Source organism: Mesoplodon densirostris, chromosome 6 (assembly GCF_025265405.1).
Source record: "Mesoplodon densirostris isolate mMesDen1 chromosome 6, mMesDen1 primary haplotype, whole genome shotgun sequence".
Classification (NCBI taxonomy): Eukaryota; Metazoa; Chordata; class Mammalia; order Artiodactyla; family Ziphiidae; genus Mesoplodon; species Mesoplodon densirostris.
This window is the reverse complement of record NC_082666.1, coordinates 42,963,182-43,035,270: the sequence shown is the minus strand read 5'-3', so window position 1 is coordinate 43,035,270 and position 72,089 is coordinate 42,963,182. Positions and strand designations below refer to the sequence as shown.

At 41.0% G+C, this 72,089-nt stretch overlaps 1 non-coding gene and 1 pseudogene across 1 annotated transcript; both read left to right on the top strand.

Annotated features, from left to right (window-relative positions):
* The first annotated feature begins 23,073 nt into the window (after positions 1–23,073).
* On the top strand, positions 23,074–71,351 carry LOC132491623 (serine/threonine-protein kinase 33-like; annotated as a pseudogene).
* On the top strand, positions 54,030–54,132 carry LOC132492881 (U6 spliceosomal RNA). The gene has a single exon (XR_009532931.1). It is a non-coding gene; the product is annotated as a U6 spliceosomal RNA (small nuclear RNA).
* Positions 71,352–72,089: the final 738 nt, after the last annotated feature.

Sequence of the window (72,089 nt, the reverse complement as noted above, 5' to 3'; positions counted from 1 at the left end):
CTGCTGACAGTATTATTATCTATGCAATGATTCATTTAACATTCACTGAGCATCCTCTATGCAGCAAGCACTGCGTAAGGGACACCAAAATGTGACCATGCACGAATAGACAGGCCTGCCCCAGCCTCTGCCACAGCTCAGGTTCTCGCCTCACACTTCTCTTCATCTTGGCTTCATTTGCTCCAGATCCAATGTCCCAGGAACCCGCGTCCTCCAGGTCAAGCTTAGGTCATATGCTTGTGTCCCCAGGCTCTCCAACAAAGTAGAGAAAGAATCTGGCCTCTGTTGACTTTCATGGAGGTAAGCTAAGGGAGTAGTTGTCACCAGGAATTGCCCACCACCAAGATGACACATAGTAGTGAGTTGCTCCAGTAGGAGATCAGGTTACTTTTTTCTTTCTTTCTTTTTTAAAGTATATAGTTGATTTACTACATTGTACTAGTTTCTGGTGTACAGCAAAGAAATTTGGTTATACATATACATACATATTCTTTTTCATATTCTTTTCCATTTTGGTTTATTACAGGATGTAGAATATAGTTCCCTGTGCTATACAGTAGGACCTTGTTTTTTTACCTATTTTTTATAAAGTAGTGTGTATCTGCTAATCCCAAACTTCTAATTTATCCCTCCCACCCTGTGTCCTTTGTCAAGCATAAGTTTGTTTCCTATGTCTGTGAGTCTGTTTTTGTTTCATAAATAAGTTCATTTGTGTCATATTTTAGATTCCACATATTAGTGATACCATATGGTATTTTCTTTCTCTGTCTGACTTATTTCACTTAGTGTGATAATCTCTAGGTCCACCCATGTTGCTGCAAATGGCATTATTTCATTCTTTTTTATGGCTGAGTAGTATTCCACTGTGTATATATACCACATCTTCTTTATCCATTCATCTGTCCATGGACATTTTGGTTGTTTCCATGTCTTGGCTATTGTGAATAGTGCTGCTATGAACATTGAGGTGCATGGATCTCTGGATATATGCCCAGGAGTGGGATTGCTGGATAATATGGCAACTCCATATTTAGTTTTTTAAGGAACCTCCATACTATTCTCCATAATGGTTACACCAATTTACATTCCCACCAACAGTGTAGGAATGTTCCCTTTTCTCCTTACCCTCTCCAGCATTTGTTAGGAAATCAGGGTATTAAAGGGTATTAAAGGAAGAGAGGGATTTGGATGTTAGTTAGCCACCCAAAAGATGACACATATACCCCACAGCTGCCTTCCTGGGTTCTCTGACACACAGTGCATGACTGCATACATGCATTTGAGGGCCAGAGAGGAACCATAACCTTCATCTTGTTCACTAATGACTCTGGCTGAGGCAGAGAGAAGTTGAATCAAAGGGGTCTCTCACACTAGCAGATCAATTGCTTTTGACTTCATTTTTCATAATGTTCTCACAAGAGACAGAGCCATGAAGAAGCTACTCAAGAATCTAGAAGTACAGACTGGGGTCCCCTATCTGGCTCTGTCTGACTCTCAGTGTATTGTCACCACCACATCCTCAAAGAGGCCAACAGAGAGAATGTTTAGGATAATATTCAGGACAACAGTGCCATTCAGTGCCTAGGGATGCATAGGGAGTTTCCCAATGTTTTGTGGATGGACACCACTGCCATGCTGGCTCAGGAGGGCAGGGAATTTGTCCCTCCTTTGATTGATGGCATCGGGCACCAGGTCCTCATACCTACTTAGCACTGGGATCCTCTGCTTCCTCTTTTGCACCACCACCTCTCTCACCAAATAAACATCATTGTACTTGGAAGCACCCTATGAAAGAAACATTAACATGTGCTCAATCCTCAAGCATTTAAAACTAAAATTTGTACAGAAATTCAAAGGAGTTAGAATAGCCAAAACAAGTTTGAAAAATATATCAAAAATATCAAATTGTAATTGTTAAATATGTGCAGCTCATTTTATTTCAATTATGTTTCAGTAAAACATTTTTCAACATCTTTATTGGAGTATAATTACTTTACAATGTTGTGTTAGTTTCTGCTGTATTAAAAAGTGAATCAGCTATACATATACATATATAACCATATCCCCTCCCTCTTGTGTCTCCCTCCCACCCTCCCTATCCCACCCCTCTAGTGGGACACAAAGCACCAAGCTGATCTCCCTGAACTACCCTATGACCTGGCAATCCCACTACTGGGCATATACCCATAGAAAACCAAAATTCAAAAAGAGGAATGTACCGCAATGTTCATAGAAGGACAATTAACAATAGCCAGGACATGGAAGCAACCTAAGTGTCCATCGACAGATGAATGGATAAATAAGATGTGGCCTACACAACTCACTGAACCAACCTTAGCCACTGGGGGCAGACACCAAAAACAACAGGAACTATGAACCTGCAGCCTACAAAAAGGAGGCCCCAAACACAGTAAATTAAGCAAAATGAGAAGACAAAGGAAAACACAGCAGATGAAGGAGCAAGGTAAAAACCCACGAGACCAAACAAATGAAGAGGAAATAGGCAGTCTCCCTGAAAAATAATTCAGAATAATGAGAGTAAAGATGATCAAAAATCTTGGAAATAGAATGGAGAAAATACAAGAAATGTTTAACAAGGACCAAGAAGAACTAAAGAACAAACAGACAATGATGAACAACACAATAAATGAAATTAAAACTTCTCTAGAAGGAATCAGTAGCAGAATAACTGAGGCAGAGGAACAGATAAGTGACCTGGAAGATAAAATAGTGGAAATAACTACTGAAGAGCAGAATAAAGAAAAAAGAATGAAAAGAACTGAGGACAGTCTCAGAGACCTCTGGGACAACATTAAATGCACCAACATTCGAATTATAGGGGCCCCAGAAGAAGAACAGAAAGAAGAAAAGAAAGAGAAAGGGACTGAGACAATATTTGAAGTGATTATAGTTGAAAACTTCCCTAATATGGGAAAGGAAATAGTTAATCAAGTCCAGGAAGAGCAGAGAGTCCCATACAGGATAAATCCAAGAAGAAATATGCCAAGACACATATTAATCAAACTGTCAAAAATTAAATACAAAGAAAAAATACTAAAAGCAGCAAGGGAAAAACAACAAATAACATACTAGGGAATCCCCATAAGGTTAACAGCTGATTTTTCAGCAGAAACTCTGCAAGCCAAAAGGCAGTGGCAGGACATATTTAAAGTGATGAAAGGAAAAAAACTACAACTGAGATTACTCTACCCAGCAAGGATCTCACTAAGATGCGACGGAGAAATTAAAACCTCTACAGACAAGCAAAAGCTAAGAGAATTCAGCACCAACAAACCAGCTTTACAACAAATGCTAAAGGAACATCTCTAGGCAGGAAACACAAGAGAAGGAAAAGACCTACAATAACAAACCCAAAACAATTAAGAAAATGGTAATAGGAACATACATATCGATAATTACCTTAAATGTAAATGGATTAAATGCTCCCACCAAAAGACATAGACTGGCTGAATGGATACAAAAACAAGACCCATACATATACTGTCTACAAGAGACCCACTTTCAGAACTAGGGACACATACAGACTGAAAGTGAGGGAATGGAAAAAGATATGCCATGCAAATGGAAACCAAAAGAAAGCTGGAGTAGCAATTCTCATATCAGACAAAATAGACTTTAAAATAAAGACAATTACAAGAGACAAAGAAGGAAACTACATAACGATCAAGGGATCAACCCAAGAAGAAGATATAACAATTGTAAATATTTATTCACCCAACATAGGAGCACCTCAATACATAAGGCAAATACTAACAGCCATAAATGCAGAAGTCGATAGTAACACAATCATAGTAGGGGACTTTAACACCCCACTTTCACCAATGGACAGATCATCCAAAATGAAAATAAATAAGGAAACACAAGCTTTAAATGATACATTAAACAAGATGGACTTAATTGATATTTATAGGACATTCCATTCAAAACAACAGAATACACTTTTTTCTCAAGTGCTCATGGAACATTCTCCAGGATAGATCATACCTTGGGTCACAAATCAAACCTTGGTAAATTTAAGAAAATTGAAATCATATCAAGTATCTTTTCCGACCAGAACACTATGAGACTAGATATCAATTACAGGAAAATATCTGTAAAAAAATACAAACACATGGAGGCTAAACAATACACTACCTAGTGACCAAGAGATCACTGAGGAAATGAAAGAGGGAATCAAAAAATACATAGAAACAAATGACAATGAAAACACGGCAACCCAAAACCTATGGGATGCAGCAAAAGCAGTTCTAAGAGGGAAGTTTAGAGCAATAAAATCCTACCTTAAGAAACAAGAAACATCTCAAAGAAACAACCTAACCTTGCACCTAAAGCAATTAGAGAAAGAAGAACAAAAAAAACCCCAAAGTTAGGAGAAGGAAAGAAATCATAAAGATCAGATCAGAAATAAATAAAAAGAAATGAAGGAAACAATAGCAAAGAGCAATAAAACTAAAAGCTGGTTCTTTGAGAAGATAAACAAAATTGATAAACCATTAGCCAGACTCATCAAGAAAAAAAGGGAGAAGACTCAAATCAATAGAATTAGAAATGAAAAAAGAGAAGTAATAACTGACACTGCAGAAATACAAAGGATCATGAGAGATTACTACAAGCAACTATATGCCAATAAAATAGACAACCTGGAAGAAATGGACAAACTCTTAGAAAAGCACAACCTTCCGAGACTGAACCAGGAAGAAATAGAAAATAGAAACAGACTAATCACAAGCACTGAAATTGAAACTATGATTTAAAATCTTCCAACAAACAAAAGCGCAGGACCAGATAGTTTCACAGGTGAATTCTATCAAACATTTAGAGAAGAGCTAACACCTATCCTTCTCAAAGTCCTCCAAAATATAACAGAGGGAGGAACACTCCAAAACTGATTCTATGAGGCCACCATCACCCTGATACCAAACCCAGACAAATATGTCACAAAGAAAGAAAACTACAGGCCAATATCACTGAAGTATATAGATGGAAAAATACTCAACAAAATACTAGCAAACAGAATCCAACAGCACACTAAAAAGATCATACACCATGATCAATTGGGGTGTATCCCAGGAATGCAAGAATTCTTCAATATATGCAAATCAATCAATGTGATACAGCATATTAACATATTGAAGAATAGAAACCATATGATCATCTCAATAGTAGCAGAAAAATCTATCAACAAAATTCAACACCCATTTATGATAAAAACCCTCCAGAAGTAGGCATAAAGGGAACTTACCTCAACATAATAAAGGCCATATATGACAAACCCACAGCCAACATCGTCCTCAATGGTGAAAAACTGAAACCATTTCCACTAAGATCAGGAACAAGACAAGGTTGCTCACTCTCACCACTATTATTCAACATTGTTTTGGAAGTTCTAGCCACAGCAATCAGAGAAGAAAAAGAAATAAAAAGAATCCAAATTGGAAAAGAAGAAATAAAGCTGTCATTGTTTGCAGATGACATGATACTATACATAGAGAATCCTAAAGATGCTACCAGAAAACTACTAGAGCTAATCAATGAATTTGGTAAAGTAGCAGGATACAAAATTAATGCAAAGAAATCTCTTGCATTCCTATACACTAATGATGAAATATCTGAATGTGAAGTTAAGGAAACACTCCCATTTACCATTGCAACAAAAAGAATAAAATACCTAGGATTAAACCTACCTAAGGAGACAAAAGACCTGTATGCACAAAACTATAAGATACTGATGAAAGAAATTAAACATGATACAAACAAATGGCGATATAGACCAATCCATCTTGGATTGGAAGAATCAACATTGTGAAAATGACTATACTACCCAAAGCAATCTACAGATTCAATGCAATCCCTATCAAACTACCACTCGTATTTTTCACAGAACTAAAACAAAAATTTTCACAATTTGTATGGAAAAACAAAAGACCCCGAATAGCCAAAGCAATCTTGAGAACAAAAATCGGAGCTGGAGGAAGCAGGCTCCCTGACTTCAGACTATACTACAAAGCTACAGTAATCAAGAGAGTATGGTACTGCCACAAAAACAGAAATATAGATCAATGGAACAGGATAGCAAGCCCAGAGGTAAACCCATGCACATATGGTCACCTTATTTTTGATAAAGGAGGCAGGAATATACAATGGAGAAAAGACAGCCTCTTCAATAAATGGTGCTGGGAAAACTGGACAGTTACATGTAAAAGAATGAAATTAGAACACTCCTTAACACCATACACAAAAATAAACTCAAAATGGATTAAAGACCTAAATGTAAGGCCAAACACTATAAAACTCTTAGAGGAACACATAGGCAGAACACTCTGTGACATAAATAACAGCAAGATCCTTTTTGACCCACCTCCTAGAGAAATGGAAATTTAAAAATAAATAAACAAATGGGACCTAATGAAACCTAAATGCTTTTGCACAGCAAAGGAAACCATAAACAAGATGAAAAGACAACCCTCAGAATGGGAGAAAATATTTGCAAATGAAGCAACTGACAAAGGATTAATCTCCAAAATTTACAAGCAGCTCATGCAGTTCAATAACAAAAAAACAAACAACCCAATCCAAAAATGGGCAGAAAACCTAAATAGACATTCTCCAAAGAAGATATACAGATTGCCAACAAACACATGAAAGAATGCTCAACATCATTAAACATTAGAGAAATGCAAATCAAAACTACAATGAGATATCATCTCATACCAGTCAGAATGGTCATCATCAAGAAACCTACAAACAACAAATTCTGGAGAGGGTGTCAAGAAAAGGGAACCCTCTTGCACTTTTCATGGGAATGTAAATTGATACAGCCACTATGGAGAACAGTATGGAAGTTCCTTAAAAAACTAAAAATAGAACTGCCATATAACCCAGCAATCCCACTACTGGGCATATACCCTGAGAAAACCATATTCAAAAAAAGTCATGTACCACGGTGTTCATTGCAGCTCTATTTACAATAGCCAGGACATGGAAGCAACCTAAGTGTCCATTGACAGATGAATGGATAAAGAAGATGTGGCACATATATACAATGGAATATTACTCAGCCATAAAAAGAAGCGAAATTGAGTTATTTGTAGTGAGTTGGATGGACCTAGAGTCTGTCATACAGAGTGAAGTAAGTCAGAAAGAGAAAAACAAATACCGTATGCTAACACATATATATGGAATCTAAAAAAAAAAATGGTCATGAAGAACCTAGGGGCAGAACAGGAATAAAGATGCAGATGGACTTGAGGACACAGGGAGGGGGAAGGGTAAGCTGGGACAGTGAGATAGCGGCATGGACATATATACACTACCAAATGTAAAACTGATAGCTAGTTGGAAGCAGTCGCATAGCACAGGGAGACCAGCTCAGTGCTTTGTGACCACCTAGAGGGGTGGGATAGGGAGGGTGGGAGTGAGGGAGACGCAAGAGGGAAGAGATATGGGGATAGATGTATATGTATAGCTGATTCACTTTGTTATAAAGCAGAAACTAACATACCATTGTAAAGCAATTATACTCCAATAAACATGTTAAAAAAAAAGAAGAAGATGTGGCACATATATACAATGGACTATTATCCAACCATAAAAGGAAATGAAATTGAGTTATCTGTAGTGAGGTGGATGGACCTAGTGTCTGTCATACAGAGTGAAGTAAGTCAGAAAGAGAAAAACAAATACCGTATGCTAACACATATATATGGACTCTAAAAAGAAAAAAAAAATGGTTCTGATGAACCTAGGGGCAGAGGTAGAGAATGCACTTGAAGACACGAGGAGGGGTAAGGGTAAGCTGGGATGAAGTGAGAGAATATCATTGACATATACACACTACCAATTGTAAAATAGATAGCTAGTTGGAAGCAGCTGCATAAAACTATTTTTTAATGAGGGAAATCTCCATGTGGATATCATGAACATTCCAGAAGTAGGCTTGTGCAAAGGCTCAGCCATGAACTCATTTATGACTGTGCCCCTCTGAACCCCACCCACTCCAGAGGTAAGCACTGTCCTGTGTTTTGTGGTTATCATTCCCTTGCTGTTTTTAAAAATACATTTATTATGTATGTAGCTTAATTCTGTCCATGTTTGACCTTTATATAAAGTCATGTTCAATATATTCTTCTGTGACTTGCTTTTCTTGTTCTACAGTTTGTTAGTAACACTCATGCATGCTGATGTGTGTAGTAGTAGTGCATTCACTTTCACTGCTGAATAATGTTCCAAAATGGTTTTATTCATGCTACTCTTAATAGGCATTTGGATTGTCTCCAGTGTTTTGCTGTTTGAAACATTGCTACTGTGAGTATGTGCACAAGAATATCTCCTGGGTACATACTTAATCATAGACTTGCCCAGACATAGCATATATTCATCTTCCCATTTATTAAATAATATGAAATGATTTTCCAAGTACTTGTATTAATTTACCCTCTCACCAGCAGGGTATGAGAGAGGTTGCTTTACACCCTCAACAGCACTTACTATGTTCAGACTTTCTAGATGTTACTAATCTGGGGTGTGTCAAATGGCATCACAAACTGGTCTTTAATTTGTATTTCCTAAGAGTACTTCTTTGCATTTCAGTCTTCCCTACCAGATGTTCAGATCCTGAAAGGCAGGAAGCATGCATCATTCAGCTTGGGGGCTCCAGCATGTAGCAGGGTGTATCTAGTTGGTGGAATGAATATATGATGGTAGTTCATGGGCTTTCCAATCCTCAAGGCTCAGAGGGAACAAAATAGGATGCCAGAGTGTGGAAGAGAGAAGGGTAGTGGATGGTTGGTTGATTCCATCTGTTGCCAAGTTAGACCTCACACACCCTGGTGGGAGAGGGTACAAGGGAATAGAAGCACAGAGCTGGGAGGAAGGAATCCTGCCTCGTTTTGCTTTCCTTGTCAATAAATCCTCTGTCACATGCACTGGTACCTCATGCTAGGACATCAAGTGGGGTTAAGAATGGAAGAGGAAATGATGCTACTTTGTCTTCTCTCTCCGCTTTAGAGTGATTGGCACCAAGGACCAAGAATAGGGATTGCAGATTCCTCTGCTGCCTCGACCAGCCTCATCTCAGGGTAATTTATTTGATGTCTGCCTCCATTTCTCAGACAGAGACCAAAGATGGGCCCCTCCAGAGGGAGAGTGGTGAGCAGGGCGAATGTTGAGTGAGTATGAGGTCCACTGAGATCCCGAAATCAGCCATCAGCGGTGCTGGTGCTGGTGCTGGGCAAAGCCCTTACGGGCAGACCCACTGGGCTGCTGCTGTCAAGATGAGCTGCAGCATTATATTCCCACGGCCTGCTTGTTTCCCCTTCAGCCTCCCCATCCACCAGGGGTGCATTTCTAGCAGCTGCCTCTTTGCAGAAATCTGCACCGAAATTAAACCCATCAAACTGTCAGCCCCGTTGCCAAGGCTGCTCCCATGTCAGCCCATGTCATGACAACCAGTGATAGAAATGCTGCTATTCAGGCTTCATGGGGAGCATCTGTTTCCTTTTTTAAATCTCTTGAAAATGAAGTGAGCAAGGTGCCTGCTGCGCAGGGCAGTGAGGGGTGCTAAGGCATGTAGGCACGCTCCATACCTGCTAGGGGTGGCATTTCCTCTAGAATTTAGGAGGCCAGTGGGGGAGGGGCCTGGGTTCTGAAAAGAACAGCCTTGGGAGAGAGGGAGGGAGAGGGAAGGCACCAATGGGAGTCTTGTCTTCTCCTTTCTGGGGTCCTTCTCTTCTTAAACACCACCCAGCACACATCTTTGCAAATCCAGTTTAATGGCCCTGGGTAAAATGCAGCTTTTCATTGTCAGGATTGTACAGGGATGCCCACCAACTTGAGGGTCTTTGTCCCAAGGCAACTTCATAGCTTCTGAAAAAATTGGAGATTCTCTCCTCCAGCCCTTCCAAGTGCATTGGCATTTACAGCATGGAAAGAGGGGGTGGAGCACAGCTGAGAGTTTCTTACCCCAGCACAAACAGCCTCCCCTTTGACAGGCCTGTGATTCAGGATTGCTCAGCAACAGAGAACATGGGGGAATAAACAGCATTAGCTGAGTCCCTGCTGTGTCCCTGTCTTCCAGGAACGTGTGTGCATGCGCGCACACACACACACATGATTTATGTATACTTGTGATGACCAAATGGCCCAAGACAGATTAAGCATGTTCACATTCAGCATCTGAGCACAGAAGAGGAAGACCCTTTAGCATCCATCTCTCCCCTCCCCCTCAATTTAGGAATGAGCAAACTGAAGCCCAGAGAAGTGACTTTCCCAGAATTGCAAGCCTGATAGTGGCAAATAAGGGAAGGGATCCCAGAATCCTTTGCTCCTATCTTTGGGGCTGAGTTTGACCAAACAACAGAAACTAATCAGGCATGCTTTCTCTACAGAAACCCAGAGAACATTGAAGCATTGCAGAGGATCACATCAGAAGGAAAAAGTTTATCTGAGATGATTCTGAAAATGAGAAAAGATCAGGGAGCACCCACTTTAAAAACAGATTTTTTAGAATGTACACAGCAGCTTTACCTTATAGAAAACAGGATTAGAGTGAATGTTGAGGGAATCTTTGCAACATGGGCAATGCCAGGTATGGATGAGACTTCAGTCTTCAGTGATGCAGAGGGCTGGAATGTCCTGGGCAGCTTGCTGTTCCGTGGCTGACCTTCCAGGAAGAGATCCTGCCTTGGCCAAGCAGGTGTTTGTCAACAGCCAGGTTCTGAGCCAGCTCCGGGGCTTTCTGCATACATAAGATGAGACTGAGGAATAGCAACGTGATGTGAATGGTAATAACAATACTAGCTTTCACTTGTTTGAGCACATATCATGTGCCAGGCACTGTTCTGAGAACCTTGTGTTAATGAATGTATTTAGCCCTCACAGAAATGCTGAGTAGCGTTTCTCTCCTCTTCACATCTGCAGATAAGCAATCTGAGTAAACCAAACAGCCACTAAGTGTCAGAGCCAATTTGAATGGAGATTGTCCCGATCATGCTTTCAACCCTGCTGGTGTACTGGATGCGGGTCAGGAGATGTGCACTCTAGACCTGCCTCTGCCACGGGCAAGTCAACTCCCTTGACTGTCCTCCAAGGAGATGAATATTCTAGACCTGGCTCTGCCATAGGCGTATGACTGTGGGCAAGTGTGCAGTAAGGGGTTAGCTCAGCATGCCTGGGCTGCCCAAACCCTGCACATTGTAAAGGTCTTCAAGACTGGCCCTTGACCAGCTCCTGGGCGATAACCTCTGAGTCATGGGACAGTCCTGCTTGATAAGAGTGTGTCTGAATGCCTGGGGCCACACCAGAGAGTTTTTTTAACAATGTGATTTACGGTGGGGGTCTTCACCACTCTTTATCAGTTTGACCTGAGAAGTGGGCTGGAGACTGAATAACTGGGGTCAGCCATGTGGGCACTGCCTGCCTATGGGACTAACTCCCCAGTAGAAGCCCTGGACACCCAGGCTCAGGTGAGTATCCCTGGTTAGCAAAACTTTGTGTATGTTGTCACATCTCGTAGCCAGGCAAATGAAGCCCTGTCCATTGACCACACAAGGACACAACAACTAAAAGCTCACACCTGGTTTTTCCTGGACTCTATCCTGAGTCTATTTTTCTTCTTTTGCTGACTTTAATCTGTATGCTTTCACTGTAATAGACTGAAACTATGAGTATAATAGTTTTTCCAAGTCCTGTGAGTCCTTCTAGTGAATTGTGGAGCCAGAGTGTGAACTTAGTGACCCCAACACACCAGCCAACTCACCCCTCTGGCCCTTGGCATCTTCAGGTGTTACCTGAAGGAGCTGACCTGCAGCCCTCCATGATTTCCAAGGGTTCTCCAACTCTGTCTTACACCCTACTTCATAACTGTCTCTTTGTTTCTCTAGTCCCATGTGTCCTTTTTGCAGTTCCATCTGCACGAGGGATTTCTCTGCTGCTGGTCCCTGCTATTCCTCTCAAACAAATAAACCTTTGCTGGCAGAGAAAGAGGTATTGTCAGGTCTCCAAAAAAATTTGTTGCAAAGCCTGCTGGCTAAGCCCCAGTATCCATTCTCCCCTCGTTCCCTAGTCATAGCACCTATTTTATCTGGGTACCTGGGTACCTGGAATAAAGAGTAAATTTCCCAGCTGATATGGACTGAATATTTGTGTCTTCTGAACATGTATATGTTGAAACCTTACCTCTCCATGTGATGGGATTAGGAGGTACAATCTTTGGAAAGTAATTAGGATTAGATGAGGTTATGAAGGTGAAGCCCTTGTGAATGGAATTAGTGCCCTTGTAAGAGTCATGAGAGACCTTGCTTCCCCTCTCTGCTCTCCTGCATGTGAGGACACAACAGGAAGCTGGGAACCTGGAAGAAAGTCCCCACCAGAACCTGACCATGCTTGTACCCTGTCTCAGACTTCCAGCCTCCAAGACCATGAGAAATAAAATTCTGTTGTTCATAAGCCACCCAGCCTTCCTGGCAGATAGATGTGGCCATGTCACTACATGCTGACCAATAGTGTGTGAGCAAAAGTATAATTTATGACTCTTGGGAAATGCCCTAAAAGAAGAGTGTACTCCCTTCTTATCCCTTCCCCCTGCCTGTGCCTGGAATGCAGGCATAAGTGGTGATGGTGGAGTCTGAATGGCTTCTTTGTCCATCAGGAGGAAGCCATGTTCTAAGGGTGGCAGAACGAGGAGATGGAAGGAGTCTGGATCCCTGGTGATTCCATGAAGACACCTGTCAGCCGCGAACTGCCTCCTCCAGAGCTCTTTTTCATGAGGGACAAATAGCATCCATCTTGTTTAAGATGTTATTATTTTGGGTTTTCTGCCACATGGAGCTGAGCCTTTCCTAACCAACACAGACTGCATCCTCCACCTAATGAGAGATTTAGCAGGGCTCCCCATCTGAGCCCATCTAGTGCCTGTGCAGGAAAGCCATGATGATTCATTTAAAAGCACTCTATTCAGAATACGATCTTCTCCAATTTCCTACAAATCAAATTACTAAGAGACCAATTGGATTTTTCAAGTCCCTCAAAATGTTCTTTTTTGATGTTCTTGGTATTAAATAGTAACAGAATTTAAATGGCATCAGCAAAACACACAGACATGACTGTGATGATAAGTTACATAAATCTGTGAGGGAAAAAACCTCGCCAGCACACACGGATGCAGCAGAGATGGGAAAACAACAAGCTGGATCTCCTGGATTTGCCTCTAGCCTCCACCATCTTGTCACGGTGACTATCTATTCAGATTCCTGGGCAATTTCCCTGTTCCTAGGGAGAGGGAAATCCAAACAGTTTAAGGTAGTAAAGGACTAGGAACCATGACATTCTCATTTCCTAAACACCACTGTCTCTAGACCCTGAGCTCCTTGAAAACAGAAGCTGAAGTTCTGTCTTATTCATGGCCAATATGCCTCATGCTGAGCACAGTGCCAGGCACAGAACAAGCTCAATGTCAAGGGGTCAGGCTTTGAGCCCCAGCTCTGCCAGCTTCATGCAAGTGGTACTAATCAAGGGACAAAACCTGAGCTCTTGTAAACATTCTCTTTTTTGTAACCACTTATTGAACTCTATTTTTTTTTTTTTTTTTTTTTTTTTTTGCAGTACGCGGGCCTCTCACTGCTGTGGCCTCTCCCGTTGCGGAGCACAGGCTCCGGACGCGCAGGCTAAGCGGCCATGGCTCACGGGCCCAGCCGCTCCGCGGCATGTGGGATCTTCCCGGACCGGGGCACGAACCCGTGTCCCCTGCATCGGCAGGTGGACTCTCAACCACTGCGCCACCAGGGAAGCCCCTGGCTAATTAGTCTTAATGAAATCAGCAGGGTCTTGGTCTGGCCCAGAAGTGGTCATGGGTCCGGGTTGGCAATTCAGACTCACAAAACACAGAGAGACTTCAACCTTGTACCATGTTCACTCAGTTTTGTGGGAGGAAACAGAACCAGGAATACAGCAGGTATGGTCTTTTCAGTTCATCAGCAGACCCAGCAGCCACTCAAGGGCACAGCTTCCTTTGCCCCCTCACCCACATGGGACATGCATGGCCACCAAGGATGGGAGTTGGGTGTGTGGGGTCATCTTGATACAGTAGCACAGAGCACCTTGGTTTCCCACCAACATTTCACACCACACTCATCCTGTAGGCTCAGTGCGTGCATGCCAACTCACAGCTCCCCCTGCCCAGGTGAAGTCTCCCAGATCGTAGACACAACAGTTCTTGTTTGTCTTGTCTCTAGTTTCCACCCAGCAACACTGTGAAGAAGACTATCTCTGAGGTCACCCAGGCCTGATGCCAACACTTGACCCTCAGGTATCACCCAAAGAGAGAAAAACTTTCAAGGAGTTACACTGTATAAGTTCTACATCACTGAGAACTGGGCTGAAAGTAACAGAAAAGCCCAACTGATGTTGGCTTAAACACACAGGGGTTTATTTTTCACAAAGAAAGCAGGGATACAGTCCAGGGATGCTGTCCTGAGCTGGCACAGCTGCTGTGGGGTGAATCCTGAGGGTGTCGATTTCCATCCATGCTATTGCCTGTGGTTGCCATAAAGATGCTGCACCTCCTGGTGTCCCCTCCACGGGGCAGGCAGAAGGAAGAAGGAAGGGAAAAGGAAATGGGGGGTAGCAGAATGTGTAACAGGAAGCAAAGTCTTCCCCCCACATTCCCAGCAGACATCCTCTCACACCTCACTGGCCCTCACTCACTACATCACATAGTCACCATTAGCTGCAAGGGAATTGGGGAAGATGAGCGTTCATAGCTGGGCACAGAGCTGCCCCAAACAAAACGGGGTTCTGCTAGGAAGGAAGAAGGGAACATTGGATAGTGGGTAATTGGGTAGGTAATCAGCAATTTCTCTCACACACGGCAACCTTGAAAAGAGTTTTCAAACCCACCAGGACCCACATGATTTTAGGCAGCCTGTTCCACACACATAAGCCTCTTTCCAGCAAGCAGAGCTCTCTTTCTCTGGCCCCAGCCTCTCCCTCTTGCTCTCACAGTAGTGCACTAAACAAACCTAGGTCTCTGTCCTCAGCACACCCCTCACTCCCTCCACTAGCTGTCAGCCTCTAGGGAAACCACCAAGGAATTTACATCCCAGGCCTCATTTTTAGAGCTTCAGTAAGGGCCTGATTTTTATGACTGGAATTTAGAAAGAATGCTCAAGATCACAGCATTTCTCTGACTGAGTAGGGGCCACCATTCCCTCAGGCAGCTTCCTGGGTTTGCTTAGTTTTATTTTGCCAACCAGATGCTGGCCTCTAAGTCATGTTTCAAAGACAAAATGGCAACCATGACCTAGATATTTCTTCAGGTATCTGGGAGCCATATGCAGAGTCTACGTTAACCTAGTCTAATTAAAGCTGTCTTAGTAGGTAGTGAGCTCCCTGATATGGGAAACAGCCAAGAGGTTGGCCAGCCACTTCTTCAAGGCATCAGAGTGTGCGTGTATCAGAGAAAGATTGGACATTCCCTCTGGCTCCAAAACTCAGTGCTTTGACTCCTTGTGGTTTGTTTTAGTTTCCCTCTTCAAACAGCATCAAGCGAAAATTGTGGGGCTCCAGACAAAGGGAAAGATGAGTCACAGAGTTTCAAAATTGGGTTAAGGGAAGTTTGGGGGTAAACTCATCTTGTAGTTGACTGGGATGAAATTCTAGATGGTCCTCCTGGGCACCAATTTAGAAGTTTTCTTAAAAATCTCCTGAGAAGAGGTACCTCACAGCAACTTCATGAGGGTGATAGGTATCTGGTGATTGTCTCTCGAGGCTTCCCCAAACCAGCTCAGATTTCAGAAAAGATAAACAGAAGGGATAGGACATTTGTTAAGTATTGTTAATTATAAAACTAACAATATTAAACGAATCCTCCTCTCCTTCAGGTGGGGGAATCTGGACTGGAAAGAGAAGACATTACTGAAGGTAAAAGAGAACATCCTTAGCATAAAATTTTAAAAATCTTAATCCTAGAGTTTTAGAACCTACAAGTCCTATGAGGAAGGTGCACAAGTTTCTACCATGCTCTAAATCAAATCAAACCTACTTCTACACAGGTGAGTCTTGAGATCACAAGGAATATTTGGGAAAGATAGATAAATGTAATTTTTTGCTACTAGAAGAATATTTAGAAAATAATAAGGGTAAGCTGGGACAAAGTGAGAGAGTGGCATGGACATATATACACTACCAAACGTAAAATAGATAGCTAGTGGGAAGCAGCCACATAGCACAGGGAGATCAGCTTGGTGCTTTGTGACCACCTAGAGGGGTGGGATAGGGAGGGTGGGAGGGAGGGAGACGCAAGAGGGGAGAGATATGGGGACATATGTATATGTATAACTGATTCACTTTGTTATAAAGCAGAAACTAGCACACCATTGTAAAGCAATTATACTCCAATAAAGATGTTAAAAAAAAAGCAGCATTGAATATTGTTGACCATATGTGAAAGTTTATCTGTAGAGTAACTTCCTAAAACTGAAATTTCTGAGTCATATTTTATTTGGGTTTTAATTTAATAAGAATTTCTATTTTCCTGAAGTTGTACCAATATAAGGTTTTACCAGCAATCTATAAAAGTGTTCTTTCATATGTATTATGAAACTTTTATATTTTTTGCCTATAAATTAAGTTGAAAAGTTAAAAAAAAAAAAAGAAAGAAAATACTAGTCCATATGTGGTAGCTTGATTACAGAAATGGCTTCAATTATTCACCACTTTCTGTACCCACATCCTTTATCATGTGCCTTTGCAGCTCCTTCTATCAAGATGGAGTCTATTTCTCCAGCCTGGATCTGGGCCAGGACTTCTGACCAATAGAATGTGGCAGGAGTGACAATGTGTCAAGTCCAAGTCTAGGCCTCATGAGAACTTGCTCATTTCTGGTCTCTTTCAGAAGATTACCACTGCCAAGTAAACAAGGTCTGGCTAGCCTGATAGAGGATAAGAGAGCTCATAGACCACAGCCCATTTATCTCAGCCAAAGCCAGCCTAGATCAGCTTACAGCCAGCCAACCTCCAACCATGTGAGAAAGACCAGGCAAGATCAGCAGAGTTGCCTGTCTGACCCACAGCTGACCTCACAGACATGAAAGAGTCTGTCCTTCAGACTATGGGTTCTTTATGGGAGCTAAAGAACCATAGTCTTGTGGGCAATAATAAATGCTTACTGTTTTAATCCAGGGTCAGCAAACTTTGTCCATGAAGGGCAAGATAGTAAATATTCTAGGTTTTAGAGGCCACATATGGTCTCTGTTACATATTCTTTTTATGTATTTTAAACACTTTAAAGGTAAAATATATAAAATATATAAAACCATTCCTACCTCATAAGTCATACAAAAATACGCCATGGGCCGGGTTTGGGCCATGGGCCATAGTTTGCCAACCCTTGTTTTAAGCCACAAATTTGGGGTGGTTTTTTACACAGTAATAATTAACACACCACATGGGTTTTGTGTGCTCTTATTTCTTGTTCCCTTGCAGACAGAGAATAAACCATCAGGGTCATTGCCTACGAGATGAAGAGGTTGGCTGCTATTGGAAACAAGAAGACCATAGATCAACTTGGAATCTCAAAGCTGATTTTCTCAGTTTCTTTAATAAAACAATAGCCTGAAAGCCGGTCTTTATGATGAGGAAGATTTCTAAATTTCAGGGACTAATGGCCAAAATTATGGGGTACCAGAGGAGGGTGCCGGATAACACCCAAAAAGTCAGATAATACCTGTCTTAACTCAGTGGGATCTATTGCTGGAGCAGAACAGAGAAGTCATCCTGCAGCAGAGATCAGCCAGGAGCCGGGGAAAGAGTAAGTCTGACCCCTCCCCTACGACCATGAAGTCAGATACCCCAATCACCTACAGCTCCAGATAGCATGCTATGGAGAAGGAAGGAAGGAAGGGAGGGAGGGGGGAGGGAGGGAGGGAAGGAGGAGGGAGGGAGGAAAGGAATGAAAGAAAGGAAGGAAGGAAGAAGAAAAAGAAAGACTGGGCATTTATGTGAGTCATACCTACAGAGAATGAATAGGCCATTTTAAATTATTTGATTGGACTGATATTACTGGATTAGACTAAATTAGTTTTTCCTTGTGACTCAGTGGGCTGGAAACTTAAAAGGATGATAGATCAGTTGTAGGAAACAACATATGTAGAATTATGTCTCCCCCAAAATAGACTGAAATCCTAACCCTGGGTACCTATGAATGTGACCTTATTTGGAAATACGGTCTTTGCAGATGTAATCAAATTAATATAAGGTCATTAGGGTGAGCCCTAATCCAATGTGGCTGTGTCCTTATAAGAAGAGAAGAAGACATTGACACGCAGGAGAAGATGATCATGTGATGATAGGGGCAGAGGTTGAAATTATGTGGCTGCAAACCAAGGAGCCCAGGATTGCCGGCAATTCAGAAGCGAAGAGAAAGGCACAGAGCCTGAGAGGAAAGCCCTAGGGGCCAAGCTTGACCCTGCTGACACCTGGATTTCAACTTCCAGCCTCCAGAATTCCGAGGGAATACATTTCTCTTGTTTAAAAGCACCCAGTTTGTGGTACTTTGTTACGGTTGCCACAGGTAACTAATACCACAAAGTCCATTTCTTTTTAAAAGATAGTAGTTACATTTCCTACTTAACATTGATAATGATTTCAGCACTGTTTTTCTTCATCCCACTTCTGAAATTCAAAGTAGTCCTGGAGGGCCCCTCAAATTCAGGCAGACATGGAAGCATTGTTCTCTGCCACGGCGGGGACCAAGGTGAACATGGAGACTTAGGGTGATGGCATATTCTCTGAAGACTTCTGCTTTGGTTTGGGTTTTGGTTTAGAAGGGAAAAGCCTGATTTTTTAAAAAGGTTTTTCCAAGAACAGCCTACCTTTTCAGGGCTCTAACTGGTGTGCATTCAAATCATGTACAGAGCCACGACTTCTGAACCCCATCCTTAGAGATTTTGATTCACTTTGTCTCGAGAACGAAATCCAAGAACCTGTATCTTTAATAAGCACCTTCTAGTGATTCTGAAGAAGCAAATAGAAAAACCCTTCCCCAGAAGCAACCATGGAGGGACCCCGAAATTCAAAGTTGGCAAGGGGGTCCCATTCATCCCCTGCCCACTTGGGAAGCTGTCCCAGTGTGGGGGTTGGCTCAAGTGGGAGAGTTTGGGCATAAGAATTCTCCTCGGGCCTCCCTGGTGGCGCAGTGGTTGAGAGTCCGCCTGCCGATGCAGGGGATACGGGTTCGTGCCCCGGTCTGGGAGGATCCCATATGCCGCGGAGCGGCTGGGCCCGTGAGCCATGGCCTCTGGGCCTGCGCATCCGGAGCCTGTGCTCCGCAACGGGAGAGGCCACAACAGTGAGAGGCCCGCATACCGCAAAAAGAAAAAAAAAAAAAAAAAAAAAGAATTCTCCTCACCTGTGGCATCCCTCGAGGTAGGAGAGGAGCAAGGCTGAAGCAGCCTCACCCCTGGCCCTCTCTCACCTTTTCCAAATTAGGACCCTGGACTGGACTCTGGGAGAAAGGTGCCCCCTGGTGGCCATGTTTAGTTTTCTAGGTAACGAGCAACTGGCACTCAGCCAGTAGCTAACCAGCCCCACATAAATGGTTGGCACTATATCGATAATACAAGGCAATGGAGCAACTTATTGCGATCTTGACTCACATGGCAATAAATATGAAATCGGAACATAAAAACGGAATATCCACAGGAAACGGCAACTGAATTTTATGGATCTTAAATTTCATACCGGAAGAGAAAATCACTAACAGGCTCTGAAGAGCTAAAGCCAGGGTCTTATTTTTTTCAAATCCATTTCAGAAGAAAGCAAGACAGAGGCGTAGAACACAGGGTTGAGTTGGGGTGAGATCAGGGGGACTCAAGACGTTTGGAAAGAAAACCTCTGTGTAGTTTTAAGAGTGAAAACTTTTGAGCAAATCAAAAGAAATTAAGATTTTTTAAAATGCATTTGATTTTACAAAACAGCCAATATCTATGACAAATAAATTGTGTTTTCTCCTCCCTACCCCGTCTCACTGATTAAATTACAAAATAGAAAATAATGAACCCCGTAGTTCAGTCCCTGTGCCCAATCAATTTCTATTGTTTGCAAGCATCTGTGTATTCATGATAAGATAATTTCATAATTTGAACACCTACTATATGTCAAGCCATTTATGTATATTAGCTCTAATCATCTGAAAACTTCTACAAGTTAGATATTACTAATCATACTTTTCAGATGAGCAACTGATGTTCAAAATAGTTAAAAAAAAAAAACAACTCACCAGTACTTAGTTTAAGAGGTAGGATTAGGACTCAAACTCCAACATTCAAGGGTAATCTCTGATACTCTCTTCTCTGAAGAACCTGAAACATGTCTTGAAACTCCTTTTTGCACACACACAAAAATAATCCTGGGAATGGGGATTAGCATTAAATGGGCATGAGTTATCTCATAGGGGTAATAAAAATGTTCTAAAACTGGATTCTGGTGATAGTTGTACAACTTAGTAAGCTTACTAAAAATCAGTGTCTTGAACACTTAAAATGAGTAAAGTTTATGGGCTTCCCTGGTGGCGCAGTGGTTGTGAGTCCGCCTGCTGATGCAAGGGACACGGGTTCGTGCCCCGGTCTGGGAAGATCCCACATGCCGCGGAGCGGCTGGGCCCGTGAACCATGGCCGCTTAGCCTGCGCGTCCGGAGCCTGTGCTCCGCAACGGGAGAGGCCACAACAGTGAGAGCCCTGTGTACTGCAAAAAAAAAAAAAAAAAAAAAAAGTAAAAATAAATAAATAATTTAAAAAATAAAATAAATGAGTAAAGTTTATGATATATAAACTATACTTCAGTAAAGCAAATAAAGATATAATGTAAAAAAGAATAATATATTGAAACCAAAAGTAGAATGATAATAATAATAAAATATGAGTCTAAGGGAGATACATTTGGATAGATTTGTTTTCCTATAAGCTTGGAAATAAAATTAAGAGTAATCCTGATGGAGAGATAACTGCCCACAGCAGAGCAGGCCCAGGGCTTTATCATGAAGATAGACTTGCCTACTTCAGGCTCCCTCTGTGGCTGAATTTTTCTACTCAGTGATAACCACTTTTCCAATAGTGTTTATATATGACTCTTTATTTTTACCTTCCTACCAAAACCTATTTGCAGAACTTTTGTTTATACTAATGTGTAAATGTCTGATTTATGTTTAAAGGGTCTCCCTTCTGAAGGAAATATGTAATTTTAAAACTCCAAATATTCAATCATGCCCTCTGTGCTGAGGAACACAACAGACCATTTCACTTGGATGTCCAAGTTACTTCAAAATCAGCAAGCAAAATCTAAACCCGTTATTATCATATCTCCAATTGGTCAAGTATCTCCCCATTCTAATTTTCCTAACTGTGCTTGTCATCCATGTTTCTCTGGCACCTGATCCCATCTGCTAATATAGGTCTCAGTCGCTCATAGAGTCCTCCAACTCCAAGTACTTCTGGGGAATTCCAGAGATTATGTCTTATCAGTTCTTGGAGCATGAGGCTGAGAGGTCACATCTGAGATGTCACATGGCATCTGCCATTTTTATCTTCTGCTGCTGCTCCAACCCCTTCCATCAGAGGCACCTCATCCTTGCCATACAAGCACCATCTTGTTACGGAGCACCAATCCCTCTGTATCATTCCTTTACCAAATGGCACTCTGCTCTTGACGGATACTTATGTGTCCTCTGGACACGGCGGCCCACCCAGGCATCTTTGTTGGCCCACGGAGGACTCAGAGGGCCAGAGCTGTGTGCTGTTCTAGGTTGAAGTGGGAGAGTTCTCTTTCCCCTTCTCATGTGCTACACTGTTATGGAAGTCTCAAATCAGTCCTGCCTTCCTCCCCACACCCCATGGAAGGAAATCCAGAATTAAATCCAAGAATCTTATCTGAACAAGACCTTCTACCTGGAAGGACCACCAAACAAAGTGCCTGCCTTTCATAAAAGGAAATATCACCAAATCACCATTTTTAATCCTGATGAACAAATCATTCAAGCTCTGCTGTATGTCACCTAGAGCAAAATCACACTGGAGACTGCTTTTATAGCTCAACCTGTAGTGACCGGACCCACCCCAGCAAAACCTCAAATTGTCCTGGCTGCCAGAGGCCAGAGAAATTAATCCCACTTTGCTTTAGATAACCCAAGTGCAGGGCAGGTATCAGAACAGGACAGAATGCTGCAAAGCTCCTTACCATAATAAAGCAGCAAAGGTATTCCCAAAAGTCAATTAACAGACAACTGTGTCAATTAATTTTTTTTTAAATCCATGTATTAGCATGCTGGGAAGCTATACTCCTTGTTGATCTGAATGGATTTGGGGGTTTTGTCTTTTGTTTTTTCTCCCCTGACTTTAATCCTGGGCAACCCTCTAAGTATTGCTTTTTCAAAAGATTATTCTCTAGTAGCACTTTAAAAAAAACAGCATCACATTTTTTACTCAGTCCAAAGAAGCAACAAAAATCTGTTGATTTCATTGACACCTCCTGGGGCTCTAAAGAGTCTAAAAATATTGAATGCAAGCCCTATGTGGTCCTGCTACCGGGTATTATGATCTCTTGGAAGCATTTCTTTATCTTCACTTCCTCATTGTCCCCACTACCCAGTTCCCATGCACACTTTCATTCTGGGATTTCCAGTCCCACTCTTCTTCACCCTATTAATTGCTCCTTTCTCTGTAGACAGGGTTTGCAATGAATTTTCCTAAACAGCTTTCATGCTTTTGTTTCATTTACTATTTTCAGGAGGAAAACAGATGAATATTTGGAATTACCTAGCATGTCTTAGGAAATTTTTTAAAAAGTGCAACCCCCAGGTAGTGCTATTTCTCCAAGATCCCACCCAGCAGGACACCAGATGAAACAGCTAAATCCATTTCCCTGCCCTGACACTCAAAAGCTGACAACCCACCACACTGAGGCGGGGCCCAGGCAGCAGCAGACTAACACAGCCCCCAGGGAGAATTCCTCAAGCAGAAAGATGCACCTGGCACTCTGTGAGTCTTGAAGAAGGGCATCCTGACATGGTTCTGTCCTTGGCAGAAGATGAAAGTCTAGCTGGAGAAGTAAAACCCACAGACAGGAAACAGGGAGGGAACAAGGAAGTAGCTGCTAAGCTCCTGGGGGCTGATTCTTGGAGAAGTGAAGGCGGGTCGGAGGTGGCATCTGGAGGAGGTGAGACTTCAGCTGGTCCTTGAATGAGCAGGATTAAAAACAGGCAGAGGGGAACAGGAAACATCTTGGGTAGTGGGTGAGCAATTAGAGAAATGTTAGAAAGGAGGCTGGGATAAGGGGTGGGGAAGGGGAGGCAGAATCGGGGCCAAGAAGGCAGAAGCCAACCTGCTCAAGGGAGGAGAGAAAGGTTTATCAACTGCGCGGTTTGCACAGGTGATGGCAGATGTAAGAAACCACAAGGGTGGCGAGGTCTCCTTGGACCCGCAATGGTGGGGAGCTGTTGTAAGCCCTGACCCTAGAGGAACAAGGGGAGAGAGTCCATACCTGGACCCAGAGAGGGCAACTCTCTGCAGGGGGCCACCCGGTGGCACCTGCAGTCTTTGTAGGGGGAGCCAGTCCCGCCCCAAGAGATCCCCCAGGGAGGGAGCCGGGGAAGGCTCAACCTGACCAATTGCCACCTGCCATGCTCCAGTCTCGTGCTGAGCACTGGCTGAGACCACACAGGTACCAGAGAACCCGCCGGTGGCTCTAAAGATAACCAGCAGACACCTGGATGGAGGAGAGCAGAGAGCAACTCAGGAGGGGCACAGGGGAGAGAGCCAGCAAAGAATCACCTGGAAGCAGTGGCACCAAGTCATGTAGCAACTTAGGTTGGACATGATGGGCATTTAGGCTAAATGTAGTGGATGAGGCTTCCTGAACAGGTGAACTGCAATTGATCTTCTTGTCCCCCAGGTCTCTGTTCAGATATTAAATGAGCCCCCCAAACCCCAAACACATTCTAACACATCAACCCTGTTTTATTTCCCTCGCAGCTCTCATCTGAAATTATCCTGTTCCCTTTGTGGTCTTTTATTGTCTTCCCCCGGGAGAGTCAACTTTCCTGAGAACTTCTCTTGTTTGTCACTGTTCTCCCAGCGCTGAGAACAATGCCTGCCGGGGTCCCCACCTGCTGAAACCTAGACAATGATCACTCATGAACAAGAACAAAACATACAAACCCAAGACATAAACTGTGCTAAAAGCAAACTCCAGTCTACGAAGGAGCTAGGGAGCAGGGCAGGAAATAGGAGGGAGAGTAGGGAAAACTTCATTCCTGCCAAATGTCACATGGTCAAGTGTTGTGCCCTGGTCACAGCAGGTGGCCAAAAAGTATGAGAGTTGGGGCTCTCTGTCACCTCCAAAGAGGTTTCTCTGCCACCCTTCATGGTGAGCTGAAGAGAGTCTCCAATCTGGCAGCCCAGCCACTAACTACATGGTCTCTCTCTCATCTGCTGAAGCACGGGGACAGCTCACAGAGCTCGGAGTGCCTTTCCGGGTGGAGAACCAAATCCAGCCATACATGGATTTATGCTGCACCCATTTCCTGGCGGGGGGTGGGGGAAGGTCTGTTCTGACATCAAACAGTCCGTCAGCGTCTCTGTTCCAGAAACTGCTGGCATGATGAGTGGGCCGCACAGAGGTAGCGAGGCAACGATCAGCTCATCTCTAATTATATGGGATTTACGATTAGGCAGCAAATTTATTTTGGAACACTGCAATAACAAGACACACAGCACTGGAGGACGAGGGGGCGGAGCTCTAGCTTGGCCTTTAGAATATAATAGTTTGTCATCGCCATGGAAACCAGCTCCCTGGGAGTTGGCAGGCACCTTATTCTATAATTATAAGAGATCTGATAAGGGCTGGGGGGGTGTGTGTGGTTTTTTTCTTTATAAATTGTATTCAGTGGCTGAAAATAGAAGAACCTGGAGAACAAAGCCTTTTATTAACCAGCATCTGCTAAGAGGCGGCTGCACTTTAGCTGCCTGGAGACGCTCTGCCTGCAAGCTCTGCAGATGTGCCCAGAATGCCAGGGGTTGGTCAGGACGCAAAGTGCCCTCAGAGGAGAGGGGTGTGTCCAGGCAAACCGGGTGGAAATGTGGCTTCAGGCTGAAAAGGCCCATTCGGGCTCGGTGGGATGGACTGTACCTGCTGTCTGAGGGCGGGCTGCCCATGCCACCCACCCCTGGAAAGCCTGCAGGTCTCCTCCCTCCCTCTTCCCACCTACCCCTCACTCCCAGACTTCACGTCCAAGTGCAATCACAGCCATCCCAACCATGGGGCTTGAGCTTCAGCAAATTTCTTAAGCTTTCTGAACCTCTGTTCTTTTGCAATGAAAATTGTTAAGAGGATTAAACAAAAGAATGACAATGAAGGGAACATGTTTGGCAAACTGTAAAGTCTGTCACACACAGCTAGACTCTCTGAAGAACGGACCCAATCACACTTTGGGACTTCCCTAGTGGTGCAGGGAGGAATCTGCCTGCCAATGCAGGGGACATGGGCTCAAGCCCTGGTCTGGGAAGGTCCCACGTGCCACAGAGCAGCTAAGCCCATGTGCCACAACTACTGAGCCCACATGCCACACTCCTGAAGCCTAGAGCCCGTGCTCCGCAACAAGAGAAGCCACCGCAATGAGAAGCCCGCGCACCACAACGAAGAGTAGCCCCCGCTCACCACAACTAGAGAAAGCCCGTGCAAAGCAACGAAGACACAACACAGCCAAAAATAAAACAAAAAATTAATTAATTAATTAATTAATTTAATTAAATAAAAATCAAACCCCCTATCTTCAAGTTGAATGATTTTGTCAATAATTCCATAGACGATATTAATAACAGGAATGCCCAATAATAATCATAATCATAATCTTAATCATAATCATACCTTCCATTTGTATATTATTTTATAGCTTAAAAGTGTTTTCACCCTATTTTATTGCGGTTGTATGTTGCCTTAATGGAGAGAGCCCTGCCTGTGTTGATTCATTTATAAGGAAGCCCAGGCAGTTTGGACAGCTTTTTTCTCAAAGGCCTTCCCTTTTTAAAATGGGTCATGGCCATTAAAAATGGAAGCCTAGCGGCTTCGAGTATGGCTGTCTATGTGAAGGGCACTGAGTCAATAAAATCACCAGGAGTTTTTTCTAAAGCTATTCAAACTCTAAAGAGTTCATCCAATTGCCCTCTAAAAGCAGGAAATGGGTGAGAATAATAGAGGAAAATGCTTTATTCAATTCATGACCATAGTCAGCCACTGTCCTGAATTCATATTCTTTAAAATCCAGAGATATATTTGGGGAGAACTATCACTCTTACACTGCTCCCCTACTGCATATAACTCCCATGGATCACCCATCAATTCTGGAAATAGGAGAAGAGTGTTCACTGCTCAGTATCTACCATCAGTTAGGGTTGTGTAACATTTCAAGTAATAGAATCCCAAATGAACAATGGCTAAAGTGAGATAAAAATGTAATTATCCCTCAAGTAAAGCTCCAGAGGTAGACAGCACAGGCTGGTACAGGGGCTCTGCTCATGTTGTCCTCAAGGACCCAGCTCACCACTCTGCCATCTTCATGGCCTGGCCTCATCCTCACGGTCCACCGGGGCAGCTAAAGCACTGGCTGTCACAACCACATTCCCCAGAGCTAGGTGGAGAAGGGACAAAGAATAGGGAGACAGAGAGTGCTAGTTGCCTGCCTTTTAAAGAAGATTGCTAGAAGCTTCCATACAACCATTCTGCTCATATAACCAACAAGGGAGGTTGGAAAATGAAGTCTTTATGCTTGGCCACTAGGTTCCCAGCTTAAAGTCTGGGGTTCTAGAAGCAGGGAAGGTGTATTTTAGGGAAAACCACACCCTGCACCCATGTCTTTTACACTTTGACTCTGCTTCCACATCACTTTTGCCAGGTGACACATTTGGAATCGTCCTCAAGTACAGGTTCAACTACATGGAGCCAGGAAGTTTCTGGAAGGCCTGCGCTAACCAGAGGCCCTGTGGTAAGTTACCCAACAAACACATCTCATGTTCCTGGATGTACAGCCACATTAAAGGCATGGAGGAGTAGCTCGAACCACACTCTTAGACTCGGGAGCTTACCTTCTTCTGTGGTTCTCCTCTTTATTTCTCATGAAAAGCCACTAAAACCCCAAAGCCCATGGTTGACAACAGCCAGAAACCCAACCCAACTGGTCTAAGCAAATACAGGGACTTACTAGAAAGATCATAGATGATCTCATAGATGTCTAGGACAGGAGAATGTGTCTGGACCTCCGGAGGACTAGGATCAGGCCCTGCAAAGCCACACAGTCTTCCGTTCTCTCGGCATGTGTATCTTTCTTGTTGATGGCCTGCTCTTTCCATGGAGAGGATAAGGGGGCTGCCAACAGCTTCTGAGCTTTCCATTTGGCCACTTCAGCAACCTAAGAGAGAGAGTGACCAGATGTTCCCTCTAGTTCAGAGTCAGGAAACACCAGGAAAAAATTCATTGGTCCGGCTTAGTCAGATGTTGACACTGGGATAATCAGGTGTGTCCAGGTGGGCAGGGCCAGCTGAACCACGTGGACAGGACGAGAGAAAGGTGGTTCCTGTAAACAGGTAGCTTACTGGATAGATTAACCAGTAAGTATCCATGGCAACAGTCATTTTCCAATGATCGATTTCCACAACACATCAGAATTCTCTGGGAAACAGCCACAGAGTAGTTGTCACTGAGTACTCTTTCATGTGGCTCTGCCCACCAGGTTTCCGGAGCCCCAAGGTGCGCCTTTTTTCCTCCTTCTTCCCTGAAGAAACAGGCTCTCTGCCCACAGCTCCAAAGGGCAGACAGGTGAACCCTTCCAGGCCTTGCCCAGTGAAGGGTACACCTCCAAATCAGTGGGGCATCAGACACCCAGGAAAGTATCAGACTAGATTATTTTGTCCCCCACCATAAATTTTAAAACAGACAACGGAAGGAAGCTTCTTAAAAAGTGAGCCCAAATACAATTACATCTACCCAGGAGGAAGTGGTCCCTGGCCACTTACACATCTCAGGATGTTTAAGCCCCTGAAGGTACTCTGAGAATCTTCTGCATTTCCACCTTACCATTCAACAGCTCAGAATCACCAGAAGCAGGTCAAATTAAACACCCACGAAAATTTTTTTTTTAATTTTTAATGTATCCCCTACCAGGAAAGATTGTCCCATAGCTGCTGTCTCGATATACTGCATTAAATGGGCACCCCTGAGGTCACGCTGGTCAGGATCATTTTTATTTATTTATTTTATTTATTTTTTTAGTAAATTTATTTATTTTTGGCTGCGTTGTGTCTTCATTGCTGTGCATGGGCTTCTCATTGCGGTGACTTCTCTTTGTTGCAGAGCAGGGGCTCTAGGCGCACAGGCTTCAGTAGTTGTGACATGTGGGCTCAGTAGTTGTGGCTCGCGGGCTCTAGAGTGTAGGCTCAGTAGTTGTGGTGCATGGGCTTAGCTGCTCCACGGCACATGGGATTTTCCCGGACCAGGGCTCGAACCCATGTCCCCCGCATTGGCAGGCAGATTCTTAACCACTGCACCACCAGAGAAGTCCCAGGATCATTTTTAGATAAGTTCTCAGCATCTCCTGTACACTTAGGATCTCATCTTGCATCATTTTTTCTTCAGCTTTTCTCAAGAGTGAGAAAAACAAAAAGACTAAACATACCAATTCAGTCACCAAAGCCTTCATCATGAAGCCATATTCATAGCTATTGCTAGACTATCCCTACTTTCCTCTCAGTGGCTCCCTTTAGATAAACTTTGCTGCTGTTCCTCAGACCACAGAACAGCAGTCTCCCAATAGACACCTCACTGTTACAGCAGCAAGAGAAAAGCAGAGGTTACCGGTGAGGCACTCACCTCTGTGCACTCCAGGAACTGAGCCCTGCCCTGGATGGCTCGCCCAGGCTGTGCAATGTGGTCTTCAGGGGCTAACCCAGGAGTCTTCCTCCACTGGGGAGTGTCATGGCTGTTAGCACCGTGGAAACAATACTGAATTGTAAAAGTTTAGGGTTCAAGCCACAGCTTCACGACTTTCCATGAGAACTAAAGTCACGTAACCTTTCTCATCCCTGCTGACCACTAAAAAAGGATAATACCTCCCTCAAGGATTAGATATTGGTATATGATAGTCCTTTGAACCTGTAGGTTTTTAACTGCAGATAAAATGAAGTGTGCTGAATTCTCTGGCAGCATAAACACAGGGATTAAAGACATAGCTGTTGAAATGAAGAAATGCATACCGGCAGATTATGCAAAGAGACAATAACAATTGCTAATGTCAGTAAAAACTGCAGATCAGTCATCAGAAATGGGGCCAGAGTAGGATCTCCATTTCCTTTCTTCTTTATTCTCTTCCTGGAGAAGCTCCTTCACTGAGCTCCTGCAAGGGCCGAGCCATCTCCATTTATGAATTAAACATGTACTTGTTTGTTTAAAAAAATGAAGGTGTGATATTAAAAAACCCATTACATCAATGCTGCTTACTCCTAATGTATAAATTCTCAAAATAAAATCCATTTCACTTCAGGTTTTTGAAAACCTGCTTTGTCTGCCTTACCTCTGGCCTTTGAAACCAACCTGACACATCTTTGAGCCAAGGACACACAACACTCAGGCGAGCTGCCGACACCCCATTCAGCCACAGGAAATACTCTGAATTTCTCTGTCTTTCACCTACTTTCTCTCCTCCAAATCTCATCCCTGCCTGTCAGTGATCTCCTGGCTCTTTAATTCCAAATTCAATCTTGCCTCTGGACTTGGAGACTTATTTATTCAGAATGTTTGGGTTCCTACCATGTGCCCGGCACTGTTTGTTCACCTTGAACAAAACCATCAAAAACTTGTGGCCTCCCGGGGCTCATAGTCCAGTTTAGTCCTGATTCCTCATGTTAGAATCTTAGTTTCCTCTAATGGGTTCTGACTTGTCTGGACCTGGCATGGTTTATCCCCTTGGGACTCAGATGTTAATTCCATCATCAAGAAAAGGAGAAATTGAACATAAATGTCACATGGAACTTTCTAGAAACCAGGTTCAATAAAACCCAATTATCTATAACTGGCACACAAACCCCCCAAACATAGGCATTTCAGTTCCCGTCAGCCTCTTTCCATGGACTCTCAACAGAAAATGGTCAAGGTAACCTCAGATCCTTTTGACATCCTCTTCTAGACTGAGACACTGGGCTGGATCCCTTTCCCTCGAAAACTGTCTTGGATGTGTTCATTATGCCACACAGGGCTGTTCTCTCTGGAACCATTTAAAAGGTTAAGGAAGAGAAAACAAAGTACCTTCTTCAAAACAGAAGTCCCAGGCTTCCCTGGTGGCGCAGTGGTTGAGAGTCCACCTGCTGATGCAGGGGACACGGGTTCGTGCCCCGGTCTGGGAAGATACCACATGCCGCAGAGCGGCTAGGCCCGTGAGCCATGGCCGCTGAGCCTGCGCGTCTGGAGCCTGTGCTCCGCAAGGGGAGAGGCCCACATACCGCAAAAAAAAAAACAAAAATGAAAAAAATAAAGTTCTAAGTAATTGAAACACCAAATTTACTTGTGTTCAATTTTTGGCAATTTTGATGCTTTACCTCTGTCCCTGAACGATACTTTGAGGTTAAAAAATAAATAGCTTCATTTCCAGTACCAGTTTGAAAATTAGCCACTAGGTGGTGGGTTTCGTTGGCTTGCTTTTTCATATACTTTAAAATGTTTTTGTTTGACACAGTGTAGAGTTTAAAAAGAGTAGCAAAGTTTTCAAGGTAAGTGCAGGCCAGCTAGTGACTCCAGATCTCAATGTCCCAACAGCATATCAAATACTTATAACGGGGCTTCCCTGGTTGCGCAGTGGTTAGGAATCCACCTGCCAACGCAGGGGACATGGGTTCGAGCCCTGGTCCGGGAAGATCCCACATGCAGCGGAGCAACTAAGCCCACGTGCCACAACTACTGAGCCTGCACTCTAGAGCCAGCGGGCCACAACTACTGAAGCCCGTGAGCCACAACTACTGCAGTCCACGCGCCTGGAGCCCGTGCTCTGCAACAAGAGAAGCCACCACAATGAGAAGCCCGCGCACTGCAATGAGGAGTAGCCCCTGCTTGCCACAACTACAGAAAGCCCACACGCAGCAATGAAGACCCAACTCAGCCAAAAATAAAATTAATTAATTAATTTTTTAAAAAAGTTATGACAGCCAAAAGATGCAAAGGTGCTATAAAACTGGAAACAAAGGAAATTAATAATCCAATGTTCTCCAGACAAAATTTACATTAACCAGAGCATAGGTGAAGCCCTGGAACAGAAGAGCAGAGAAAGGAAGTAAAAAGGAATTTATGTTACTCACCACCACCCCCGCCCCGCCCCCGCCATTTCCTTGCAAACCTCTACCTCAGAGACATTAGGCCTTTGCTGCCCATGAAGCTAGTAGCCACTTTCCTACTGTAAAGAAACCACTTTCTGAAATGACCATTGTTTGGTTCATACAGTAGCAGTCACTGGTGCTACCTACCAAGTATTTCTCTCTCTTTCCTGGGTGTATGATAGGATTGCACTTCCCCAATCCCTTGAGATTAGATATAGCAATATGAGTTGCTTTGGCCTGAGAAAAGTGATGTGTGCCACTTCTGGATGGAAACTTTAACACCCAGTGCACAAGTAACCACACTCCTTTTGCCTCAGCAAAGGTGACCAGAAGCTCTCCAGATAGTGGCTGCTCCAACAGTCTGGATCCTGGATGAACCCTGCTGCCCCATGATGAGTACTCAGCAGGAGTAGAAAACAAACCTACTGTGTTAACACAGTTGTTTGTTACTGCAGCGTGACCTCACCCATGCTGACTTCTATTCATCTACCCTAAAAAAGGGTTGTCAGATATTCCTTACAAATATCAGAATCTCAGTGGATGCAAGGGTGAAAAGTATGCATTTTATATATGGAATCTAAAAAAATGGTACTGATGAACCTAGTGGCAGGGCAGGAATAAAGACGGAGATGTAGAAGGGGAAGCTGGGATGAAATGAGAGACTAGCATTGACGTATATACACTACCAAATGTAAAATAGATAGCTAGTGGGAAGCTGCTGCATAGCACAGGGAGATCAACTCAATGCTTTGTGGTGACCTAGAGGGGTGGAATAGGGAGGGTGGGAGGGAGGCTCAAGAGGGAGGGGATATGGGGATATATGTATACTTATAGCTGATTCACTTTGTTATACAGCAGAAACTAACACAACATTGTAAAGCAATTATAATCCAAGAAAGATGTGAAAAAAATATGTATTTTGTTTAAGAAATCAAAAGCATTTATATTTTGTAATATTTACATTTTAAAAACTGTTCTTTTAACTATAATACTATATAGAGTAGGAGTTGGCAAATTTTTCTGTACAGGACCAGAGAGCAAATATCTTAGCCTTTGTGGGCCATATGGTCTTTGTCAAAAGTACTCAACCCTGCCAATGTCTCACAAAAGCAGTCATAGACAACATTGAAGTGAATGCCAATAGTTGTGTTTCAATAAGACTTCACTTACAAAAACACATGGTTGGCCACATTTGGTCCACGAGCCATGGTTCTGCCAACCCCTGATAGAGAGCATTGAAGAGGGAACAGAATCGACTTCTTACTGGCTTCTCCCATCATTCAGCTCCATTTATTGACTTACACATTGTTCATTACACTGAGAAATCTTTCTACAACTGCATTCAGGACAGGAATCAAAGCAGGAGAAGTTAATTTTCACAATTTTAGAGCTTCTATTAATTAAAAAACTGTGTGGCCCCACAGGGAAAGAAATGGTGTAGTTAAAGTAAGAACTTCATCATAAAGGGAATTAGGAAAGAGGCCTTCTTTTTTCCTATGTGAGAGTCGTTAAATTTTTCTGATTTCATCTATGGTTGGATATTTATTACTAGAAATGCAGCATGCACTGAGGCTACAAAAATGCAATATACAAACTATCCAAAGGAAACATTTCCCTGGCTACCTTGCATAAATATTTAAAACTTACTTATTTTTTAAATGTTCAATAAATATACTGGAAAACAATTGCTTGTACAATGCAGATGTAACCCTTTTTCAAAAAGCAGTATCTCATATCAAGGAATTAAATTTTCTCATAATGAAATAAAGGGCCAATTTACTTCTTATTTTGAGCAGTGACTATTATGACTACAGATATAAGTGAACAGAATAGACATGGTTCTGGAACTGTTGCCTATTGTAGGAGGGTGAATTACTGGCTCAGAGTTCTTTCTTTCTCCCTCATCCTGTCAACAGACTCCACAGTTTACCTCTCCATCCCATTGATGGTGGGCTCAGCCATGTGACTTGCTTTGGCCAATGGAATGTCGACAAAACAACAGTGTGGCATTTCAGAGCAGAGGCCTTTAATGACCTCTCATAAGTTTGCTTCCCTGTCTTGCACTTCTGCCATCTTCCATGAGGAAAACAGGTGATTTGCAGCTGCTCTCTGTGATGTCCAAAACAAGGAACAGACTTGAACCCAACTCTTAGCCTAAAGTTGAACCATTCCAACTAACCTGCAGATCTGTGGGTGAGGAAATTAATGTTTGTTGTTATACACAATTGAGATTCTGGAGTTGTTCGTTATGCAGTATTATCACATCAATAGTTGACTAATACAGCTATTATTGACCATTTTTTATTACTTAATCTGAAAAATGTTTTCACAATGCCATATGAAAAATTATAATTTGTAAATAAATAGTCATTAGTTCAGTAAAAATGTTTCAACTCGCTCAAGAAACTGAGCCATCAAGTGTGATTAAGCCTAATAATTTCACATTTTCAAAAACCTCTGAACTTTTCTAATTTTTAAATAGTGCAGCAAGATAGTATTTTTTCTTTTTAACATCTTTATTGGAGTATAATTGCTTTACAATGGTGTGTTAGTTTCTACTGTATAACAAAGTGAATCAGCTATACATATACATATATCCCTATATCTCCTCCCTCTTGCATCTCCCTCCCACCCTCCCTATTCCACCCCTTCCACAAAGCACTGAGCTGATCTCCCTGTGCTATGCGGCTGCTTCCCACTAGCTATCTAAGTCCATGCTATTCTCTCACTTCATCCCAGCTTACCTTTTCCCCTCCCTGTGGCCTCAACTCCATTCTCTACAACTGCATCTTTATTCCTGTCCTGCCCCTAAGTTCCTCAGAACCTTTTTTTTTGATTCCATATATATATATATGTATTAGCATACGGTATTTGTTTTTCTCTTTCTGACTTACTTCACTCTGTATGACAGACTCTAGGTCCACCCACCTACTACAAATAACTCAATTTCATTTCTTTTTATGGTTGAGTAATATTCTATTATATATATGTGCCACATCTTCTTTATCCATTCACCTGTCGATGGACACTTAGGTTGCTTCCATGTCCTGGCTATTGTAAATAGTGCTGCAATGAAACTGACAAAGGATTAATCTCCAAAATATACAAGGAACTCACGCAGCTCAATATCAAAAAAACAAACAACCCAATCCAAAAATGGACAGAAGAACTAAATAGACATTTCTCCAAAGAAGATATACAGATTGCCCACAAACACATGAAAGGATAGCATTTTGAAGTACTAACAAATGTATCCTCAACTATTCCCTGTGTTTCACTGAATTATTACCCCTAGGACATTTTCTCAGCCCAAGGGCTAGAAAAGAGACACCTATTACCTTAGGAAGGAATGTTTCCAATAATGGATTGCAAGCCATTAATGGATCACAAAATCAATTAAGTAGGTCTCAACCAATATATTTTAAACGAAAAATAGAATAGAAAACATCAGATTGTCTCATACATAAAAAGGTAAACATTGTGTCACAATTATATATGGGAAAAACAGAGACTGAAATGTGATGTCAAAATTACTAAAAATTGTATATGTATGGCTGATTAACTTTGTTATAAAGCAGAAACTAACACACCATTGTAGAGCAATTATACTCCAATAAAGATGCTAAAAAAAGAAATTATTAAAAATTTTTGAGAGCCACTGCCTTAAAGGAAGTTTATTTTAATAGAAACAGAGGAATCAAATATTTGGCTCTAGTTCAATACTGGACCCTTCTACAAATTGTAATTAGCACTTTACTTTCTGCATCATTCTGAGACCATAACTACACATAATGTAAAATAGAAAAACATTATTTAAAAATGGAAAAGACCACAGCAAATTATATGCTAAACAGTGAATTACTGAAGTCGTTTCCACTAAAATCAGGACCAAGATAGGAATGTATACTATGACCACTACTTCTCAATAATGTTTAGAAACATTTAGCTAATGCACAAAAGCAAAATAAACAGAATATGAAAAAGAAGATAAATATCTTTTTTTCCTTATAGATGACATTATTAAATTCTTAGAGAACTTAAGATTTAATAAAACACAGAATTAATTTGGTAAAGAGGCTAATTACAAAATAAATTATATAAAATAACATCTTTTATCCAGATTCACAATAACCAATCAGAAATGTAAGTGAAAAAAATTCTAAGTTGTGATCAGAACTGTATAACATATAGGAAGAAGTGTGGTTTTTTTTTTTTTTTTTTGCGGTATGTGGGCCTCTCACTGTTGTGGCCTCTCCCGTTGCGGAGCACAGGCTCCGGATGCGCAGGCCCAGCGGCCATGGCTCACGGGCCCAGCCGCTCCGCGGCATATGGGATCCTCCCAGACCGGGGCACGAACCCGTATCCCCTGCATCGGCAGGCGGACTCTTAACCACTGCGCCACCAGGGAGGCCCGAAGTGTGGTTTTTTAAATATAAATTTATTTAGTTATTTATTTTTGGCTGTGTTGGGTCTTTGTTGCTGCATGCGAGCTTTCTCTAGCTGAGGTGAGCGGGGGCTACTCTTTGTTGTGGTGCACGGGCTTCTCATTGCTGTGGCTTCTCTTGTTGCAGAGCCTGGGCTCTAGGCGCACAGGCTTCAGTAGTTGTGGCACATGGGCTCAGTAGTTGTGGCTCGCGGGCTCTAAAGCACAGGCCTCAGTAGTTGTGGTGCACAGGCTTAGTTGCTCCACAGCATGTAGGATCTTCCCAGACCAGGGCTCAAACCCTTGTCACCTGCATTGGCAGGTGGATTCTTAACCACTGCACCACCAGGGAAGTTCCAAGAACAAGTATGTTTCTTTAAGCTATAGTATGTAAGTGAAAAGGCAAGCCACTGAGTAGGAAAAGCTATTTGCAAAGCAAATATCCAACAAAAAAACCCTTATATCCAGAATATATAAAAAATTCTTTCAAATCAATAACAAAAAGACAGACAATCCAGTTTTTTTTAAAGCAAAATATTTAAACCAGACACTTCATGAAAGAGGCTATCCCAAATCAATAAGCATATGAAAGATACTCAGCATCATTAGTCCCGATGAGATACGCTACGTACTCATCAGAATGGCTATCATTTTAACAACTGACAATGCTAAGTTGGCAAGAATGGAAACAAATGGAACTCTCACAGTGCTGGCAGTAGTGACAGTTGGTACTGGTACTTTGGAAAAAGTCTGGGATTCTCTGTGAGAGGTGAACATATGCATACATACATATTCCTGGCATATACTTAATGAAAATGTGTACATAAGTGTACCAACAGACAGGTATAAGCATGCTTTTTGTATCATTCATAGTAGCCCAAACTAGACACAACCCCCCAAATGTCCATCAAGAGTAGAATGGAGGGGTAGAAATGTAAAATGATTCAGCCACTGTAGAAAATGTTATGGTGATTCCTCAAAAAATTAAACATAGAATTATCTCAAGGTCCAGCAATTCCACTTCTGGATATATACTCAAAAGAATAGAAAGCAGAAATTTGAGTGGATATAGGTACACCCATGTTCCCATGAACAATATTCACAATAACCAAAGTGTGGAAGCAAGCCAAGTGTCCATTAATAGATGAATGGATAAACAAGATGCTGTATAGCTATACAGTAGAATATTATTCAGCCTTAAAAGGAAGGAAAGTCTGATACATACTACAACATATATGAACCTTGAAAACATTATGCTAAGTGAAATAAGCCAGACACAAAAGGACAAATATTATATGGTTCCACTTATATGAAGTCCCTATAGTAGTCAAACTCACAGAGGCAGAAAGTAGAACAGTGGTTGGCAGGGGTTGGGGAAAGGGGGAATGGGGAATTATTGTTTAATGGGTATGGAGTTTCAGTTTAGGATGATGAAAATTTCTGGAGATAGATGGTGGTGATGGTTGCACAACAGTATAAATGTGCTTAATGCCACTGAACTGTACACTTTAAAATGATTAAAATGGTAAATTTTATGTTATGTATATTTTACCACAATAAAAAATTTTAAGAGTAAAATTGATAAATTGTGATATATTCATAGAGTGAAAGACAGCCTCTTCAATAAATGGTGTTGGGAAAACTGAACAGCTACATGCAAAAGAATCAAACTGGATTACTCTCTCACACCATACACAAAAATAAATTCAAAATGGATCAAAGACTTAATTGTAAGACCTGAACCATAAAACTTCTAGAAGAAACCATAGAGAGTATGCTCTTTGACATCAGTCTTAGTAATATTTTTTTGACTATGTCTCCTCAATCAAGGAAAACAAAAGCAAAGTAAACAAATGGGACTACATCAAAGTAAAAAGCTTTTGCAGAGTGAAGGAAGCTATCAACAAAACAACAAGGCCCCCTACTGAATGGGAGAAGATATTTGCAAACAATATATCCAATAAAGGGTTAATATCCAAAATATACAAAGAACTCATTCAGCTCAACATCAAAAAAACAAACAACCCAATTAAAAATGGGCAGTGGATCTGAATAGACATTTTTTCAAAGAAGACATACAGATGGCTAACAGGCACATGAAAAGATGCTCAACATCACTAATCATCAGGGAAATGCCAATCAAAACCACAATGAGATATCATCTCACACCTGTCAGAATGGCTATCATCAAAGAGACAACAAATAACAAATGTTGGTAAGGATGTGGAGAAAAGGGAAACGTTGTGCACTGTTGGTGGAAATTAAATTGGTACAGCCACTAAGGAAAAGAGTATGGAGATCGCTCAAATAATTAAAAATATAACTACTATATGATCCAGCAATTCCATTTCTAGGTATTTACCCAAAGAAAACAAAAACATGAATTAGAAAAGATACGTGCACCCCTAAGTTCATTGCAGCATTATTTACAATAGCCAAGGTATGGAAGCTACTTAAGTTCCCGTCAATAGGTGAATGGCTAAAGAAGATGTGGTATATGTATACAATGGAATATTACTCAGCCATAAAAAAAGAATGAAATCTTGCCATTTGTGATAACATGGATGGACCTAGAGGATAGTATGCTAAGTGAGTAAGTCAGACAGAGAAAAACAAATACTGTATGATTTCACTTATATGCGGAATCTAAAAAACAAATGAACAAAGGTAAAAAAACAGAAATAGAGTTACAGATACAGAGAACAAACAGGTGGTTGTCAGAGGGGAGAGGGGTGAGGGGAGGAAAGAAATAGTTGTGGGAGACTAACAGGTACAAAGTTCCAGTTGCAAAATAAATGGGTCATGGGTATGAAATGTACAGTGTAGAAAATATAGTCAATAACTAAGTAATATCCTAGTATGGAGACATAATGTAGCTAGAATTATCATGGTGATCATTTTGAAATATATAGAAATATCCAACTACTATGTTGTGTAACAGGAACTAACATAGGGTTGTAGGTCAATTATACTTCAAAAACAAACAAACTCATAGAAAAAGAGATCAGATTTGCGGTTACCAGAGGCGGGGTGTGGGGGAGAGGGAACTGGATGAAGGCAGTCAAAGGTACAAATTTCCTGTTATCAGATAAATAAGTATTAAAGATGTAATATACAGGCTTCCCTGGTGGCGCAGTGGTTGAGAGTCCACCTGCTGATGCAGGGGACACGGGTTCGTGCCGCGGTCTGGGAAGATCCCACATGCCGCAGAGCGGCTGGGCCCATGAGCCATGGCTGCTGAGCCTGCACATCCGGAGCCTCAACATCATAAATATATTTAACACCATTGTATGTTATATATGAAAGAGAGTAAACCCTAAGATTTCTGTTCACAAGAAAAAAATTTTTTCTATTTCTTTAATTTTGTGTCTGTACAAGATGATGCATGTTCACCGAAGTTATTGTGATAATCATTTCATAATGTATGTAAATCAAATCCTTATGCTGTACACCTTAAACAAACAGTGCTGTATGTCAATTATATCTCAGTAAAACTGAAAAGAAAGAAAGAAAGAGAGAGAGGGAGGGAGGGGGGAGGGAAGGAGGGAAGGAGAGGGGAGGGAAAGAGGGAGGGAGGGAGGAAGGAAAGAAAGAAGGAAGGGAGAAAGAAAGCAATCCCACCAGAAAAAATATATACAAATATAAACAAAATTTTAAGAGTAAAATGGATAAATTGGATATATTCTATATAATATAAGAATATATAACAATGAAAATGAAGAAACTACTGCTGCACAATAACACAGATTTAAAATTTTTGTTATCCAATAGCTTAAAATGTACATGTGTGTATTTGAATATGTATATAAAGTAAATAATGACAAAAATAAATGCAAAGGGACAATTTTACATCCTTAGGACTTTAGAGAACACATTTCTAGCAGTTTTAGAATTGCATTATGTTCCAGCTTTAACCATGAAGCTTTCTGAAAACTGAGGCCAAGAAAATTTCAAATGATCAAGGCAAATGTTTTTATAACTTTTCTCTTAATATTTTTTAAAATTTAATAAACAAAAAGGAAAAATATCAGACTATTTTTTTCATACTGGGCCCTGGCATCCCTTCCCTAAACTGCATTGTCAGTTGGCTTCCTGCACCATTCTGAGTTGTAACTACATGGAAAGCAATCTGGCTAGGAGCTGAAATAGACAAGGCAGAAAATGATCACTTCCAAGGTGTGAGGTTTGGAGGAGGGACGGAGACAGGAATGGCCATTGGAAAAGTGTCCTGAAGAGACTGCAATTTTTTCTTGACTGTCTCTGATGCAGAAACAATGATAGATTATTTCAAAAGAACTACATTTGCATCCAGTTATTCAACAGTCCTTACAAGGAGAGAAAATGCCTGCACAGTTAGCCAAGTGTGGTGCACAAGCACTCACCCTCATCCCTTAAGATCTGAGAGGACACTGACAGCATTCTGGTGACAATGAGAGGGACTGAGGCCAACCACTGTCCCCAGCCAGGTGAACCAAGCCTGACTAGCCCTCCACTGCTTCAATGTCAATAAATAGGAAAAAGCAACACAGAGCCTAGGAAGCAACGTAGCATGACTGAAGAAAATGGAAACAGTAAACTCAGGTTGCAGAAGAGAAACACATTTTTTAAGAGCTAAAATCCATTATATATTTTTTTTTAAAGAATGAGAAACACTCAAATTAAGCTGCAAAGTTATTCCCCAAACTCGTAGCCCTATACTACTCTGCTTTAAAAAAATTTTTTTTTATTTTCTTAAAAAATGAAATACATAAGGGTGGTATGTTAAATAGTGTTCCCCCAAAACTCACTTCCACCCAGGACCTCAGAACTGGTCACCTTGGAAATAGGATCTTGGCAGATGTAATTAGTTAAATTAAGATGAAGTCATACTGGATTAGGGTGGGCCTTATAGGAAGGCCTTAAAGGGTGGTGTCCTTAAAGGAAAAAGAGACACACAGAGACCCACACAGGGAAGAAGCCCATGTGAAGATGAGGGCAGAGATTGGAGGGATACACCTACAAGCCAAGGATAGCTGGGAGCCACTAGAAGCTAAGACGAGGCAAGGAAGGCTTCTTCCCTAGAGCCATCAGAAGAAACCTGGCCCTGTTGACACCTTGATTTAGTTGCCAGAACTAAATTTCAGAAAACAGAGAATAAATTTCTATTGTTTTAAGATGCCTCCTTTGTGACAATTTGTTATAGTAGCCCTGGGAAACTAATACTGTGAGATATACAAAAGGGTGTATATATATGTAAGTGGACAGTTAATAATCAATAACAATAAAATAAACACCCATTTATCCACAATCTAACTTAAGAAAGAAAAGTTACTGGTAATTTTGAAACCCCTAGAGTGCCCCTCCCAATTCACAGCCCCCACTCCTTGTCTCTACCATCTGGATTTTGTATTAAGCTTTTTTCCTTTTATTTGTAATTTATTTATACATACATATGGATAAATCCCCAAACAATATATTGTTTAGTTTTGCTTGTTCTGAGCTTTTATGTAAATTGAGTTATACTTTACATATTGTTCTTTATGTGTTTTTTACACAGTATTTTGTATTTGAAAGTAATTCATGATGATGTGCAATATTGCCTGTACAATATATGTTTTCATTTTACAACTAATCACACTATTGCCCAATATTTTTCCATTATAAACAATAGTACCATGAACATTCTTTATATGTCTCCTAATACACATGTGCACTGTTAGGGAATATAGTGACCTGAATTGGAATAGGCTTAGACTTGAAACAGAGTTTCTACCTAATAGAAGAATTGCTGAATTATAGGGTATGTTTATGTTCAACTTTACAACAATTATATTTTTAAAATAGTAATAATAGTATTAAAAGGAACTTTTTAGATATCGAAATCACAGACTTGAAACAAGACAGAAAAGATGAGATAAAAATCACTTAATCCAAAATCTAACAAAGATAGAGAAAAAAAAACAGACCAATCTCATTTAGGAATATAGATGTGAAAATTATAAATAAAATATAAGCAATTCAAATCTAAAAGTCCAAAGTAATAATATATCATTATCACATTAACTTTACTCCACAAATGCAAGCATGATTAAATGTTAAGAAAAAAATGTATATAATTTATAAAATTAGTCAAAGCATGAAAGTATATGATCATTTCAATCAGTATTGAAAAGATACTTGATAATATTCAGAATCTATTTTTCTTTTTAACAAACCCCCTTATGAATCAACACTAGAAAAATAGATTCTTTTTTTTATTAGTTTCTGCTTTATAACAAAGTGAATCAGTCATACATATACATCTGTTCCCATATCCCTTCCCTCTTGCGTCTCCCTCCCTCCCACCCTCCCTATCCCACCCCTCCAGGCGGTCACAAAGCACCGAGCTGGTCTCCCTGTGCTATGCGGCTGCTTCCCACTATCTATCTACCTTACGTTTGGTAGTGTATATATGTCCATGCCTCTCTCTCACTTTGTCACAGCTTACCCTTCCCCCTCCCCATATCCTGAAGTCCATTCTCAAGTAGGTCTGTGTCTTTATTCCTGTTAGAAAAATAGATTCTTAACATGATGAAAAATATCCACAGTAACTAAATTAGGAACAAGAATAGATTACTTGCTTTCACATCCATTATTCAAACTGGAATTTCTAATCTATGTATTAAGAAGGAGAAAGTGAGTTATAAATATTATAAAAGAGACAAAAATTAGAAAGGAGAAAATTTATTTGGAGATGATATGATTTGGAGATGATTTTTCACCTAGATAACAAAAGACTAAAAATCTAGTATTGTAAAATTACCAGTGAAAAATTTCAACAGAAAGGAGACAGATATACATACCACTTGTCCATGTGTACAGCAAAGACAATTTGTCCAATATCCCCTTTGTGATGCTCACTCTGTATATAACTTTATTAGATGGAATAGGGAATGGAATTTTCTAACATTCACATCATTATCTCTTTGCTTTTCTCTCTTCCTCGTTTTTTTTTTCCTGTCAGAGCAGACATCTGAATTCATGTACATCAAATGCATATGTATTCTAACACCATTATAAATAAAACCTTGATATCCAATTATACCCGTTTGCAGATTCTGCTTTTGCTTCATGCCAAGCTTGGTGTAAAATTCAAACTGCTACAAATCCCACTTCCCAACAAATAATCCTCTAGCACCACAAATATTATTGAAAAAAACTAGAATTTGCTAGGTTGTTGACATTGGGAGAAGTTGAAGGACGGACGTATATCGGAACTCTCTGTACTTTGCACTCAATTTTTCTGTGATCCTAAAACTAAATTTTATTAATTAAGAGAATAGAATTTACTAACCATGTAGCCAAATTGAAAAGTTGACACCACATAGCACACGTTATTTCCATCAGACAATTCCTCCCTAAGTGGCTCTTGCCAACAGTACCAACATGGGCAGGCAGGACCCCAGCTCTTGGCCCCAGAATTAAAAGGCCCAATTCTGACTTCTTCCAGCTGAATACACACCTATGATTTGGGGTCAGTGAGGTCAAGGAGCTGTGCTCTCCAGAGCTCACATTCTAGAACTTTCCTTTTGTCCCTCACGTACTCTCTTTTTTTTTAAAGCTTCTTTTTCATTTTCATGAAACCTAAATGTCAGCCACGTGATCATTTCTATCCTTCACAGCTACTACAGTCTTTTTGCAGTAAAACCAAGCTCTTCATACAAGCAAAAGTTAATATCAACTTCTGAGACGCTAGAATATTCTTCACCTCATTTACATTTTTTCTACATATCAGCATTAATTTGTTAGAAATATTAAGGAAAAATTTTCCTTTCACACAGCAACCAAGACAAAATAACTGAAAGTAAAATCAAAACTAAATGCAGTACGAGGGGAAGATGGCGGAAGAGTAAGACGCGGAGATCACCTTCCTCCCCACAGATAAACCAGAAATACATCTACACGTGGAACAGCTCCTACAGAACACCTACTGAATGCTGGCAGAAGACAGACCTCCCAAAAGGCAAGAAACTCCTCCACGTACCTGGGTAGGGCAAAAGAAAAAAATAAACAGAGACAAAAGGATGGGGACGGGACCTGCACCAGTGGGAGGGAGCTGTGAAGGAGGAAAGGTTTCCACACACTAGAAGCCCCTTCGCGGGCGGAGACTGCGGGTGGTGGAGGGGGAAAGCTTCGGAGTAGTGGAGGAGAGCGCAGCAACAGGGGTGCGGAGGGCAAAGCGGAGAGATTCCTGCACAGAGGATCGGTGCCGGCACTCACAGCCCGAGAGGCTTTTCTGCTCACCCACCAGGGCAGGCGGGGCTGGGAGCTGAGGCTCGGGCTTCGGTTGGAGGGCAGGGAGAAGACTGGCAGTGTGAACACAGCCTGAAGGGGTTAGTGCACGACGGCCAGCTGGGAGGGAGTCCGGGGGAAAGTCTGGACCTGCCGAAGAGGCAAGAGACTTTTTCTTCCCTCTTTGTTTCCTGGTGCGCGAGCAGAGGGGATTAAGAACGCTGTTTAATGGAGCTCCAGAGACAGGCGTGAGCCGCGGCTAAAAGCGCGGACCCCAGAGACGGGCATGAGATGCTAAGGCTGCTGCTGCCGCCACCAAGAAGCCTGTGTGCGAGCACAGGTCACTCTCCACACCTCCCCTCCCGGGAGCCTGTGCAGCCCGCCACGGCCAGGGTCCCGGGATCCAGGGACAACTTCCCCGGGGGAACTCACAGCACACCTCAGGGTGGTGCAATGTCACGCCGGCCTCTGCCTCCGCAGGCTTGACCCGCACTCCGTAGCCCTCCCTCCCACCGATCTGAGTGAGCCAGAGCCTCTGAATCAGCGGCTCCTTTAACCCCGTCCTGTCTGAGCGAAGAACAGACGCCCTCCGGCGACCTACACGCAGAGGCGGGGCCAAATCCAAAGCTGAGCCCCGGGAGCTGTGAGAACAAAGAGAAAGGGAAATCTTTCCCAGCAGCCTCAGAAGCAGCGGATTAAAGCTTCACAATCAACTTGATGAACCCTGCATCTGTGGAATACATGAACAGACAATGAATCAAACCAAATTGAGGAGGTGGACTTTGAGAGCAAGATTTATGATTTTTTCCCCTTTTCCTCTTTTTGTGAGTGTGTATGTGTATGCTTCTGTGTGAGATTTTGTCTGTATAGCTTTGCTTCCACCATTGGTCCTAGGGTTCATCTGTCCGTTTTTTGTTTGTTTGCTTTTTTAATTTTTTTCTTAATAATTATTTTCTATTTTAATAACTTTATTTTATTTTACTTTAGCTTCTTTCTTTCTTTCTTTTTTTCCTTCCTTCGCTCCTTCCTTCATTCCTTCCTCCATCCCTCCCTCCCTTCTTTCTTTCTTTCTTTTTTACTTTCTACTTCTACTAATTTTTCTTTCTACTTTTTCTCCCTTTTATTCTGAGCCGTGTGGATGAAAGGCTCTTGGTGCGGCAGCCAGGAATCAGTGCTGTGCCTCTGAGGTGGGAGAGCCAACTTCAGGACACTGGTCCACAAGAGACCTCCTAGCTCCACATAATATCAAATGGTGAAAATCTCCCAGAGATCTCCATCTCAACACCAGCACCCAGCTTCACTCAATGACCAGCAAGCTACAGTGCTGGACACCCTATGCCAAACAACTAGCAAGACAGGAACACAACACCACCCATTAGCAGAGAGGCTGCCTAAAATCATAATAAGTCCAGAGACACCCCAAAACACACCACCAGACATGGACGTGCCCACCAGAAAGACAAGATCCAGCCTCATCCACCAGAATACAGGCACTAGTCCCCTCCACCAGGAAGCCTACACAACCCACTGAACCAACCTTAGCCACTGGGGACAGACACCAAAAACAACGGGAACTACGAACCTGCAGCCCGCAAAAAGGAGACCCCAAACACAGTAAGATAAGCAGAATGAGAAGACAGAAAAACACACAGCAGTTGAAGGAGCAAGATAAAAACCCACCAGACCTAACAAATGAAGAGGAAATAGGCAGTCTACCTGAAAAAGAATTCAGAATAATGATAGTAAAGATGATCCAAAATCTTGGCAATAGAATAGAAAAAATGCAAGAAACATTTAACAAGGACCTAGAAGAACTAAAGATGAATCAAGCAACAATGAGCAACACAATAAATGAAATTAAAACTACTCTAGATGGGATCAATGGCAGAATAACTGAGGCAGAAGAACGGATAAGTGACCTGGAAGATAAAATAGTGGAAATAACTACTGCAGAGCAGAAGAAAGAAAAAAGAATGAAAAGAACTGAGGACAGTCTCAGAGACCTCTGGGACAACATTAAATGCACCAACATTCGAATTATAGGGGTTCCAGAAGAAGAAGAGAAAAAGAAAGGGACTGAGAAAATATTTGAAGAGATTATAGTTGAAAATTTCCCTACTATGGGAAAGGAAATAGTTAATCAACTCCAGGAAGCACAGAGAGTCCCATACAGGATAAATCCAAGGAGAAATATGCTAAGACACATATTAATCAAACTCTCAAAAATTAAATACAAAGAAAACAAATTAAAAGCAGCAAGGGATAAACAACAAATAACACACAAGGGAATCCCCATAAGGTTAACCACTGATCTTTCATCAGAAACTCTGCAAGCCAGAAGGGACTGGCAGGACATATTTAAAGTGATGAAGGAGAAAAACCTGCAACCAAGATTACTCTACCCAGCAAGGATCTCATTCAAATTTGATGGAGAAATTAAAACGTTTACAGACAAGCAAAAGCTGAGAGAGTTCAGCACCACCAAACCAGCTTTACAACAAATGCTAAAGGTACTTCTCTAGGCAAGAACCACAAGAGATAGAAAAGACCTACAATAACGAACCCAAAACAATTAAGAAAATGGGAATAGGAACATACATATCGATAATTACCTTAAATGTAAATGGACTAAATGTTCCCACCAAAAGACACAGATTGGCTGAATGGATACAAAAACATGACCCATATATATGCTGTCTACAAGAGACCCACTTCAGACCTAGAGACACATACAGACTGAAAGTAAGGGGATGGAAAAAGATATTCCATGCAAATGGAAACCAAAAGAAAGCTGGAGTAGCAATTCTCATATCAGACAAAATAGACTTTAAAATAAAGACTATTACAAGAGACAAAGAAGGACACTACATAATGATCAAGGGATCAATCCAAGAAGAAGATATAACAATTGTAACTATTTATGCACCCAACATAGGAGCACCTCAATACATAAGGCAAATACTAACAGCCATAAAAGGGGAAATTGACAGTAACACATTCATAGTAGGGGACTTTAACACCCCACTTTCACCAATGGACAGTTCATCCAAAATGAAAATAAATAAGGAAACACAAGCTTTAAAGGATACATTAAACAAGATGGACTTAATTGATATTTATAGGACATTCCATCCAAAAACAACAGAATACACATTTTTCTCAAGTGCTCATGGAACATTCTCCAGGATAGATCATATCTTGGGTCATAAATCAAGCCTTGGTAATTTTAAGAAAATTGAAATTGTATCAAGTATCTTTTCCAACCAAAAGGCTATGAGACTAGATATCAATTACAGGAAAAGATCTGTAAAAAAAAAATACAAACACATGGAGGCTAAACAATACACTACTCAATAATGAAGTGATCACTGAAGAAATCAAAGAGGAAATAAAAAATACCTAGAAACAAATGACAATGGAGACACAATGACCCAAAACCAATGGGATGCAGCAAAAGCAGTTCTAAGAGGGAAGTTTATAGCAACACAATCCTACCTTAAGAAACAGGAAACATCTCGAATAAACAACCTAACCTTGCACCTAAAAAATTACAGAGAGAAGAACAAAAACAACCCCAAAGTTAGCAGAAGGAAAGAAATCATAAAAATCAGATCAGAAATATATGAAAAAGAAATGAAGGAAACGATAGCAAAGATCAATAAAATTAAAAGCTGGTTCTTCGAGAAGATAAACAAAATTGATAAACCATTAGCCAGACTCATCAAGAAAAAAAGGGAGAAGACTCAAATCAATAGAATAAGAAATGAAAAAGGAGAAGTAACAACTGACACTGCAGAAATACAAAAGATCATGAGAGATTACTACAAGCAACTCTATGCCAATAAAGTGGACAACCTAGAAGAAATGGACAAATTCTTAGTAATGCACAACCTGCCAAGACTAAATCAGGAAGAAATAGAACATATGAAGAGGCCAATCACAAGCACTGAAATTGAAACTGTGATTAAAAATCTTCCAACAAACGAAAGCCCAGGACCAGATGGCTTCACAGGCCAATTCTATCAAATATTTAGAGAATAGCTAACAACTATCCTTCTCAAACTCTTCCAAAATATAGTAGAGGGAGGAACACTCCCAAACTCATTCTGTAAGGCCACCATCACCTTGATACCAAAACCAGACAAGGATGTCACAAAAAAGAAAACTACAGGCCAATATAACTGATGAACATAGATGAAAAAATCCTCAGCAAAATACTAGCAAACAGAATCCAACAGCACGTTAAAAGGATCATACACCATGATCAAGTGGGGTTTATTCCAGGAATGCAAGCATTCTTCAGTATATGCAAATCAATCAACGTGATACACCATATTAACAAACTGAAGGAGAAAAACCATATGATCATCTCAATAGATGCAGAGAAAGCTTCCGACAAAATTCAACACCCATTTATGATAAAAACCCTGCAGAAAGTAGGCATAGAGGGAACTTTCCTCAACATAATAAAAGCCATATATGACAAACCCACAGCCAACATTGTCCTCAATGGTGAAAAACTGAAAGCATTTCCACTAAGATCAGGAACAAGACAAGGTTGCTCACTCTCACCACTTTTATTCAACCTAGTTTTGGAAGTTTTAGCCACAGCAATCAGAGAAGAAAAGGAAATAAAAGGCATCCAAATCGGAAAAGAAGAAATAAAGCTGTCACTGTTTGCAGATGACATGATACTATACATAGAGAATCCTAAAGATGCTACCAGAAAACTACTAGAGCTAATCAATGAATTTGGTAAAATAGCTGGATACAAAATTAATGCACAGAAATCTCTGGCATTCCTATACACTAATGATGAAAAATCTGAAAGTGAAGTCAAGAAAACACTCCCATTTACCATTTCAACAAAAAGAATAAAATATCTAGGAATAAACCTATCTAAGGAGACAAAAGACCTGTATGCAGAAAATTATAAGACACTGATGAAAGAAATTAAAGATGACACAAATAGATGGAGAGATATACCCTGTTCTTGGATTGGAAGAATCAACATTGTGAAAATGACTCTACTACCCAAAGCAATCTACAGATTCAATGCAATCCCTATGAAACTACCACTGGCATTTTTCACAGAGCTAGAACAAAAAATTTCACAATTTGTATGGAAAAACAAAAGACCCCGAATAGCCAAAGCAATCTTGACAACAAAAAACGCAGCTGGAGGAATCAGGCTCCCTGACTTCAGACTATACTACAAAGCTACAGTAATCAAGACAGTATGGTACTGGCACAAAAACAGAAAGATAGATCAATGGAACAGGATAGAAAGCCCAGAGATAAACCCACGCACATATGGTCACCTTATCTTTGATAAAGGAGGCAGGAATGTACAGTGGAGAAAGGACAGCCTCTTCAATAAGTGGTGCTGGGAAAACTGGACAGTTATATGTAAAAGTATGAGATTGGATCACTCCCTAACACCATACACAAAAATAAGCTCAAAATGGAGTAAATACCTAAATGTAAGGCCAAAAACTATCAAACTCTTAGAGGAAAAGATAGGCAGAACACTCTATGACATAAATCACAGCAAGATCCTTTTTGACCCACCTCCTAGAGAAATGAAAATACAAACAAAAATAAACAAATGGGACCTAATGAAACTTAAGAGCTTTTGCACAGCAAAGGAAACCATAAAGAAGACCAAAAGACAACTCTCAGAGCGGGAGAAAATATTTTCCAATGAAGCAACTGACAAAGGATTAATCTCCAAAATTTATAAGCAGCTCATGCAACTCAACAACAAATAAACAAACAACCCGATCCAAAAATGGGCAGAAGACCTAAATAGACATTTTTCCAAAGAAGATATACAGGCTGCCAACAAACACATGAAAGAATGCTCAACATCATTAATCATTAGAGAAATGCAAATCAAAACTACAATGAGATATCATCTCACACCCGTCAGAATGGCCATCATCAAAAAATCTAGAAACAATAAATGCTGGAGAGGGTGTGGAGAAAAGGGAACACTCTTGCACTGCTGGTGGGAATGTGAATTGGTACAGCCACTATGGAGAACAGTATGGAGGTTCCTTAAAAAACTACAAATAGAACTATCATATGACCCAGCAATCCCACTACTAGGCATATACCCTGAGAAAACCATAATTCAAAAAGAGTCATGTACCAAAATATTCATTGCTGCTCTATTTATAATAGCCCGGAGATGGAAACAACCTAAGTGTCCATCATCGGATGAATGGATAAAGAAGATGTGGCACATATATACAATGGAATATTACTCAGCCATAAAAAGAAACGAAATTGAGCTATTTGTAATGAGGTGGATAGAACTAGAGTTGGTCATACAGAGTGAAGTAAGAAAGACAAATACCGTATGCTATCCCATATATATGGAATTTAAGGAAAAAATGTCATGAAGAACCTTGGGGTAAGACAGGAATAAAGACAGACCTTCTAGAGAATGGACTTGAGGATATGGGGAGTGGGAAGGATAAGCTGTGACAAAGCGAGAGAGAGGCATGCACATATATACACTACCAAACGTAAGGTAGATAGCTAGTGGGAAGCAGCTGCATAGCACAGGGAGACCAGCTCGGTGCTTTGTGACCGCCTGGTGGGGTGGGATAGGGAGGGTGGGAGGGAGGGAGATGCAAGAGGAAAGAGATATGGGAACATATGTATATGTATAACTGATTCACTTTGTTATAAAGCAGAAACTAACACACCATTGTAAAGCAATTATACTCCAATAAAGACGTAAAAAAAATAAAAAATAATCACACACACACACAAACTAAATGCACAGGATTCATACGAAAAGAATTACAAAATTTTACTGAGGTACCTGAAAGGTACAAAAAGTAGAGAGATATACTGTAGCCCAGATTAAAAGATTTTATATCGTAAATATGACATTTATCCAGAAATTAACATCTAATGGAATGAAACTCTAATCAAATTCACAATTGGATTTTTAAATTTGAAACAATAAAAATAAATAGAATAATAAAGTACTTGCATTATCTCATACAGATGAAGACACCAGAAGAAGAGAATAAAATCCAAAAACCATCTAGGAAAATATCAATAGAATGAACTCAGAAAAATTTAGAATTTTTGAATGGCAAAAAAAAGGTTATGAAAAAATTTTTTAAGTGAAAAGATATATGATAATCTAAAATAAATTTACAACATACAAATCAGAATAAAAGTTGATATATTGGAAGAGGTGTTTTTAATCAATAAAATAAGGCCAGTAAAACATGAAGTATTATCCAGGAAAGTATTCTCAAGTATTCAGGAATTACACATTCTCAGACACCATCATCAGGTGTCAATCTGAATAACTTTTTGAAAGTACACATAAAATCCATAAAATGCACAATAACATTTGGGTTATTGGTCCTTCTTTCAGGACCTGTGGACCTTTGGGACCAATGTAGTTCGTCCAAGGTAATAGTTATACAAAAAAGTATAATTATCTGAGCAAAAGAATTACTGTCTTGACTTTTACAAACAGTGAAAAATCAGAGAAGACTTGAATTTCCATCATTTTTAGGATTAATAAATAAAGTATGGCACTCCTATGGGATGGACTATTGTGCAGTCATGAAAAAATGATGATACAGTTTCCAGCAATGCAGCATCAGGAGTGGCAGCAGTCCTCCAAGATGCCCAGGAGGCAGAGCAATTCAGCACAAAGGGCAGCAAAGAAACCCCGAGGGATGAGTGAAATGGTCCACCAAACTGTATCTGCAAACATTGAAACTAAGCTACAAATAGGCAACAGGGAAGAATCAATCTTCATAGTGGAAACCAAAAGAAGTGAAGGAGGAGCAAAAGGAACAGGCCGAAGTGGGTCAGGAAGACACTAAAGAAGTTGTAACTGCAGAAAACAGAACAAAGAGGAGAGTCCACCCTGTGGCGAAGCAGAAGCAAAAGAAGCCAAGTCTGATGATGAATATCCTATTCCAAATCTTGTCCGTCGTCTCCATTCTCCCCTTACTGTTCAGCTGTCTTGTAAAGGCATGTTTTTTAGACATCCTAAAAATAATTACGAATTTTTTTACCTATTTAGATAAGTGTAAATGCTTTTTCTTAAAAGGTAAAATCAGGTGCTGTTGTTTATTTTTCTGCACAACGTGGAATTCAAGGAATATTGAATTAAGGAAATCTTTGACATCTTGTGCTCCAACTTACCATTCCATAGGCTGGGGGTAGGGAGGATTATATCCTTTAACATGAAGCATAATTAAATGCAATTCACAGTCATAATCATGCATTTAGCATGTCTCAAACATTTCATTGCTGATCTTCTATACTTCATGCTGCTCTTTGGTAGAATAGTTTTCTAAGCAAACTGCTCCCTGATCTTGGTGCTCTTGGTCAGACTTGAGTGCCATCTGTGACATCTTTGGTAGCAGTAGCCCAGTTTATCCTGCAACTTTAATCATACACTGTGAAAGATTGGACTTTTTTTAGTATGTTGTAATTATGTTATTAAATCATGAATTAGTGGGATTTTAACCTAACAATTTATCAATATTTTATCATATGAGTACTTTATATCCTCTTCCAAAGGACAATTTGCCTCCAAATTTTAACTGAAGTGACTGGGTAACTTTTTAGAAAAGGACTGCAACCACTTTTTTTTAGATTTGTTAGGACTTGCATAAAAATTGTGTATAGATTATTTATATCATCTGTGAACAGACCAAACGCTAAACCAATAAAATCTCAATTATAAGAAAAGTGATAGTGTGTATATATTATATTTCTTTGACTCTTAGACCTACATTTTTCACATAGGTTCTGCTATCCTCCTAACTGCTTGGTCATGCATGAACTCCAGCAAAGATTTTATATAGTTGTCATTTCAAATTGAGTTATGCACTTCACTGGTACTACGCATGTTGAGTTTAGTTGTTATTTAAAATGTCTCTCAAAAGATTTCACCATAACCAGCATTGAAACAAAATCATATAATGTATGCAGAAAGATATGGAAACAGAAAAGCAGAGTACAAATGTAATATTACTGAAGCAAATAACCGTCATTAGAAGAATGACCATAATTTCATATTTTCTGGGCAAGAAACAACCAGTGCTTGATGGGACCCAAGAAAGAAGATACCCAAAGTGACTAAAGATAAGAAAATGCAAAGAGATTGCCTTCACACACCGTACAATCCAGCTTGAAGGGTGGAGAAACTGGCAAACTTCAGAATAGATGAAGGAAATTTCAAAGCATCAAGAAGCTGGTTGTATCAGACAGACAAAGACAAATATTGTATGATCTCATTTATAGGTGGAATCTAAAACAAACAAACAAAAAACAGACTCATGGATTCAGCAAACAAATTGATGTTTGCCAGAGATGGGGAGGGAGGGTGGGCAAAATGGGGGAAGGGGGCCCAAAGGTACGATATTCCAGTTATAAGATGAGTAAGTCCTGGGATATAATGCACAGAATGGTGACTATAGTTAATAATATCGTATTGTACACTTGCAAGTTGCTGAGAGAGTAGATCTTAAAAGTTCTCATCACAAGAAAAAAACGTTCTATGTGTGGTGATGGATGCTAACTAGACTTACTGTGGTGATCGTTTTGCAATATACAAATACTGAATCATTATGTTGTACACCCAAAACTAATATAATGTTTGTCAATTATATCTCAATTTTTTAAAAAAGAAGCTGCTTATGACACCGGACTATCCTATCAACAGTGTTATGCTATAGTTTAGTTGGCAGCTGTTGCTTGCTTTCTTCCTTTTTCTCGCTCCCTCTTCTTCCTTCTTTCTCCCTCCCTTCCTTTCACTCACTCTCTCTCTCTCTCTTTCTCTGTAGTACCTAAAACAATGGGACACTAACAATCAATGATGTCTTATACTCAAATGAAATATAGTTCTTTGTTAACAAGAAAATGTATCTCTGATACATTTTAAGTGCTCCTTTCAGGAGCACATAAACTAAGACTAGAATCATACAGAGTTAGCATGGCACCTGGGTAAGGATAACATACAACCTGGTGAAGTGTTCCACATTTCTTCTTTTTCTTAATCTGGGTGTTTATTTGTGAACATTCATCCATCTGTACATTTCTGTTTTGTGCATATTTTTCTAAGTGTGCCATGCTTTAATGTGTTTTCTTAAAATATCAGTATATAACAGAGTTTGCAGAGTACGGATCCCATTTTTGTCATGATGGAGGTATACATAACTTCTCACATTGGTGCACATATTTCTGTATGTTGGCACAGAATCCAAATATCAACAGGAATTATGGAAAGACAGGTGGCTTTTACTTTCTTCTTCATGATTTTCTGTGTCTGAATATTTTTTACAGTGATCATGTATTTCTTTCACAATGAGAAGAAAAAGACAGAAAGACCTAGTCCCATTTTAAAAACACACATACTTAAAGAAAACCTGCATATTCGTTAAACAGCAATTCCACTTCACAGAATTCATGTACAGAAATAACTAAGGATGTGCACAACAATTTAGCTGTAAGAATGCTCATCACATTTCATATCTCCTATCCAGTATTTTCATTTGAGAATTTAGCCTAAAAAATGATTTACGATATAGACAGATATTTATTTACAAATTTTTTTATCATAGTGTTTTGTAAAATATCAAACACTTCCAATAACTGGGGATAGTTAGATAAATTAGTGTATTGTGTATTCACTTGAGGAACTTAAACACTAACATGGATGTGGATTTTGAAAAAAATGTGATGACATAGGAGATGCTTATTAACACTGTCCACGAAAAACTGTAATACAAAACTCGCAATGCAGTATAAACCAAATTTTGTAAAACGTGCACAAAATAAATATATGACATGTATATGCAAATAAGAAAGGAAGAAGTACATGTAAATGTTTATACTGGTTATTCCAAACTGAAATTATAAGTTTTTAATTTTCTTTTTTGTACCTTTCTGTATTTTCCAAATTCTCTAAAACGAGTAATATGTGTTCTGTAACTTTTAGAAAGTCATTTTTTAATCACTGCAGTCACAGGTACTTATCCAAAGAGCAAATATCCACACCAAAACAAAATTCTTATTCTAGAAAGAAACACAGAAAGTGCCTCAGGACCTGCTTCTCAGCTCTTGTACTCACATAATTGAAGGATGGCCTGTTACTTAGAGCCTACTGGGTTCATTTAAATGCAGTTCTATTACACCTGCTCATCTAGTTTCCTTGCCCAAAGTAAATTAGAAATACTGATGGAGGCAGGCAGAGGAATGCAATTGTCAAGAGACATAAGGATTAATGTAAAAGTGGGGAGAAGAGAGAAAAATAATAATACTAGGCATATAATAACGTGTGTTTAGTGTCAGGGCATGGGAACCTGTAGACCTGAGGGCAACAGTAAATTAAAACAATCTATATCCATATCCAGAATGTGATTCAAGACATTAAATACTTTTACATGCAGCACTCTTCTATTAAAAACCTTCAAGTTATAAATTTCATGGAAAGGAACAAAGTTACAAAAGTCAGACCAAAGAGTTTTAAAATTCTTTCGATTGCACAACAAATATTTATTTTCATGGATTAATGTTATACTACCGTATATATTTACATACAAAGAGAAACATACACACAAAAATATAATTTTTAAAGGATCGAAGTTTGAAATCCTTGTTTTACACCCAAAATGGATCATCTTGTACATTGATTTGGTTCAGAATTCAGCAAATTAATGTCTATGGTTTTATTTTTTTATTCACATTTTAACTCAAAACTTCCCTTACTAAAAAGAAGGAGGTGAGGGAAAGCAGTAATAAAAAATGATTCTGGCCAGTAGTTTATCTGTCACCTCGTGATTCTTCTGGCAATCTTACAAGAGAGCAGAAGGACAGATCATATCGCTAGTCCAAAACTACTGGATGATTAAATTTGGCAACATTTTGATACATAAGGAACCATTCCTTTACCTGATAGACTCTCAATCTCTCAAGAACAATTAAAGCACAATAGGTCATCTTCCTCATACCTACCCTACTCTTTAGGGGCCTTTACTTGTGTCTGCTCATGTCTTCTATAGTCACAAATCTTTCTTGATATAAGTATCTCAGATTTTTTTTTTTTTTTTTTTTCTTTTTGCGGTATGCGGGCCTCTCACTGTTGTGGCCTCTCCCGTTGCGGAGCACAGGCTCCGGATGCGCAGGCCCAGCGGCCATGGCTCACGGGCCCAGCCGCTCCGCGGCATATGGGATCCTCCCAGACCGGGGCACGAACCTGTATCCCCTGCATCGGCAGGCGGACTCTCAACCACTGCGCCACCAGGGAGGCCCGTATCTCAGATTTGAGACAAAGGAAAGCAATTTTGTGATCATTATCATATATATATATATATATATATATATATATATATATACACACACACACACATATATATATATATATACACACATATATATATACATATATAGGTGTGCCTGTAGTGAGTTATGCTAATATATGAGTCCTATATTCCATAGTAAGAACATTTAAACTTAGAAGGGATTATGAGTGAAGCTTAGTGATCAATAAGAATTGCACCAATAACTTAACAGTAGTGTTTCCCAGCAATACAATGTATAGAGAAATTATGGGGAAAAGTCTTTTAGTTAAGAGATATTTACTTGGTTCTTTATTACTTGAATGGCTGAATAGTTAATGATTACCATTTACTAACATTTGTAATAAGTTTTACATTATATATATATATATTTACATTTATATATATATATTTATTATATATAATAGATGTATTATATATATATGTATGTATAATCCTAGTGTGAGAGATATTCTTTGACAAAGCAATTCTGTGATGAATTAAGTTTAGAAAATACCACATCCTTTTCTTGGAAATTAACAGTGTTATTAACATATCAAAGGCCCTGAGAAGGCTCATGATAAAGATACTTTGTCTAATCTAGGATTGCCTAGTGTAGAATTTCCCAAATGTATTTGACCATGAAACCCTTTCTTCTTTGTCACCTACTAATATCTCATGGAACCAGTGTTCCTGGGACTGTATTTAGGAAAGTTTTATCTCCAACTCCAAATAAGGAAATTGGCCATGGAGAAGTTGGGTGCCCTACCCAAGATTTCACGACCAGTAAGAGGCAGCACTGGGATAGGTTCCAGTCTTCTGACCCACATCCATGGTCTTTACCTGACAACTTGTCTCTCACTCACTTTACTATTAATAATAAAAGAGCTGAGTAAAGAAGAAACCTATAAGTCCTCATTTAAAATATGTTTCCCTCATTTGGTGATCTTATTTTATGACTTTTTAGCTGAAAGTTGTTCTGGTCTTGCCAATACGCCAGATTACTAATGAAAAAATGAGGAACTTGTAATGGAAAAATAAATGCTTTATGAAAACTGAGAAAAATATCAGGGAGTACTTTATTCTGAATATTATTAGGTTTTCTTTCCTTTAAATTTAAAAACATTGGGCTTCCCAGGTGGCGCAGTGGTTGAGAGTCCGCCTGCCGATGCAGGGGACGTGGGTTCGTGCCCCAGTCCGGGAGGATCCCACATGCTGCGGAGTGGCTGGGCCCGTGAGCCATGGCCACTGAGCCTGTGCGTCCGGAGCCTGTGCTCCGCAGCGGGAGAGGCCACAACAGTGAGAGGCCCGCGTACCACAAAAAATAAAAATAAAAAACATTGAAGTGTGAGCTTTTATTGGAATAATAAAATATACAAGATAAATTATAGTTGCAATTTATTCTCCAAAACCAATTCCTGAAACTATACACAATGGAAAGAACTATAAGAACAATCACTATGCAGATCAGTGGGCTTTTCTGTGTATTTCTTACCAAATAATGTTAACATCTTTGTATATATTTCTTGTTAAAAAAAAAAAGAAGAAAGAGAAGAAAAACAACTTTAAGTACTAACAAACTCTTATAGAGTTCCTGTGATATACCGGATACTTTATATACATTATCTCATTTAATTATCAGCATGACCCTGCAAGGTACATGATCATATTCCCATTTGAAAGGTAGGAAAATAGAGGCTCTGGGAGTCAGCCCAGAGGTTAAGAGGAACTTGGGCTCCAGAGCCAATGCACCTTGGTTTAAAACCCACCTCTCACTTCTTTTTTTTTTTTTTTTTTTTTTTTTTTTTTTTGCTGTACGCGGGCCTCTCACTGCTGTGGCCTCTCCCGTTGCGGAGCACAGGCTCCGGACACACAGGCTCCGCGGCCATGGCTCGCGGGCCCAGCCGCTCCGCGGCATGTGGGATCTTCCGGGACAGGGGCACGAACCCGTGTCCCCTGCATCGGCAGGCGGACTCTCAACCACTGCGCCACCAGGGAAGCCCCCCACCTCTCACTTCTAACTGTCTGACCTCAGCAAGTCACTGAGCTTCCCTGCTTCAGTGTCTTTATGTGTAAAATAAGGATAATAATACTCAAACAGAAGTCAACAGGATTAAATAAGCCTCCATAAATGTAGGTTCTTCTTGTTTTTAAGTAAATGTCTGAAGCTCACCGAGTGGAGACTTGTCCTCTCTCATGGCAATAACCAGCTCCCTCACCCTCTGAATTTGCTGTCCTGTAAATGCTTTAAATCTCAATTCAAAAACAGTAACATGAGTGGCACTTCAATCTACTTTCTCCAGATCATAGAACAAGCGCCCATATCTGGCATCCCATCCCAGAAGCACAGAGGCCTAGCTCTGACCCTCAGGCAGGATGCTGCTGGACACACCCTGAGACAACCTGCAACTAACAAGGTTCCCAAACCGCTGGCTACCGGGTCGCTTCAGACCCTCCACGTTCTGCAAAGACGTGTATCAACAGCGTGCACACCTGAAAACACGGGCAACCCAAACACAAAAACACCCAGCAAGAAAGGGTGGAGAAGCTGTCTTTAACAGGTTAATTTTTAATTTTCTCAAGTCTGTGGAAGTGATAAGGAAGAAACATTTTTTTTAAAAATGGAAAAGCTGACTGTGACCACGAAGAAAATTCACTTCAGCTGCACAAATATTTATTGAGAGTTTACTGGTTCAGACCCTGACAGACGCAAAGGAGTAGGATTGGAATTTTAAGTAGTTTATAATTGAGCTTCCTATTAAATATGGCAGGTTGAACACCTGGGTTCCCTCCCCCAAATCGCTCTAAAATGACTGAAAACTAATTTTTTAAAAAGAAGAAATAAAGTTTAAACCCACCCTCTCAGCCCACCCCCATCCTCTCTCTCAGCTAATGACCTCGCCTCATGTTCCAAGAAAAACTCCCCCAAACTCCCATCACCACATCCCCCCCCTTCACCTGCTGTAGCGTCCACACCATGTGCTCTTCCTTCCTGTGACTGAAGGCCGCCTTCCAGCTGTAAAGCTCCCCATGCTGTGAGCTAGTTCAGAGAACCAGTCCAAAGTTCTCCCCCCCATCCTACCCTATCATTTATCCTTTCTACAGGGTCATTCCCCGTCAGCATACAAACTAGCTGAATTCTCCTTGCTCTTTCAGCTCCCTCCCTATTTCTCCACATGAAAGGGCTGCAAAACCATTTTACAATGCTTCTGCATTTATCCCAACTCCTCTCCCTTTTGTAGGCTCACTCCACTCACGTTTTCATCCCACAATCTTAGCATGGTTACCAATGACATCCTTCTTGCTAAATCCAATAGTCAGTTCTGTCTTTCCTTACTTGGTACAATTTATCACTCCTCCAACTTGATACACTTTCTTCCCTTTGCTTCTCCAAACACCACTCTTTCCCGTCTGCCCCACATCCCTCACATTTAATCCTTTGTTCTCTCTTCCTGTTCCAGGGGAACTTGAGGCCACATATTGAAGATGGTGGCATCAAAGGATGAAAGGACCCTGAGTTCCTGAAGATGTGGAGAACATCTTCTCATCTCCTTTGAAGACCTATATTGGAAAGAAACCTTTATTGTGTTAAGCTAGCATGATGGAGAGGTTATTATATCAGTTAGCATTGCTTAGCCTTACTCATATATTCAATCACTGCAATAAGAAGGCAATGAAAAATCTGATTAATCAAGAAATAGACATTGAAGCAAAGTATTTAGACATATGGATGTAGATAGCAAAAGAAACAGGAAAAAGAGGTGAAAGTGGTACATCCAAGGAGTAGTCCTAGTAGGACTAGGGTGGGGTAGGGTAGGTGACTGCTGGTTTTTATTATAAGCCAAATACTATTGATAATACTTAAATTTAACTACAAATATGCATAATTTAAATAAAAATATAAATTACTGATTTAAAAGAGGTTTACAACTTTCGAGGAGAAGCAGACCTGAAAACACAGATAATTATAGAATACATACTGTAAATACCCAAACTGACGCACGATATATTATGAGTGAAACATAGGAAAAGCTCTTAAAATGGATCTAATGCACTTGAGTACAATAAAAGTTGTGTTCCATTTGGTTAGGCTGTTTTTCAGGTTTTGGATATGATGGCTTCTTGGAGGGTAGAAAACTTGGGAGTGTTTTCTTTCTTTTTTCTTGTCTTTCTCTTTTGGGAGAAATGTAAGAGGGAGATATTTTAAATAGTAAGTGGAAGAAGGCCAAGAATCAGGGCTCTGCTAGCACATACTATTCCTTTGTGCAAATTTTTTTAAAGCACCCCTTCCTTGAGACAATTTTGTCTGTTGGAAAATTGCCTTTACCCTCCTATGTTGTTAGAATTAGATGCTTTACTGACATCTGGTGGATAATCATCATAATAAATATTCAAGTTCAAATATTTATACCTGCAAAGTGAATTGCTCTCCTTAGATGTGAGATGTGGTGCATACGCAACCTGTACTCAGGCTTTGGGCATCATCATTACTAAAATATCTGTTGACAGCTCCAGGCCCTTGGACCCTGATCCTACCTTGCCAGCCCCTCTCTTTCCCCTTCTCCTTTCTCTCCTTCTCTTTCTCTCTGGCCCTCCTGTCTAAGAGTGCCTGTCCCCTCCAAAGAATCACCCCCTTCTTTTGCAGAGCAAAAGCCTTGGTTTCAGCAGACACCTAGACTTTTAGAGTTTCTCCTTCTATCCCAAGCTCTATCCAAAACTACAATGTAAATCCAGAGCCTACTGTTTATAAAATAAATTATTTTCCACCTCAATCTAGAGGCAGGTCATAATTCAGTCTATCTTTTAATTAAGTTCTGTGCACTGGGTGAATGGGATCCTAAGGCAGCTGCTGAAGACTCCTGCCCTGAGGCTCTCCATTTCCACCATTAGGACCATGAACACAGGCGCGGGCTTGGAGGTGAGTACTCGCCACACCCACTCAGGTTGTTTCCAAGCCCTCCACTCAGACAGGGGCCAGAAAATCAGTGCGTGCTTTCTTCACCACTTCTCTTAGGAATCTAGGCTGGTTTTGCTGATGGTTGCTCAGAGCCCCTCATTCAGCTCAGCTGATTAAAAGGGAAGCCTCACTTATTTTTCCTCTGTTTCTTCTGTTCCAGTTTACTTAAGAGATTGGCTGATACACATTTGAAGAAAAAAATAATAATACTTCACTCTTTCCAGGTCTGACTCCTCTCTTTCCCTTTGTGGGAAATTGAATGAACCTGCCTATGATTTGAGACTATAAAGTGACCCAAACCCCTATACCTACATGCATAGTTTGATTCCACCACTTCTCTGGATTACTTTCTAAAACCCATAATACCAGATTGGATTAAAAAATGTACCTTCGGGCTTCCCTGGTGGCGCAGTGGTTGAGAGTCTGCCTGCCGATGCAGGGGACACGGGTTCGTGCCCTGGTCCGGGAGGATCCCACATGCCGTGGAGCGGCTGCGTCCGTGAGCCATGGCCGCTGAGCCTGCGTGTCCGGAGCCTGTGCTCCGCAACGGGAGAGGCCACAACAGTGAGAGGCCTGCGTACCACAAAAAAAAAAAAAAAAAGATGTACCTTCAATGAGTCCCTTTCTTGCCATCCATCTGCCCTAACTACTGAAGGGAAATGGAGGAGTACAAGGAGGCAACCCAATCTCAATGACTAGCTTCTGAATCATTTTGATTCTTAAAACATGCTGACCTGTTGTAAAACAGAATAATTCTAGGAAACATAGTCCCCAAACCAGGTACAGTATAAATTCAAGTGTCTTTAGCCAATTTCATCATACTCTTCTGAGTTTGAGTCCTGGGAAACTTTTAAGAAATTGGGATAATTTAGTCCACAAAGAAAAAGAAAGAGAAAGAAGCCGGAGAAGGTTTGAATGCCTTGAGATATAAAAACAGCTGTTATAAGGGTCTTACCATTCATTTTTATTTATGTCCAATAAAATCAGCTTAACCTGCAATTATGTAGCTTTCAGTTATAGAAAGATCTTAAATGTGTGGATAAATAAGTTTTGGAAGGCCATCCTCACTCACATTGGAGAGCTTTTTTGCTTTATTGGCAGCTCACCGGAGGCAGGGGAATGAAGAGATGGCTTCCCGAGCTCCCTGGAGCCCTGAGTCCACCCTACTCATTCAACAGGCATCGATTGGGCATCTCTATTTGCCAGATACTTGTGAGATTAGGAGTACAGAGTGAATAAAGTCCTTGCCCTCAGGAGCCCATGACCTGCCAGTGGAATGCGGTTTGTACAATCCTGTGAGAACTCTGTTTGTCCACCAGGTAAGGGGAAGTCACTCCCTTAAGCTAAATTCCTGCTGATCTGAGCATCTCTCAGACTTACCTGCCAATATAAGTGCAGCTGTAATTTAACCTAAATCACTGAACACCAGGAATCTATGCCTTCCCTGAGAAGACCCCTTGGCTCTCTGTAAGCCAGCCAGCATGGGAGGAAAGAGGGTTTTTTAAGCATCCTAGAAGTACCTTTACATGTATTATACATTATGGGTGACTGAGGAGTAATGAAAGGAATTCCTACCCCAAATTGGAAATTTCAGTGCTGATCTGTCTCTTCTGCAGCTGTAGTCGAGGCTTTGCTTGCCTGTCCAGGATCACAAGTTTTGTAAAAAAAAAATCAAAGCGAGGGTAATATCAAGACTGCACACACTGAAATGTGAAAATGTGTCATATATTTCCCTTAGTCCTCTTAGTACTAGGTCACTAATAGCATGCTTAATTAACGACAGTTTTTCATAAATGTGTAACAGTCAAGGTTCCAGCAGGAAAGAGATGACATGCTCAAATTAGGATAATTCAAGAAATATTAAATCAAAGAACTATTTAAAATTTTGCAGGGAAACCCCAAGGAATAATGCAGTCCCCCGGAACTAGTGTCACTGTAACTAGACACTCAGGACTCAAGGGAAGAAAGGAACGCATGATTACCAAGCAGAAGGAGAAAATCCTGTAGAGGATGCCATCTTGAGAGGAGCTGCAATCTTCTGTCAAAGGGCACAGCCATCCAAGGCCAGCCCACAAGAGCAGAGATCCAGGAGAACAAATATCCCAACCTCACTCTCCTCCCTCCAACTCCATCAGCTGAATCCAAGAGGGAGCTGGAGGGCAAGGAAGCCCATTTGTTCTGTCAGGTTCATTACCATTAGTAAGAGAGCCGGGGAGAGTAGATGTGGATGGGCAAAGAAAGCATCCAGCCCAGAACCCGAGGTCTGAAAATGACAGTTCCTAGAGTCCCCCAAACAACTTTAAAATTATCGCAGTCAACCCAGGGTGATTAAGAAACAGATGTAGCAAATTCTCAGTCCAAATTTGACCAACCTCCCCACCCAACTTTCTGCCCCTCATGCACTTTTTTCCAGCCTTGTGTCATCAAGTGCCAACGGACATCCTTAATAAATCACCGGAATGTGTTAATGAATTCAGTGGGTGGAAACATTTCACAAGGCATACGTCTGTCAAACCATCATCTGGTACACTTTAAATATCTTACAATAACTATACTCCAATAAAGATGTTAGAAATAAATAAATAAATATCTTACAATTTTGTTTGTCAATTATGACTCAATAAAGCTGAAAAAATAATAAAGTAATTTTTTAAAAGAGAGAAAAATAATGTCACCTGAAAAAATAAAGATACTGGTAACAATTTAGTAAATGTATTTAAGATAAAGGGTCAGAAGCATGATTAATAAATGGAGGAGCACCCATAAAAATTCAAACCCTTTCACAATTTTTAAAAATAATTCTTGCTTTTCTTCTCATTGTTCTATATATTCTATATTGTTCTATCTATATCTATAGATAGATACAGATTCTATAAAAATAGAATGAGACTTGCCACTCAAAATACCAAACTGAATACAAATATTTACCTTTTCTCTCTGTAAAACCCCCACTGAAATAATAAAATAAATATAAATAATTAAAATAAATCCATAGCACTTCCTGTAAACCAGAGAGCAGTGCCACCAGAAGATCAGATAGTGATAAATTTAGAGATAAAGCAGAAGGGAAGCAATTGATGGCAAACTTAATAGGCCTGAGGAACTCATAAACCCAAAATTAACAGGGAAGGATGTCCAAAAGTAGTGAGGTTCACCATTCAGAACTTCTGAATAATCCCGTCAGCAACAAAGGCCTGGAGAAGGAGGCTTTAGGGGGCTAAAATCTGACCATTGGCTCTAGCTTTCTGAAAGTGCACTTCTGATGAGGCTGCGACCCTGGGTGGTTGCTGGGAGCCACCAAAGCTGATTTTTATAAGGGACAGATGATGCCCTTGTAACCCAGAACACAAGCTACTAGCATGCCTGCCTTGTACCTAGCAAGAGAAGAAGCTCACTGTTCAGGCTGAGGCGCTGGAACCCACACTGGACACTGTCAAAAACAAAATACAGCGAGTAAATTTGCATCTCTAACTGGCTTTATTCAACAATTCCTGAATTGGGCAGCATCCAATCTAGCAACTTGAAGGACGCTCAGCTCCTGGGAGTGGTACAAAATGGAAGGCTTTTATAGAAAGAAAGGTGGGGCAAGGAAGCCATTAGCAAAAGAAACAAAAAAAGGTTATTTTGGGCTAGGACACCTTCTTTTTGGAGGGTAGGGAACAGCATGGGGTTTATCGTGCAGATTGCCTCTTCTTCCTCTGGAGGTGGGGTCGGGGGGTGGAGAGGACCTATCTGGCCAATGACCTCATTGGTGCTGAACAGAAAACTGGTTGATTAAGATTTCATTTCTGGGGAAGGTCGTAACTGCAATTAAGTTTGGTATTAAATCTAGGTTTTGCATCATGAACTTTAGCACAAGTGACACCATCCTGGGCCTGTGGTTTTTCTCTTTAACAGCACTTCGGAGTGGGACATGGGCTCCAGGCCCACAAACCAGCTGATGCCTTTCCTAATGATTTCAATCAATACTAAATTTAATAAATTTTGCTTTTAAAAACATATGTGTAGTATAATTCCACCCTTCAGAAATTATTTCTGTACGTATGTGTGTGCACACACACCTAGATGCATAGACAGGTATCTATTTTAATGTTCAGAAAATATTAACACAGGTGTTTGGGAGATAATTGGATTTAGTGTGGTTTGTAGCCTTCTTTTTGTACTTTTTAAAACACACACCTGTAAAGATTGAATGGACCACAAAAGGTGACGTATCCTCCTTACTGTGTCAGAGCAGAACTGGGACACAAGCACAACTTCTTAATTCCTCTACTTGTGGGCCTGTGAATCCTCGGTCACACCAGCTGCAGCAACCAGCCTTAACAACCAGCAGCAGACCCCCAGGCTCCCAGAGGAACGTTCAGTGTCTGACTCACCAGCAAATGTAATTCTTAGAAAATTAGGGGACAAGGGATGTGATGGGGGGTTCTAAGAAAATCAGGAAAAGACTGAAATTCCTGCCAACCTAATGGGTTAGATCTGAAACTCTTTATAAGCGGACATCAAGACAAGAGGGGCCTAATCTATTCTTCCACGCTGTTCTCATCCGTTATCGCTCTCAGGTGTTACCCTTCTTTTCAACTCTGTTCCCTCATTAGAAGGAAGAAAAGAAGGAAGGATTGCCATTTATTTTTATATTTTTGTATCTGTATATATATTGCTATATATCTTTATATATTTATGTATCTCTGATTTGCTAACTCAGTCTTTTAATCAACTGCTTTATAACACATATTCCAGTAGCAATTATTCCATTTATCTGACAATTGCTTTCTTCTCCCTCTATCCCACATTGGAATATAATCTCTAGGAGGGCAAAAAGAATACCTATTTTGTTTATCACAATATTTCCACTGCCCAGCACAGTCCAATGTCTATGTAATTAATAAAAACATGTCCTTAGAGAACAGACTTGTGGTTGCCAAGGGGGAGGGGGGTGGGGGAGGGATGGATTAGGAGTTTGGGATTAGCAGACACAAACTATTATATGTAGGATGGATAAACAACAAGGTCCTACAGTATAGCACAGGGAACTATATTCAATATCCTGTGATAAACCATAATGGAAAAGAATGTTTAAAAAAGAATGTATATATATATATATATATATGTGTGTGTATAACTGAAAGAGTTTGCTGTACAGCAGAAATTAACACAACATTGTAAATCAACTATACTTGAATAAAATAAATTTTAAAATAAAATAAAATAAATAAATGTCCTGAGTGTCTACCATGTGGCATTTCATACACTGGGCGCTGTATCTACATCATCTCATTTTAGGGATTTCCCGCAGTTGGACTAGATATTCTGAAATAGCTGCCCATCACAAAACACTCAAATGGTGGATGAATTCATCAAACACAATTTAAACCACATCGTGATACTCACAAGAAAAGAAAAGACATCTCCACCTCACGTCACCCCACCAAAAACCCCAAACCTGAAAACTTAAAATAGAACAAATTCAGTAGCTGGGGCTACACTGGAGTGAGAGCCAATGCTCATGTCAGGGACCCAGAGCCCCAGGAATTCACAACCATGGGCATGGGAATAAGATACTGGGCCTTGAGTCCACTGAAAATGAGACTCTTGCAGACAGCCAGGACCCCTGAAGTGGCTACAAACTCAGTGAAAGGGTGGGCAGGGGGAAATCAGCCAGAATCAAAGGGAACCCACAAGGAAACTTACCTGTCTCTACCAGCTCCCAGTAGAAAAATCAATAATCCTGTAGTCTCCCTGGAGAGTCTGTAAACATAGGCCTGTTCACACAAGAAGCTGAGAAGAGGACTTCCCTGGTGGCGCAGTGGTTGAGAGTCCGCCTGCCGATGCAGGGGACACGGGTTCGTGCCCCGGTCCGGGAAGATCCCACATGCCACGGAGCGGCTGGGCCCATACGCCATGGCCACTGAGCCTGCGTGTCTGGAGCCTGTGCTCCACAAAGGGAGAGGCCACAACAGTGAGAGGCCTGCGTACCGCAAAAAAAAAAAAAAAAAAAAAAAAAAAAAAGAAGAAGAAGAAACCACCCTGGCTGGGAGGGGCTTTGCAATGTGTCCCCTTGGCTGGGGTGAACCACACATCCCCAAATTCCCTTCATCCCAGGTTTCCTGTCAGAGTGGGAGACAAAAGAGACCTTGTGGGAGATTTGGAGGCTGGAGGAGAAGCAGCAGCCATGTCGAAGCTCACACACTTCCTGGTTTACCTGCTGGTGCACCTCCTTCCTCTGGACTCTCTTCAGCTTCTCTGACTCCTGGGCCAGGTGTGTGTGTTGAGCTTCATGATGAAGAGCCCACGCCACCAAGATCCAAGGTGATGAGAACAGACATGGTTTTCAGTCTGTCCTCCGAGGCTCCTGTTTTTGCAGTGGTCTGGCTTGTCCTTGCTCTTCCCCATGCTACAACCGTCCTCTCTTCTTCAGCACCTGTGGGACTTGGCTCCAGCATCAGATGCCAAGACTGCAATCCCACAGAACCTGCTTAAATGGCAACCACGAGTGCATAGTCAAGTACTGCAAAAATCATACATGTGTACTTATCCTGGTGGTCCAACTGCTCTAACTGAACCCTGACTGACACAGCATTTGGTACCTGAGTCTGGTTCTAGAACCTACCTTAAGGATAGGTTCCCTGAATTGCTTCTGGGTTTTCTTTTCTTATTATTTTTTAAAACTTGAGATATAATTGACATATAACATTGTATTAGCTTTAGGTACACAACATAGTGGTTTGATACATGTGTACATTGTGAGATGACTACCACAGTAAGTCTAGTTAACCTCCATCGCTGCAGTTACAAATTTTTTTATAAGAACCTTAAAACTACTCTCTTAGCAATTTTCAAATATATAGTACAGTATTATTAACTATAGTCACCATGGTGTACACTACATCCCCAGGGTCTACTCATCTTATAAGTGGAAGTTTATACTTTTTGATCACCTTCCCATTTTGCCCATCCCTCCCCCCCATACCTCTGGCAACTACCAGTATGTTACCTGTATCTATGAGCTTAGTTTGTTGGGTGCTTTTTGGTTTGTTTTATATTCTATACATAAGAGCATATGGTATTTGTCTTTCTCTGTCTGACTTATTTCACTTAGTATAATGCATGCCATCAAAGTCCATCCATGTTGTCACAATGGTAGGATTCTTTTCTTCTTTAATGGTGAATAATATTCCATTGTGTGTATATATATCACATTTTCTTTATCCATTCATTTGTTGATGGATGCTTAGGTGTTTCTGTGTCTTGGCTATTGTAAACAATGCTGCAATGAACATAACTGCAGTTATGATAGTGATATCATTTCCTTCAGATAAATATTCAGTAGTGGAATTGTTGGATCATATGGTAGTTCTATTTTTAGTTTCTTAAGGAACCTCCATACTGTTCTCCATAGTGGCTACACCAATTTACATTCCTACCAATAATGCACAAGCATTCCCTTTTCTCCTGTCCTCCCCAACACTTTCATTTCTTGTCTTTTGGTAATAACTGTTCTAACAGGTGTGAGGTGATAGCTCACTGTGGTTTTGATTTGCATTTCCCTGATGATTAGTGATGTTCAGCACATTTTCATGTGCCTGTTGGCCGTTTGTATGTCTTCTTTGGAAAAATGTCTATTCAGATCCTCTGCCCATTTTTAATTGGATTTTTTTTCTGAGTTTGTATGAGTTCTTTATATATTTTAGATATTAACCCCTTGTCAGATATATGATATGCCAATATTTCCTCCCATTCCATAGGTTGCCTTTTCATTTTGTTGACTCCCTTTGCTATACAGAAGCTTTTAGTTTGATATAGTCTCACTTATTTTTGTTTTTTCTTTGTTTGTTTCATTTTTTCCTTTGTTGCTTTTGCTTTGGGTGTCAAATTCAAAAAAATCATTGTTAAGACTGATATCAAGGGTTCTGGGTTTTCTGATGTTTGGTTCTCTGGTCTAATTAGATTTAAAGGCATTAATGACTCTGTTTCCAGTAGTAAAGAAGGGACTGGGGCCCTCCCTGGTGGCGCAAGTGGTTGAGAGTCCGCCTGCCGATGCAGGGGATACGGGTTCGTGCCCCGGTCTGGGAGGATCCCATATGCCGCGGAGCGGCTGGGCCCGTGAGCCATGGCCGCTGAGCCTGCGCGTCCGGAGCCTGCGCGTCCGGAGCCTGTGCTCCGCAACGGGGGAGGCCACAACAGTGAGAGGCCCGCATACCGCAAAAAAAAAAAAAAAAAAAAAAAAAAAAAAGAAGGGACTGGTCTTTAGTGAAGCAATAAAACAAAACAAAGTATTGTTTACAACACATACTCTTTCTTAGCCCTGTTCTCTGTCAACTGAAACTTCTGGTTCTTGAAATGTTTGCTCCAGACCTAAGATTAGAAGTTATATAATTCTTCCAATCGTGTGCCTGAAGGCTACAGTTAATGTATGATTTTCATGTTTTCTTTCATTTCTTAAACCTTAATTTAGCTTTTATCTTGATAAATATATACATAATTTTCTAAGCTTTTTCCTTCCCTGGTTGACCCATGCTCTTTTTTTTTTTTTTTTTTTTTTTTTTTTTTTTTTTACAGTACGCGGGCCTCCCACCGCCGTGGCCTCTCCCGCTGAGGAGCACAGGCTCCGGACGCGCAGGCTCAGCGGCCATGGCTCACGGGCCCAGCCGCTCCGCGGCATGTGGGATCTTCCCGGACCGGGGCACGAACCCGTGTCCCCTGCATCGGCAGACGGATTCTCAACCACTGCGCCACCAGGGAAGCCCCCCATGCTCTTGATTAACCCCATCATGCCATGTCATTTGGTATCTGCCTACCCAGAGCCCTTTCTAAGGAAAATCACTCTACCAACAGCCCCTGCCACCTAACCTTAAAGCACTTGGCCCCTTTACACCCTCATCTTTGCAGATTGGGCTAGGAAGGGCAGGACCCTCGGGATCAGGGTGACACTGCAGAGGGACCAGGCTGAGTCTCTCTAATCTAATCTAATTCATCTCCTGGTGTCTCCTGGGACAGAGCTGTTGGGACAGCTTTTCCCCAGGGTCCCATGTTTGGGGTGGTCCCTGATAGCTCTCCTTCTTCTACACCTTCTTACCCCCACTCTATCTTGGAACATGAACCACTTTGAAAGTTGAAAGTGAAGTTGCTGCTGTGAGAAAATGAGTGTAGTGCAACATTCAGCTATGGACCTCACCAGTCGGCCATCAACTCACCTTATCCTTCTTCCTCAAACAGAAACACCTTTCTTTTCAAGTTGCTTTTGTTACAGAATTAAGGAAATGGCTGCTAGGACTTGGTGAGAAAATCCACCAAATGTCCCAAGTGTTGCTAATGCTCAGAAAGACGGGCTTTGTGTATGTTCTTGTGAACAAAGTTTCCTCCCATTGGTGGAAGAAATGCCAGCTACACCAAGCATGGAGAGTTCCAAATTTATAGTTTCAACAGAGACAAAAAAGAAGAAAAAATTACCAGCAGAGACATGTCCTCTGGGAAAGATTTGGTAAATACTGAAGATTCAAGTCTCATCCCCCAGTCCCATCCCTGTGGGGCCTTGTCAGCAAATTCATTGCCCTCCCAACCATCAAAGGAACACTTTCTCACAGAAGAGCCCTTAAGAACCTCAAATGCAAAGAGAAAAGCATCTCAACAACAATGGTTTCAGGGGAACTTTTCAGAAGGAAAATCTGCTCAACTAAAGATGAGGGATGGAGCTCTTCAGGAAATCTGTGACTCTGGAAGAATACTGGGACAAGGGAACTTTGAAGTGGTCCCTGAGGTTGCAAGGGACCACTAAATGGGCAAAAGATGGCAGGCTGGAAGCTCCACTATCAAGTTACTTGGACGAAAGTCGAGCTTCCTAAAAAGTGTGAAACAAGAACACATCATATGTCAGGAGCAAGTGTTTGAGATGCCTAAGTGAATGTACCTTGTGACGGAGCTTTGTGGGGAGGGAGAACTTGAAGAAATTCTGAGAACGAGTCCAGCTTGATCATCCAAAGCCTTGCTCACGTCAGCTAGAGCATATCTTCACAACAGGATACCCAGAGATCTGAAGCTGTAAAGCACGATGGTTTAAAGCAGCTTTATTGATGCTACCAACTTCAACATAAAGGCAATTGTGGCTTAGCTGTGCAGAAGCCATGCTGTGAGGCACACGTGGGACCCCTGCAGCTATCAATGCCCATGGCCAAAGCCAGCAGTGTGACACTGGGTCACAGATGCGTAGGGACATGTTATTATGTGGGAACCACACTTTTTAGCAAGCTCAGAAGAGAAATTTTTGAATTAATAAAAAAAAGAGAGAACTATGTTTTGAAATCCACTTGGGGATTCGATAAGTGACTGTGCCAAAAGCATTTTGAAACAAGCTACAAAAGTGGATCTTGCAACTAGAATCCTGCTTGAGGAACTGTTAGATGACCAGTGGTTAGCAGGAAACACGGTTTCTCGGGCAAGATCAACCAATGTGCTGGAAATTCTTTAAGAGTGGAAACACAACTCAAGAACTGATGAAGAAAACACAGCAGATGGAAAGAAGAGCAATTGCTCCATTCGAGGACAATAGAGAAGTTACCAACCCAGGGGAAGTGGATCTGGTGTCATAACACTTTGATGGAAGAGGAAAACCAGCACTCTGCTTGTGAAAATGTAGCTCCTGTGACCAGAAAGAAGGGAAAATGGCCTATTTGGACATGTTCTCTTCAGCCTCCACATCTTGCAAACTCTT